This window comes from Schistocerca serialis, chromosome 2, assembly GCF_023864345.2.
Source record: "Schistocerca serialis cubense isolate TAMUIC-IGC-003099 chromosome 2, iqSchSeri2.2, whole genome shotgun sequence".
NCBI classification, from domain to species: domain Eukaryota; kingdom Metazoa; phylum Arthropoda; class Insecta; order Orthoptera; family Acrididae; genus Schistocerca; species Schistocerca serialis.
Window position 1 is genome coordinate 685,347,846 of NC_064639.1, and position 72,089 is coordinate 685,419,934.

A 72,089-nucleotide genomic window follows, 5' to 3' on the forward strand; every position below is an offset into this window, starting at 1 on the left:
GTCATAATTTACACTTATAAAATAGCACTGTACAGTCACTTTTACTAGTATTCTGCTTATCTTTACAACTGCGAGCACAGGCCCAACAAAACGTGTTTATCTCTCTCAGTCGTTTCTCTTTGCGAGAGCTAGTATTTTCTTTGTAGAGGATCAGTCTCTTTCTGTCTTCTGTACTCATCTCCCTGAAATCAACGGGGCCAGCCTATAGATAGCTGTGCCGGATTTAGTTATGCAGCATTAATGATCTGGTACTGATAGTCTGCAAATGGGTGCCTTTTTCTGACTGGAATGATTTTTACAGCCCCCCCCCCCAACCCCCAAATGATGCTGGTAGTACATTCACTTTAGTAAGCAGGAAGTATCATAGATTAAAACCAGCTCGCAATTTTATCAAACGCCTTGCGATTTTCATGACAGTTTTCATTCTTCAAACGTTACCTGAGAAAATTGGTAATTGATTCATATATTAAACAATTTTAGGAGATTGACCTGCAGTGGTGAGGAGAGGGGGAAGGGAGGTGGGAGGGTATGCAGAGGCATACTGCCGTTGCTGTTTACGTGGTGCTAAGCGTGAGAAATGCAAATGAGAGAGCGCCCATCGTTTTTCAGATATATTTACACAGGAAAGATCCACGTTTAACTATGGCAGCCCGCTTTCTGTTGAAGCATTGAAGATTCTGGAACTGAAGTGAGAGAAAATTTCACCTATGTAAGCATTGATAGTGGTGTCGTCCGCTGCGTGCTTCAAGGCGAATATTTGTGCATGCAACTGCATCTGCGATCGAAAACTACTTCTGAACCTTCAGACGTTCCAAAGTAGATGCAGAGTGCAGCACTGCGTCACCCAAACGTAAGTGTTCTTTCTCAGGAATCTAGACGGTCTGCGCCTACCTCTATATTGTCTCTATTCCTTTGAACGGCAGAAAAAATGTTGTCAAGTGAAGCTTAAGAATAGCACGATAAAAGTACCATATTTAGAAGCTGACTGCTATTGAAGATAGTATTACAGGTTGTAGATATCTCCTTTGATGTATAAAATGCCTTTAAACCGCTCTAGATAATGTCTAGTACACATCGTCGAAGTGGAGAATGAAATCCCTATACCCAGAATGGGATAGGACAAGGAAAGCATGGAAGGGCGAACCCAGAATAGCAGTGTCATTTGTCGTTTGGTTGGTTACATTTATTTAACCACCACATAATAGATTGAATAAATAGACACAATAATCAAAAATATATATGAGCGACAATGTAAGGCTAATTAGTTGCTTGCAGCAATAATCAGCTTTAGCAAATGATTTTGCCTTATCAAGCCTCAAAACACACTGCCAGAACAAATATAAAACAACAGTTTCTTTTAACTTCTTTCCTTATGATACAGAAGCTGCTCAAAGGGCAACGGCAATGATATCTTTCAAACAATTTAAGAAAATATTACTTAATGCTTTCAAAGGATTTTCGGAAAACTAACTAATTTTTTTTTAAATTCAAACGGGCCCTTTATACACAAAAGGACAAACACACTGCTAAAATCAACATAAAATCTACCGAAAATATTATAAATTACCAAAACGGATTAAGGTTGTCCACATGTGAGGCACGTACAATCCCAACTTATGCTCAACTCAGTAATTATGGTTAAATGATTTTGAAGTATTCGCGAAAATAATAATCGAGACAATACCTTGCGCTTAAGCAAGTTTAGAAAAAACTTAGCTACACGAAAACCATAACATAGGCAATACAAGCATATCCCGAAGGACATCTATAACTTAAAGAAAAACTTTAAATAAGGTTCCATAGATCATAACATTAAGTAATAAAGCCACTACTCTACTTAAAATTCATTGGCAGGCATCGCAAACCAGAGCGCTAAGATAATCGCCGATGCGCCCCAGAGGCGGCCAGTGAACACCAAAGCGACGAGTAAAAGCAACAAGCCCCAGTGGCCACCAGCAGCTGAAAAACCGGCTGCGAAGCTCACCTCTTATGTGAAACAAAGGCCAAACACATAAGTTCAGCAAATACGGATGGCCACCTTCTCGAGAAATGGCTAGTGTAAGGCCTGCAGAATGAGACTTTCACTCTGCAGTCGAGTGCAGATTAGAACTGTGTGCCGGACCGTGACTCGAACTCGGGACCTGGGAGAATTGAAGCTGTGAGGACGGCTCCTGAGTAGAGCTTGGGTAGCTCAGATGGTAGAGCACTTGCCCGCGAAAGGTAAAGGTCCCGGGTTCGCGTCTTGGTCAGGCACGCAGTTTTAATCTACCAGGAAGTTTTAGTATAAGGTTTCTTAGTATGCCACCAAATTCCAAAAATTTATCTTTGACCAAATTTATAAAATATCAAGAATGAATAATAATGGAGAAGGAAAGTCTCTTAAACCATTTAGCTGAATAAAACTTGATACAAGAAAATTTAATAAACGCCCAGAGTGTAAGATCTGACAGTAATTAGGCAACCAACACGGCAAGGAATCTTGAGTGAACCAAACAGTTAAGTAAGGAAGCCGACAAGTTTACCTCTACGAGGCGGTACTTAATAATTAGATCTTACAAGCAGTGTTTTTCTCCGTGGTAATCTACAACACAATTTTAACACATATATTAAATACAGGAAATTTCTGCTAAAGCAAACAAAACATGAATTTAACCTGCAAAATTTTTGCCACAGCTTATTGCCATAACACTCTCCAAGGATACTACAGCACAAAAAAGCTGACGGCCGTGTCAGTTGGAAAATCTAACATTAAGGTTGACCAATGAATTTAGTCGTTCACACTGCGTATAGCCAACCAAATATACTACAGTGAAGCTCTCAGTGGTAAACAGAAATCTCCAATACAGGCGTATGCAGCCAAACATTCGACTCATCAGAAATATAAATAATCTGAAACAACAGAGTCTTAACCCAGATAATTGCGCTCAAAGAAATATTTCAGTTATCCATTAAGCGCAGGCAATATAAGTTGGCGTATCGTAGTGTGAAAAATACTGACCATAAACGTACAGTGTCGCAGATATATGATAATCCTCGAAATATCCAGTGTGACACCCAGTCCCGCAGAGCATGGAGTATCGAAGGCGGAGAAATCAGCGGGCGTGGACAGAAGGACGCCTTACTCAGCTCAGTGTTGTACTCGTAGTTCCGTTTCACCAGTTACACCGACCCGTGACATAAACAGAACTCAGCCATCTGTCGCTGCTGCCTGGTTCTTACTGCCCCACCAACGCTGCTCAACGCCTACTTGAGGAATCGCTCTGCCAGAGATAATCTGCGACAAGCTACAGTCGATTCGCGCTGCCAATAGTAGCGCCAGTGAATTATGGCCGAAATCAAGGCACACGAAATCGATTGCGAGCCCCCACGGCTCAGGGAGAAAGGGAGGAGAAAATTCTCACTAATATGTCAAAGCGGTAGGTGGATCAAAACAAAATGACCAGACACTCTGTGACCAAAATGGTACTGAAACAGAGGATGACAGACTAAAGACCGAAATAATGAATGTCTTTTTCCAAAGCTGTTTCACAGAGGAAAACTGCACTGTAGTTCCTTCTCTAGATTGTCGCACAGATGACAAAATGGTAGATATCGAAATAGACGACAGAGGGATAGAGAAACAATTAAAATAGCTCAAAAGAGGAAAGGCCGCTGGACCTGATGGGATACCAGTTCGATTTTACACAGAGTACGAGAACGAACTTGCCCCCCTTCTTGCAGCGGTGTACCGTAGGTCTCTAGAAGAGTGTAGCGTTCCAAAGGATTGGAAAAGGGCACAGGTTATCCCCGTTTTCAAGAAGGGGCGTCGAACAGATGTGCAGAACTATAGACCTATATCTCTAACGTCGATCAGTTGTAGAATTTTGGAACACGTATTATGTTCGAGTATAATGACTTTTCTGGAGACTAGAAATCTGTAGGAATAAGCATGGGTTTCGAAAAAGACGGTCGTCCACGAGACTCAGAGGGCCATAGACACGGGTTCACAGGTAGATGTCGTGTTTCTTGACTTCCGCAAGGCGTTCGATTCAGTTCCCCACAGTCGTTTAATGAACAAAGTAAGAGCATATGGACTATCAGACCAATTATGTGATTGGATTGAGGAGTTCCTAGATAACAGAACACAGCATGTCATTCTCAATGGAGAGAAGTCTTCCGAAGTGAGAGTGATTTCAGGTGTGCCGCAGGGGAGTGTCATAGGGCCGTTGTAATTCAAAATATACATAAATGACCTGGTGGATGACATCGGAAGTTCACTGAGGCTTTTTGCAGACGTTGCTGTGGTGTATCGAGAGGTTGTAACATTGGAAAATTGTACTGAAATGCAGGAGGATCTGCAGCGAATTGACGCATGGTGCAGGGAATGGCAATTCAATCTCAATGTAGACAAGTGTAATTTGCTGCGAATACATAGAAAGAGGCCAGACCAACGTGTGGTTCCTGAAGAGGGGCAGCAGCCTTTTCAGTAGTTGCAAGGGCAACAGTCTGGATGATTGACTGATCTGGCCTTGTAACAATAACCAAAACGGCCTTGCTGTGCTGGTACTGCGAACGGCTGAAAGCAAGGGGAAACTACAGCCGTAATTTTTCCCGAGGGCATGCAGCTTTACTGTATGATTACATGATGATGGCGTCCTCTTGGGTAAAATATTCCGGAGGTAAAATAGTCCCCCATTCGGATCTCCGGGCGGGGACTATTCAAGAGGATGTCGTTATCAGGAGAAAGAAAACTGGCGTTCTACGGATCGGAGCGTGGAATGTCAGATCCCTTAATCGGGCAGGTAGGTTAGAAAATTTAAAAAGGGAAATGGATAGGTTAAAGTTAGATATAGTGGGAATTAGTGAAGTTCGGTGGCAGGAGGAACAAGACTTCTGGTCAGGTGACTACAGGGTTATAAACACAAAATCAAATAGGGGTAATGCAGGAGTAGGTTTAATAATGAATAGGAAAATAGGAATGCGGGTAAGCTACTACAAACAGCATAGTGAACGCATTATTGTGGCCAAGATAGATACGAAGCCCACGCCTACTACAGTAGTACAAGTTTATATGCCAACTAGCTCTGCAGATGACGAAGAAATTGAAGAAATGTATGATGAAATAAAAGAAATTATTCAGATTGTGAAGGGAGACGAAAATTTAATAGTCATGGGTGACTGGAATTCGAGTGTAGGAAAAGGGAGAGAAGGAAACATAGTAGGTGAATATGGATTGGGGGACAGAAATGAAAGAGGAAGCCGCCTGGTCGAATTTTGCACAGAGCACAACATAATCATAACTAACACTTGGTTTAAGAATCATGAAAGAAGGTTGTATACATGGAAGAACCCTGGAGATACTAAAAGGTATCAGATAGATTATATAATGGTAAGACAGAGATTTAGGAACCAGGTTTTAAATTGTAAGACATTTCCAGGGGCAGATGTGGACTCTGACCACAATCTATTGGTTATGACATGTAGATTAAAACTGAAGAAACTGCAAAAAGGTGGGAATTTAAGGAGATGGGACCTGGATAAACTAAAAGAACCAGAGGTTGTATAGAGATTCAGGGAGAGCATAAGGGAGCAATTGACAGGAATGGGGGAAATAAATACAGTAGAAGAAGAATGGGTAGCTTTGAGGGATGAAGTAGTGAAGGCAGCAGAGGATCAAGTAGGTAAAAAGACGAGGGCTAGTAGAAATCCTTGGGTAACAGAAGAAATATTGAATTTAATTGATGAAAGGAGAAAATATAAAAATGCAGTAAGTGAAACAGGCAAAAAGGAATACAAACGTCTCAAAAATGAGATCGACAGGAAGTGCAAAATGGCTAAGCAGGGATGGCTAGAGGACAAATGTAAGGATGTAGAGGCCTATCTCACTAGGGGTAAGATAGATACCGCCTACAGGAAAATTAGAGAGACCTTTGGAGATAAGAGAACGACTTGTATGAATATCAAGAGCTCAGATGGAAACCCAGTTCTAAGCAAAGAAGGGAAAGCAGAAAGGTGGAAGGAGTATATAGAGGGTCTATACAAGGGCGATGTACTTGAGGACAATATTATGGAAATGGAAGAGGATGTAGATGAAGATGAAATGGGAGATATGATATTGCGCGAAGAGTTTGACAGAGCACTGAAAGACCTGAGTCGAAAGAAGGCCCCCGGAGTAGACAATATTCCATTGGAACTACTGACGGCCGTGGGAGAGCCAGTCCTGACAAAACTCTACCATCTGGTGAGCAAGATGTATGAAACAGGCGAAATACCCTCAGACTTCAAGAAGAATATAATAATTCCAATCCCAAAGAAAGCAGGTGTTGACAGATGTGAAAATTACCGAACTATCAGCTTAATAAGTCACAGCTGCAAAATACTAACACGAATTCTTTACAGACGAATGGAAAAACTAGTAGAAGCCAACCTCGGGGAAGATCAGTTTGGATTCCGTAGAAACACTGGAACACGTGAGGCAATACTGACCTTACGACTTATCTTAGAAGAAAGATTAAGGAAAGGCAAACCTACGTTTCTAGCATTTGTAGACTTAGAGAAAGCTTTTGACAATGTTGACTGGAATACTCTCTTTCAAATTCTAAAGGTGGCAGGGGTAAATTACAGGGAGCGAAAGGCTATTTACAATTTGTACAGAAACCAGATGGCAGTTATAAGAGTCGAGGGACATGAAAGGGAAGCAGTGGTTGGGAAGGGAGTAAGACAGGGTTGTAGCCTCTCCCCGATGTTGTTCAATCTGTATATTGAGCAAGCAGTAAAGGAAACAATAGGAAAATTCGGGGTAGGTATTAAAATTCATGGAGAAGAAATAAAAACTTTGAGGTTCGCCGATGACATTGTGATTCTGTCAGAGACAGCAAAGGACTTGGAAGAGCAGTTGAATGGAATGGACAGTGTCTTGAAAGGAGGATATAAGATGAACATCAACAAAAGCAAAACAAGGATAATGGAATGTAGTCTAATTAAGTCGGGTGATGCTGAGGGAATTAGATTAGGAAATGAGGCACTTAAAGTAGTAAAGGAGTTTTGCTGTTTGGGGAGCAAAATAACTGATGATGGTCGAAGTAGAGAGGATATAAAATGTAGGCTGGCAATGGCAAGGAAAGCGTTTCTGAAGAAGAGAAATTTGTTAACATCCAGTATTGATTTAAGTGTCAGGAAGTCATTTCTGAAAGTATTCGTATGGAGTGTAGCCATGCATGGAAGTGAAACATGGACGATAAATAGTTTGGACAAGAAGAGAATAGAAGCTTTCGAAATGTGGTGCTACAGAAGAATGCTGAAGATTAGATGGGTAGATCACATAACTAATGAGGAAGTATTGAATAGGATTGGTGAGAAGAGAAGTTTGTGGCACAACTTGACCAGAAGAAGGGATCGGTTGGTAGGACATGTTCTGAGGCATCAAGGGATCACCAGTTTAGTATTGGAGGGCAGCGTGGAGGGTAAAAATCGTAGAGGGAGACCAAGAGATAAATACACTAAGCAGATTCAGAAGGATGTAGGTTGCAGTAGGTACTGGGAGATGAAAAAGCTTGCACAGGATAGAGTAGCATGGAGAGCTGCATCAAACCAGTCTCAGGACTGAAGACCACAACAACAACAACAACATAGAAAGAAAGATCCCTTATCATTTAGCTACAATATAGTAGGTCAGCTACTGGAAGCAATTAATTCCATAAATTATCTGGGAGTACGCATTAGGAGTGATTTAAAATGGAATGATCATATATAGTTGATCGTTGGTAAAGCAGATGCCAGACTGAGATTCATTGGAAGAATCCTAAGGAAGTGCAATCCGAAAACAAAGGAAGTAGGTTACAGTACGCTTGTTCGCCCACTGCTTGAATACTGCTCAGCAGTGTGGGATCCGTACCAGATAGGGTCGATAGAAGAGATAGAGAAGATCCAACGGAGAGCAGCGCGCTTCGTTACAGGATCATTTAGTAATCGCGAAAGCGTTACGGAGATGATAGATAAACTCCAGTGGAAGACTCTGCAGGAGAGACGCTCAGTAGCTCGGTACGGGCTTTTGTTGAAGTTTCGAGAACATACCTTCACCGAAGAGTCAACCAGTATATTGCTCCTTCCTAAGTATATCTCGCGAAGAGACCATGAGGATAAAATCAGAGAGATTAGAGCCCCCACAGAAGCATACCGACATTCCTTCTTTCCACGAACAATACGAGACTGGAATAGAAGGGAGAACCGATAGAGGTACTCAGGGTCCCCTCCGCCACACACCTTCAGGTGGCTTGCGGAGTATGGATGTAGATGTAAATGATTCCCATTGCACAGTAAACCGTAAGTGGGTAACGAATTCACGCAGAGGAGTTGAAACGTATAGTGCAAGAAAAACCATTGGGACTGTAATTGCAGTAAAGACTTCATTTCCCCTTCAGTCTTGAACCGCGCGACCGCTACGATCGCAGGTTCGAATCCTGCCACGGTCATGGATGTGTGTGATGTCCTTAGGTTAGTTAGGTTTAAGTTGTTATAAGTCCTAGGGGACTGATGACCTCAGATGTTAAGTCCCATAGTGCTCAGAGCCATTTGAACGCTTTTTCATTTCCCCCTCTTCAGTTTCATTGGAACTAAAATAATGCGTCTCGTCGATATTCACTAGCAGATGTATCACACCTCAGCATACTACCAGGTTAGGTGAACAATCTAATGCGCCCTGTGTATTTCACCCGGTTAGAGAACGAAACCGAGTGTCGGAGATACATACACCTCTATGTCATTTCATACCTATTGCGTACGTGAAGCATGGTCGCAAGAACATAGAAATTTCAATTAATAACACTTGGAAATGAATTTTACAGAACTATTCATAAAAGTGGTTCAAATGGCACTAAGCACTATGGGACTTAACAGCTGAGGTCATCAGTCCCCTAGACTTAGAACTATAAAACCTAACTGACCTAATGACATCACACACATCCATGCCCGAGGCAGGATTCGAACCTACGACAGTAGCAGCAGCGCGGTTCCGGACTGAAGCGCCTACAACCGCTCGGTCATAGTGACCGGCACACAGAATTATTAAAATGTCATATACGTATAACAGAGCAGATACAATTTAATTACAGTGACATGACAAAATTCATAGGATACCTCCTAATATCGTGTCGGACTTCATTTCGCCCGGCATACAGCACTAACTCGACGTCGCATGGACTGAACAAGTCTGAACTCCCCTGCAGATATATTGCGCCATGATGCCTCTGTAAATGTCCATAATTGCGAAAGTGTTGCCAGTGCAGGATTTTGTGCACGAAATGACCTCTCGATTATGTGCCATAATTGTCGGATGGAATTCATGCCGGGCGATGTGGGTGGCAAAATCATCCTCTCAAACTGTCCACAATGTTCTTTAAACCAATCGTGAACAGCTGTTGCCCTGTGACATGGCGCATTGTCATCCATAAAATTTCCGTCATTGTTTGGGAACCGGTAGCAGAACACAATCAGTTTCAGTAAATGATCAGTTCATTTGGAGTAGAAGACCCTGTCCATTCCATGTAAATACAGCCCGAACCATTACGCAGCCAACGCCAGCTTCCACAGTGCCTTCTTGACAACTTGAGTCCATGGATTCGTAGGGTTTGCACCACACTCGAAGCCTATCGTCAATTCTTAGCAACTGAAATCGGAACTGATCTGACCACGCCACGATTTTCCAGTCACCTAAGGTGCAACCGGTACAGTCATGGCCCCAGAAGAGGCGCTGCAAGCGATGTCGTGCTGTAGGCAAAGGCATTCGCGTCGGTTGTCTGCTACCATAGCAGCCCATTAACAGCAAAGTTCGCCGACTCTGTCCCAACGGATACGTTAGCTGTACGTCCCACATTGATTTCTGCAATTATTTCACAGAGAGTTGCTTGTCTGTTAGCACTGAAAACTCTACTCAAACATTGCTTCTCTCGGTCGTTAAGTGAAGGCCGTCGAACACTGCGTTGTCCGTGGCGAGAAGTAATACCTGAAATTTTGTATTCTCAGCACATTGTTGACACTATGGATAGAATTCATTAACGATTTCCGAACTGGAATGTCCCATGCGTCTAGCTCTAACACCTATTCCGCGTTCGAACTTTGTTTATTTCCATTGTGCGGCCGTAATCACGCGGGAAACCTTTCCGCATGAACCACCCGAGTATAAATGACAGCTTTGCCAATGCAGTGCCTTTTATACCTTGTGTACGCCATACTACTGCCGTCTGTAATGAGCATAACGCTATCTCATGACTGTTGTCACCTATGTGTATACTAACATAAATTTAATTTCCAATTTATTCTTGACTTACTTGTGATACACTGACCGACTAACATACTATCAAAAGCCACGTATGTGTGGTTAACCAACACGTTTAAGTAACACAGCTGGTTAGCATCACCACCTAGAGTGCGACCGAAATGTTGAAGCATTTTAATTGGCTTATACTCGAAGAAGGACGCAACAGAATTAGAAACGTATTTCCTGGTAGAAATGATGAATGCTCCTCAGTATCCTACGAAACTTTCCCTTTGAATTCACTTTGATGAAATCAGGCAAACAACAGCTCGCGCTCCTGTCATTCTCACCACGCTCCACTCGTAAATGCAACGGTAAGAAACCTTAATACATGGTCAAAGAAAATGCACCCTCCACAGCGATTCGCAGAGAGCAGCTGTTGATCAAGGATCAAGAGCGACGGTGTCACAATGCCAGTCTGCTACTTGCTAGCAGTTACAATGAAACAAGATTGTTCACGTATTCTACAGCCGCTACAGCAATACATAATCTTATCAAATAACTCAGCTGCAGAAAGTCTTCCAGTGTGTATGTAAAATTTAGTTTATCTTGTTTTGTAATTCAGTTGCAAAGTTAGGGAAGGCTGCTAGTAGCTGTTGCGCACCTCATCTCTCAATATTACTCTAATCCTCTTCAGAAGTTTTATCTTACTGGAAATAAAAGGGATAAGTGAAATTCGACACGATCTGACGTGAGTGTCACTGTATCAACGCAGGAACTTGAAAAAGCAAATAAGCAAATAAATGCTTGCATCCTTAAAAGTAATACTTTGCGTTTCAATTATACAGTTTATATCAAAGAAGAAATGCTTACCACCTTCCAGCAAATATTAAAACCTACCTAATGGCCATCGAGGTAAGGTGTGGTTATTAATAAAACCTAATATCTACTAGAAAAATTCCACACATCATATGCAACAATGTGAGGGAGAAAAAGCGGTTGGCCGAAAAGCGCGAAAACATCTGAGTACTACATTAATGAAAAATCCGTTAAGAAATTTAAAGCACTTCAGAGATGGTCTGATACTTGGTTCGATTGATAGCGAAGCTGAGATCCTGACTGCTCTGCTTCTGGCAAATATGGTAGAAAATTAGAGGAAAAATAATGTATCTAATGTCGTTATGACTGAAGTGTATCTGACAAGAAACATCGTATGAAACGTCTAGTCAATGGAGCTTGACTTAATTTCAGGATTGAATTCAGAGTAAGGAAAAAGACACTACGAAATTCCCTGTAGGCAAAATGTGAAGTGTGTGGAGGTCGCTTATTAGAATTAAACCTTTCATTTAAATACTTGTAACGTGTCAAAATGTTAGGTCCTCAATTTTTATTTAATTAAATGCATTTTCAGTCTTAATTTTATGATAGTTGATTTGTGGCACCGGGACGTAGAATGCTATATTTTCGTTGGTTATTCTATGTTTTTCTCATTCATAGTTTATCCAAGGTTGTCCATTCCTGGATACTTGAAAGTAGTCTAATCCAGTATCTTTTGGCGATGGTGTGATCATTATGACAGGTATTCAGCAACAGCCACATGTCCTGCGGGTACCCGTGACAAGTTTCAACACAGCGGTTTCGATTGCTTTATGTATGCTGATGCCGTTGATCATTGCTGATTCTTCCGCCCTTCAGGTGCAGATTTCCACCCAAAGGGCAAAACTTCTCCGTGAAACTTCTCCGCTCTCTTTTAATAAAATTTTTTGCAGAACGAGAGTGACTCTTTACCTCGGAAGTCTTGATGACTTTCATTGAGAATTTAGGTAGTGACTGGATTCGAACCCTGGACATAGAACGTTAAAATTACCTCTCTAAAGCGCTGCCACTAGACCACGGGTGAACCCGAGAAAGTCAAATTATGCTACAGGCCCTCGGGCACCAGCCCGCATCTCGTGGTCGTGCGGTAGCGTTCTCGCTTCCCACGCCCGAGTTCCCGGGTTCGATTCCCGGCGGGGTTAGGGATTTTCTCTGCCTCGTGATGGCTGTGTGTTGCGTGCTGTCCTAAGGTTAGTTAGGTTTAAGTAGTTCTAAGTTCTAGGGGACTGATATGACCATAGATGTTAAGTCCCATAGTGCTCAGAGCCATTTGAACCATTTGAACCTCGGGCACCCACTTTCACAGAGTTTTCTGTTTCACTACTAAATACAGGGTATATCAACAAAATCATCCGATTTCGCACGTCTATATTTCTGAAACGAATAAACATATACAATGAATTTTGTTTTTTTAAGAACGGGGGACTCAAAAAAATTTTTTTCTTTGTTTTTCATTGGCGTTCAATATGCCCCCCCCCTGAATTGCACGGCATATGTCACTGCGATATTCAATTTGTTCCCAAAGTGCAGCGAGTATATCTTGAGTTACAACTTCCACAGCTGCTCTTATGCAATGCCTCAGCTCATTCATCTCATTCATTAATGTTCGTATCGGAGGCACATAAACACATAAACAGAGGTTTTTGTACCCCCCCCCTCCCGCCCCCCCCCCCCTCCGCCCCCCGCCGTCCGCAGCTCGTGGTCGTGCGGTAGCGTTCTCGCTTCCCACACCCGGGTTCGATTCCCGGCGGGGTCAGAACTTTCTCTGCCTCGTGATGACTGGGTGTGGTGTGCTGTCCTTAGGTTAGTTAGGTTTAAGTAGTTCTAAGTTCTAGGGGACTGATGACGATAGATGTTAAGTCCCATAGTGCTCAGAGCCATTTGAATCATTTTATAAAACCCCGCCGCCAAGAAGTAATCACATACAGTTAGGTCTGGTGACCTTGGAGTCAGTAACTTTAAGGCTGAACCATTTGGTCCATTAGGCCGGTCCATCGTTCAGTAATCCTTTGATTTGAAAATTCCCACACTTCCAGATGCCATTGTGTCGGTGTCCCATCCTGTTGGTAAATGAAGTTGCTCAGTCTCCAGCTGTGAGAAAAGAAAGCTCTCGAGCATATCCAGAAATGTGCTTCCTATGACAGGGTTATCAGCAAAGAAAACTGGACCATACATATTTTCCTGTGAAACTGTACAATACACATTAAATTTTGGAATGTCCCTCTCATGTTGTACAACTTCATGTTGTTGTTCCGTATCCCATATGCTCACATTTTGACGGTTCATCTAACCATTTAAAAGGAATGTTGCCTCGTCACGAAGCACCAAGTTTGGAAGAAAACTGTCATCCTCCATCTTGCCAAGAACGAAATTACAGAACTCCACACGTTGTTGTTCGTCACCTTCATGAAGAGCTTGCAGTAGCTGAATTTTGTCTGGTTTCATGTGTAAACGTTGACGTAACACACACCAGACGAACATCGGGGGGTATGTTGAGCTGTCGAGCTGCAAGGCGATCGGATTTCTGCGGACTCCTTTTGAAACTATGGCGGATGCGTTCGGCGTCAGTGTCAGACACTCGGGGACGGCCCGGTGATTTGCCTTTACACAAACAATCTGTTTCTCGGAATTGCACATGCCATCGCCTAATGCTCTGTGCTGTAGTAGGATCCACACCGTACCTAGCACGATGTCACGCTGTACAGTTATTACTGACCCGCACTGCTCAAAAACGTAGAACGCAAAACGGTTTCTGTTATCCCGACACTATTTTTACGAGAACTGAAGTGGGCGCACATTGCTGCCACCTAGCGGGAACCATGTGAAACTCGAGAGTTTGCTCCTTCCAACAGTACGTTGTTCATGCACATCTCTCAAATAACATAATAGTTATGATTTTCTTTAAAAATCGGTTGTTTCTTTTTGACACATCCTGTGGTACGACCTACATTTCAGATGAAAATTCCTTCGTAATCCATGCTGTTTCCCTCTACAGCACTCATTGCCTTCAGAAAAGCATAACCATAAAATATATTCTACACTTTCTGAATAAAAGGACGTGGTTACAAGCATACTTAATTAAAGACGTATGCAGTTTAATCTAAATGCTCGCAATGGCTTGTGTTTGTAATCTGCAGTGACAGCGAGTTTAAAATACGTGAAACGGATGCTGATCCCAAGTAAAATGCATCGAAAGCTCATGGGCTACTTAAAGGCAGAAGTGAAAGTGCTGATATGCACTGAATATCCCCAGTGTGTTGATCTCTTATCCAGTGTAAAGCTCTCTTATAAGCTACTTAAGAGCCCCAACCGACGATAAAAACAGAAGAAGTGAAGGCTTAATCAGCGGCATTTAGCGTGCGGCCACTCGAGAACCCTAACAGCCTGTAGGGACACGGACTTGTAGTTTTGTTGCTGTTAATCTGCGTATGAATAAAGATTAACGGTTTCAACGAACGCAAAAACAGGATGGAGCTGTGCGTAGCTGTGCATATTAACGACGCTGAGAGGTGCGGCCTGTAAAATTCTGCTGCTGCTTAGGCAAATGAACTGGAGTACGTGGATTTGCATAGTAATTAATTCAAAGTGTGTCCCTTTCCAGGTGGCGCCTAAGCCGACGCAACGGACACAGGTACGTATTTTGCGGTTGGGTGGATCTCTCGTGTTCACCAGAAGTCGATTTTGACATCAGTCATAACATTACACATCGTACCGTTTCACTTTGTTATGTTCCAGCAGATATTGTGAGTGAACTATGTAACTGAAGACAAGCACCTACCAGGTATTTATTCCTGTTCAACTTCTTTGAAATTCATGTACAATTACTACTATATTCTACTATATATACATCTCTACTGCGCAAGTGACACTACGGTCTGTGGCGGCACAACTATCTTTTCCCACTTCCCTGTTCTGTTCGCAAATGGAACGTGGGAAGAATAGTTACTGGTAGACCTCCGTATCAGCTAATTTTTTGAATTTTCTCGTTCTGCTCAATACGCAAGACGCGTTTGTAATTTTTTGTCCGACTCTTCCGGAACATACTCTTGGAGTTTCAGTATTAAACGTACAGGATGTGGCAAATAGAAGGTTCCCAGACGAGTGGATACAATTGGATGTGAATTTGTGACCGCATTAACGGAGAAGGAAAAGACCTACGGTTCCTTCGAACAGGGTGGAGCAACTGTCCATGCAGCTAGCCGAACCTTGAATCGCCGGCCAGTGTGGCCGAGTGGTTCTAGGCGCTTCAGTCTGGAACCGCGCGACCGCTACGGTCGCAGCTTCGAATCCTGCCTCGGGCATGGATATGTGTGATGTCCTTAGGTTAGATAGGTTTAAGTAGTTCTAAATTCTAGGGTACTCATGACCTCAGATGTTATGTCCAATGGTGCTCAGAGCCATTTGAACCATTTTTTGAACCTTGGGTCACATTTACACAACGTTAGCAGAGATTAGTCTCATCGCGGCTCTGACTGGCCACTCAGGTTACCTGATCTGTCAGTGTGCGATTACTTTGTGTGGGGAGCCCTCAAATCTACTGTGTATCGCAACAGTCCTCATCCTCCATCTGTGACGCACAGTGCTTCTTTCGTAGCGCCTGCAACTGGAGTTTTTTTTAACATGTCCGTAACGTTCTCACGTTGATTCAGCGATCCCGTGACGAAACGCTACGCTCTCTTTTGTTAACCCAACCTGGTAACCGTACCAAACACGACAAATGTTATAAAAGGCACTTCTTTCGTGAATGAATTACATTTCGATGAGATACTTGCACTGTATCTCGTAATGGTTTTTGCTTTAGCTACAACTTTTATGTGTGCATTCCACTTCAAGTCGTTCCGAATCGCTGCTCCTAGGTATTTTACGGTAATTACTTTTTTCAGCGATTTGTCGCTAATAGTGTAATAGAACAGTAGTGTCTATCTTCGCCTGTTACTGCGCGGCACTTTGCACTGACGTACGTTTAGGTTCAACTACCGACCACTGCAGCAGTCATCGATTGTCCGCATGTTTCGCTGCAACTCGCTGCCTCCTTATAGATAAGTGCATCTTCTACCAACAGACCGACGGAATTTCCAACGTTATCCACTAGATTATTTAAATATTTCGTAAAGATCCTTTTGCATTTCTTTTGGGTACTTCTGAATTACACATACGCTAGTCGATTTTATTCTGTTCATAGGCAACGCCCTGAATTTCACCTGTAAGAAGTCCTGAATCCAATCACAATTATGGTTCCAAATCCGGTATGCACATACATCGCTCACGAAAAGACAGCGAAGAACTGTATTAAATGCATTGTTGAAGTAAAGGGAGACGGTGTTAGCCTGTGGATGACATCGGAAGTTCACTGAGGCTTTTTGCGGATGATGCTGTGTTATATCGAGAGGTTGTAACATTGGAAAATTGTACTGAAATGCAGGAGGATCTGCAGCGAATTCACGCATGGTGCAGGGAATGGCAATTGAATCTCAATGTAGACAAGTGTAATGTGCTGCGAATACATAGAAAGAAAGATCCCTTATCATTTAGCTACAATATAGCAGGTCAGCAACTGGAAGCAGTTAATTCCATAAATTATCTGGGAGTACGCATTAGGAGTGATTTAAAATTGAATGATCATATAAAGTTGATCGTTGGTAAAGCAGATGCCAGACTGAGATTCATTGGAAGAATCCTAAGGAAATGCAATCCGAAAACAAAGGAAGTAGGTTACAGTACGCTTGTTCGCCCACTGCTTGAATACTGCTCAGCAGTGTGGGATCCGTACCAGATAGGGTTGATAGAAGAGATAGAGAAGCCCCAACGGAGAGCAGCGCGTTTCGTTACAGGATCATTTAGTAATCGCGAAAGCGTTACGCAGATGACAGATAAACTGCAGTGGAAGACTCTGCAGGAGAGACGCTCAGTAGCTCAGTACAGGCTTTTGTTGAAGTTTCGAGAACGTACCTTCACCGAAGAGTCAACCAGTATATTGCTCCCTCCTACGAATATCTCGCGAAGAGACCATGAGGATAAAATCAGAGAGATTAGGGCCCACACAGAAGCATACCGACAACCCTTTCCACGAACAATACGAAGCTGGAATAGAGGGGAGAACCGATAGAGGTACTCAAGATACCCTCCGCCATACACCGTCAGGTGGCTTGCGGAGTATGGATGTAGATGTAGACATGGTGTCTACGGCGACTGTGGATCCCATGGACAGAACAGAGTGAGCTCGGTTTCGCTAGATCTCTCGCTTGTGGAACACGTGTTGATTTTTGTTGAGGTGACTTGGATGTCAGAGAACGTAATGATATGTGATCATAAAAGAAGTATGATAATTCTACAATATCTTGACGTCAGTAATAAAGGCCCACAATTATGTGCAGCTCCAATACCTCCTTTCTTGAAATCATGAAAGATCAGTATCTTTTTTGACAGTGGTTGGGTATACATTGTTGTTTCGGAGACCTATGGTAACTACTGGAAGAGAAGCAAGTTAGTAGGAAGGAAATGGGCTTTAGAAACCGAATTTACATTTAAATGACTTTGAAAAGCGCAAGTGGACTAGAAAATCCGTAACTTTGCAACTCATGTTGTCACGTGCCACGTCCCCTTGTGGATGAGAACGCCATTATCATCTGGCAAGCCACACCTAGCTTACCTATGACGACATTCCTATTCCAAGAAACTACACATCATTTCTTGGAATAGTGGTGGTCGTTAAAATGTAACAGCCAGTTACAGTGCAACGTACTAAGTGGCTATTAAGACGAAACAGGCAGTCTAATATACTCCCAGAGCAGCCCACTTGCCTATAATCGAAGTATCCGACCGATCGGAATTTTTTGCACCATTTTTACAAGTATTTATCCAAAAATGAATTCGATCTCCATGCCACACTTGGTGTACGGCACAATGGAAATTCTGATTAAGTATTTTTCACATCAAAATTGTTCTATGATGCTTTTCCAGTTTCACAATGTTAATTCAGCGTCAAAAACTTATATAAAAATGCTACGACAACACAATGATTGTGTAAATATTATTCCCACGTCTTGTAAGAAAAAAAAATCAGCAACACGTATAGACACAAGTTTATGAGTGTGTCAAGTGTGGCATCTCCATGTCTGTAATAAATAAAGACTGTTGATAACTTTTCTGAGACTGTTATTAGTGGCTCTTACATCAAACAGACATCACCTGACAAATTTTCAGCTTTTTTAACAAGGACGAATTTAGAGTGGAAGAAGATAATGTATCATATTCTACACTAAAATCACATAATCGATCATACGGATTGATATAGCTTTTTGTTATAAACCATCTGACATACCCAGGTTCACTCAGGGAGTTGATACGAGACTGTGTAGTAGTTGGAATAAAGGGATAAGCTTTAAAGTATAAGAGGTAAAAAAAAAATATTCAAAACATATTCTAACTACTTACAATACTTGTTAAAGTATGAGGTAAAATATTTTTATTCAAAACGTATTATATCTATTTACAATACTTGTCTATGAACAACGTTTTTCATTTTGTTATACGGGCTACATATGTACAAATTTTTCGAATTTCCGACTCAAGATCAAGCTATGCACAGCTTGTCTTGAGAGAAGCAGGAATCTTTGAGGTCGATGCTGCTACATTTTAAAGACTGTTCCTGCGCTTTGTCAGTTGTAAAACTGTAGGCTAATTTGATTGGAAATTTCAGTCCTTTAAATTGGAATGGCAGTTCAACAGAGATCAGTGGCATTCTGGGGATAAATAGTGTATCCTTTGTATTTTTCGGTCATAATTTCCACTGCGATAATGTTATTCGATACGTATTTTATGATTATCCTTGTTCCATTACTTAGTTTTGGTGAGTTGAAATTTCTGAGTAGTATGATCGGAGATCCAATTTTAAGTCGAAAGCAATGTAATTACATTCCTGGTACTTTCAGATACTTTAGAAATTCTGTAGGAAAGTTCACACTTTCTTCAACGTTTACGGTCGTGTCTATCGATTCAAATATTCTCTCTCTACCGGGAATTTTCTTTTGAACATTGAAGTTGATATCGTCGACAATATTATTTTTAGTTGCCAAATATCCGATCGGGATTGGTAGGGTTGTGAACAATGTTTGGATAAATTTGGCTGATTTTCAGCTATGTTGCAGAAATCACTGTCGAGTTTAATTAGCCCTATCGTCTGGTCAGAAGATTATGTGCATTCGCTTGTTTGTAAAAGTTGTTGAGCAAAATATGCTGTTGCTTCATCTTTCCATAGTTCCACTCTCATAAGTCTTTGTTTGTAGCAGTATTTGTATGTGTGGCCAGAGATGTGATTTTTTTAAAGCATGCATTTATCTCGTCTGCTGATGTTGACTTGTGGATAAGTGGAAGTGTTTGTCGAAATCTCCTAAGGGTATGAGTAGAGCTCCTCCCATCACTTCAGATGTTCCTCGCAAGTCTTGTAATGTTCTGTCCATGGCTTCGAGTGATTTTTCGTGTGCCACTGTGCATCAGTCCCAGACGATAATTTTAGCTTGCTTTAGAAGTTCATCCGACCCAGACGCTCTTGAAATTTTGCATAATGGGAATTATTCTTTGGCTTTATTCAACGTTGGTTGTAGGGCGGAATGGGCAGTTCGTCCTCCTTCCGTAAGTATGGCTGCAACGCCAGATGATGCAGTGCAAGTGCGATGTGTTGTTTAGCATGTATTTACGCCAGCAATAGATGTATTAGAAACGCTTTCCCGGTGTGTCCGTGTAAATAATTCCGCCAGTGTTGTTCTCAGTCCGGTCCGTGATAACGTTTTAAATTGTCTTTTGATTGTCGCTAACGAGTGGTTTGTTGAGAGCAATGTATTTAAGTAGTTGTTGATGTTGCAGCTTTTTTCCTTTTTAATTTCAAAGTTTAGGACACTGATAGCATCTTCCCGTGGTACTTGAATCCAAAGTTGTACTAAGGTCTGGATGTTCATTGTTAAACAATTGTCCTGTAACGAATGAGTGTTTCATTGAAGATGTCACCGTTGCACTCGATGGTCAGTTCAGGATGAGCTTGTCGGGTTTGGTACAGTATGTCATCACTCATACTCTCTTTGAAGGAGTCCCGTAACTGTCTTGCATTCGATGGGTTGGGCTACATGTTCTTAGAATTATGGCAAATTCAGTCTTATTCAAAGAATCCGTTCCGCTTTTACTCTTGCATACAACCAGGAATTGACGGAATAAACAGTGAGTGTTGAGAATGTGATCGTATGTTTCATTGTCTCTGGTCACTAAGCAGTAAGCATAGAACTCCTTGGAAGTGAGTTATTTGTTTGTTTCTACCCCTGTTTCAGATTGAATTTGTTTCACATCAAAATGATATCCGTCCTCTCCGTGCAGAAATTTTGATGGATGTCGGAGGCCATCATATGGATGGTGTGCTTCTGCAATGCATTGTAGTCTTGCGCTTTCATTGCCCCCTATTACGATAGCGACTTAGTCTATCCGATGTCCATTAAATCGCCGTTACTGTTCCCCATGTGGCCTTTGTCGACTCGAATTATAAAATCACGTTCATCAGGAATCATTCGATCTAGTGCTGTTTTAAATATGAGAACCAGTTGATTGTATTCGTGTGGGGTCCTCTGTACATCTCATACTACTTCTCGTCTCAGTCCACTGATATTTGTTCATCGTTGATCAATTTCTGTTTCTTGCCGGCCGGAGTGGCCGTGCGGTTCTAGGCGCTGCAGTCTGGAACCGAGCGACCGCTACGGTCGCAGGTTCGAATCCTGCCTCGGGCATGGATGTGTGTGATTTCCTTAGGTTAGTTAGGTTTAATTAGTTCTAAGTTCTAGGCGACTGATGACCACAGAAGTTAAGTCGCATAGTGCTCAGAGCCATTTGAACCAATTTCTGTTTCTTCATTTTCGATGAAAAACATAATCGATTTCGTCTCTGTTAGTGTTAATCGAAATGACACTGAAAGATGTCATTTGGAATCAGGCTTCGTACGCTTTTGTATTTTGGACAAAAGTTTTGACTCTGGAGTTTGCCCAGTCAAGTACGGTCAAAATTCCCTTGGAGGTGCGTGCTGCAATTCTTGATTTTTTAACCGGTTCATTTAATTGTTCTTCTGTTTCTCTGGTTCTCTCAGTGTTCACTCTAGTTCGTTGGGAAGTGAAGCCTGCTTCGTGCTCTTCATCTGTTTAGTTTTGTCGCTATTGTTTTCGCCGTTTAGAACTGGCGATATTGCCTCTTTTACATTGGGCACTTTTTATTAACTTTTTATTAACAAATACACTAAGTACACTTCATTCTTCTTTCACAATTTTTTCGATTTATATTCAGTCACTGTATCACTTTGACTACTGACACTTTTTATTCGCTCACCGCTCTACTTTATCGGTTCGTCCCTCCGTCACTGAAAAGAAACTGATTTGCGAATCCTCGACGGGTTTTGTTTTATATTCCCCTATCAATGGATTGCCCGACCAGTGGCGAATTCCAGAACATACCAAAAAGGCTTCAAATGGCCCACTATGTTCCAGAAAATCCTACAACATTCGAGAGCATTCTGGAACGTTCCACAATGATCTTGGATGTTCCAGAATGTTCTAGAATGTTCTGGAACGTTCTAGAAATTTCTAGAGGACGAAACTCCATACCTTCAAAAGTACTACCTTCAAGTAAAAACGGGAACCTTCTCCAAGGATGGATGATAGATAGCTATCACAACATACGAGGGTCATTCAATAATTAAAGGGACAAATTGGTCTGGCGAAAAACTGTTAGTAGGGAAAGTTTGGTATTTTTATGGCACAGCCATGGCATTCTTTTCTGGGGCTCAAAATATCAACACAATTTTCAAATTCCAGCTAAGATTTTTCTAACTTAAGAAAATAAAAAGCTTGGTGCATCTATTCACCTGTAGAGATGGCTGAATAGGAACAGCTGTGTTATTCTCATTCTCTTCTGTTTATTAAACTTGGGAGTGAATAGGGACATTTCAAAATCTGGTTCAGGTCTGGGAGATAGGGTTTTGAAGCTTTCAACTACTGTAAAACAGGGTGATAGAAACTGTCTTCAAAAATTTGTCTAGTCCAAATATCTTATGCAATACAAAAAATAAAAATATTGCAAATATTGTGGGTTTTTACATTGTTTCGAGAAAAAAATTGTTGTATCTCTAATTGTTTTATTTTAACATTGTTTGTTAATATATTAAGTCACTGAGATAAGTTTAAAAATAATATCTCTGAATGCAGAAGTAGTACCCCAGGAAGTAAGAAAGAGCTTTTGAACATTTCCTTGAATGGACAATGACTAATCATGTATTAAAATAAACTTGGTTATTATTAGTCTTGTTTTTTTTTTAAATGTATACATAACCTTTGATCATAAATGATAAATTTTACATACAAACATTCTATGGGACTGCTTACTTTTTCCATATACTTTCATAACAGCATAATCTTCTGGGTTGAGAATAGTGCCAGGCGGTTCTTAATATCCATCAAATTCTTGGTCTTCTTCACAAGAAACAATGAATATTATTGTTTCCACAGTTCCCATAAATTGTGAAAACGCAGGCCGACGTTTTCAGTGTGCCGAAACACAAGTCACATCGAAGTATATCTTAAGACTGAACTTTAGGTTAATGAAGCGGGATTGCAAATTAGCATACTATATAATTAAAGTACAACACATTTTTGGTTTGATAGTTACAAACAAAGCTCGAGGTGGGGAAATATAAATGTGTGGTGTGAGATGAGAACACATAAAGCACCCAAGAACAGCAATGAACGTTATCGTTTGTGTGGTCCCAGTGTTATGGGATGGGACTGCACAAAGTTGCATGGGCGCACAGAACTCGAAATATTTGAGTACCACACATTCACTTGTCAACACTAGTGTGACACTGTACTCTTTCCGTTTGGGCGTTTTTTCAGAGTGGCATTCGGCATTTTATGGACGACACTGTGCGACCACATCGAACTGTGCAAGTGGAGGAGCTCTTGGAATGAGAGAATATTCAGCGAATTGACTGATCCGCTAATCACCAAACTTAAAAACCATGGATCACTTGAAGGTTGCATTGGGGAAAAATACCGCAAAATGACCACATGCACCAATAACCATCCAGCAGTTGTCAACGTGCTGGTCGAGGTATGGAACACTCCACTGTAAAAACGTGTTATCAACAATATGGCCAACATGGAAGCACATTGCAGAGCATGCACTGCTATCTGAGAAAATGTCCCACCCTTTGCAGGGGACAACCAAAAATTTGGTGGATGAATAATACAGGAACCACATTATACTATATATACCAGGTGATTATAACTAAAGTTAAACACTGTAGAAATAACACCATTGGTCAGAATGACGTCAGATTACTACAGAACATTTTTGGAGAAGAGAAAAACGTAAGGCAGATGAAAACAAAATATTGCGAAAATTGATCAATAGATGGCGCTGTATGTGTCAGAATACGTAAATGAAATCACCTGTCATACGCTCCACAAATTGAAGTTGGTATAAATATGTCGGGTACATGGCTTTGCCTCCTTTTGCATCTGCGATGTTTGCCATGACTGTCTCAATGCTGGATCCCACTCTTCTTGTAAAGCTCTGTTACAAGACTGATGACTGTACACACGACGCTCTGCAGAAGTTCCAGACACTGAAGAGCTTGAAAAAAGGCGTTGGTCCGATGACTGCCGTCGGTCTGGAGAAAATGATTCGGAAATTCGAAAAGACGGGTTCTTTTGGTGTCAGTCTGGCAGAGAGAGGAAACGAATTGATTAGACGTCAGTGGAAGCAGTGGCCATGGCAATGCAGAAGGAGACGAGTGGTGGTGTGCAAACGTGTAGTGCATGGAAAATTGCCCGAACATTGGACATACGCCTGAGCATGGTGTGTAAAATCCTACGAAACATCCTTCTTTGGTGTCCATTCAAAATTACCCATGCACACGAGTTGCTTCCTGTTGACCTGCCAGCAAGAGAGACCATTGCCTTAGAATTTCGTGCTCGCATGGAAGTGGACAGTGATTGGCCATGGACGATTTTGTGGAGAGACAAAGCCCACGTCCATCTGACGGGATATGTCAAAACACAGAATTGTCGAATACGGGCAACAGAAAATCCACATGCAAATCAACCGGTGCCACTTCATCCTGAAAAGGTCACTGTGTGATGAGGGTTTACGGCATCATTAATCATAGAGCCGTACTTTTTCGAAGAGAAACGTTCTTCTGGTCGTGTTACCTGTACAGTCACTGGAAAGTTCTGTGAATGTCTTTTGTGCAACCACGTCATTCCAGCTCCCAAACAACGTGAAGATGTGAATGGGATCAATTTAATGCAAGATGGCACACCTCCACACATTGCAAATCCAGTTAATCAGCAACTGAAGTGCCATCTCGGGAATGCTAGAATTATCAGACGCCATTTCCCTACAGCCTGACCATCCCGATCACCTGATTGTAATCTGTGTGACTTCTGGATGTGAGGCTATCAGAAAGATGCTGTGTTCAGAGTTCCAGGTACAAACTTGGCTGCATTGAAGGTACGCATTGTGCACCATATGCTGAACATGACTCCAGAAAAACTTTGATCAGCTGTGGAATATGCTGTTTTTGTCGATTTCAACTTATTGCAGAAAATGGTGGACAGGATATTTAACATGTTTCATGCTAATCACACGGATTTGATTTTGATTGATAACTTTTATGCGGTTTTTGGCCTCAGGACAATTGAAAACCGATGTGATTGATGCTTTTTATATGGCTTTTGGCCTCAGGACAATTAAAAACCGATTTTACCAATCCGATATGATATGACGTTTCCATGGTGGATGGGCTTACGTAACTGACAGTATCACACCTGCACACCCATGCACACTGAACAGCACAGTTCGCTTAGCATCAAATGTACACCTACGGCATTGTTGTGAGATTCATTTGTGATTTGTAGCTGACCACTATTAAATTATGATGCTTACAGCGCCATCTATTGCTACATTTTGTAATTCTATTTTTCTCCTGCCATGCATTTTCCCCCTTCTCCAATAATATTCTGTTGCAATTTTACGTCATTCTGACCAGTGGTGTTATTTCTACAGCGGTTTGAAAGTTTAAGTTTAATTATAATCACCCTGTACTCCAATTTTTGATACTATACAAGAATTAGAAATTACTGCATATGACGAAAACGCCAATTTTATGCAATTCAATATATCTTTTTCGACAGTTATTTTATAAATGACTTGATAAAATTTTGTCTTTAATAAATAATGAACAAAACAGAGATCAGTCAATTCTACTCATTCCCTATGCATGAGAAATTACAATATGATCTAAATATGCCTAAAAGGATACAGAAATTAACAGCTGATCTAGTAGAAATGGATTCTTGTAAATTCAAATGAATTTAAAAATAAATTAAGGGTATAAATATCTATTAACTGTAATCAATGTTTTTTTTCAAAATATGCTTGAGCTATTCCAGTTAAAGATAAAACCAGTGAAAGTGTCATTGATTTTTTTGAAACTATCTTAATGCAAAGAAGCCCAAGAAATTTACAAACAGATAATGGCAAAGAAATCTATACTAAAGAATTTTAAAAAGTTATTAAAAAGTATAATATTAATCATTACTCTACTTTTATCAATGTGAGAGCATCTGCTGTTGAAAGATTTAACAACAAACTAAGAGAAAAAATGTGTGAGAGATTTGCTCTTCAATGTAATTATAAATGGATAGATATGGTCTTGAAGTTAATCGATGAATACAATTATAAAAAAGCATCCAACAATAATAATAAGCCAGCAGAAGTTAATGACAAAAAATATGAGCTAGGTGTCATTGTATCTATTGGCAATACTAAATGTAGAGTTTTTGCTAAAGTTGGAATTAGTGAACTTAAAGGAATTTTTGGAAAAGTTTTTAAAACCAACTCGTCAACAGAATTTTTTTTAGACTGAAGATGTTAGTCAAGGTAATCCATCTACATACAAATTAAAGGCTTTGTATGGAGAAAAAAGTAAAAGGAAAACAGTTTCCAAATGTATATCTAGCTGAGAAATGGTAATAACGTATATTTTTAATGGTTGGGATAAGTAATTCACATAATAACTGGATAAATAAAGATTCTTAAATCTGGTAAAAGTTGCTGTTCAGTGTATCCATTAATTAGTAAAAACTAAAATCTGTAAAAATTAGTATTCTGATTCCATTCTTCTTTCATTCTATTGTATGTGTTTACTAAGTTTGGATTATATTCTATCCTTATTACTTCTTCATAGTATGGATGTGTATCTGCAAGCATATTTACTTGTGTCCGATGCCGTCTTCCTTCACATCTAATCACACAGTAATCATACACAAATTCATTATCAAAAAATCAAACAGCAACAATCATATCTCTCAAATCAGTATTTTCAGTTGTTACAAATACATATGGCTGCAATTGATTTATTTGTTAAATAACACTTCCTCCTGTTCTCTGAAGTTCTGAATTTATTCATTACATTAGTTCACCCAAAAAAACACAGCCATTTCTTTATTAATTTGTAAATCTTCGATTTGTTCTTGTAAATTTTCAATTGTTGGTTGTAGTTTGTATGCACCATGTAATCGAAGTTATGGTAAAACTTCCTTAGTTACAGATTTAGTAAATCTTTCCATAAGAGGCAACTTGAATTAAATATTGGCTAGTGCACGCCAGATTCATTATAAGTTAGACCTGGTACTTTGCTAGACCTATATATATTTTCATATTTTATTTTTTCATCAGTGTCATTACATTTCTGAACAGCATCATCAGTATCTGTATACTCCAATATTTCTACAACATCTTTATCTTTAAGCCATGGATTATTCTTTTCAACAATTATCACAAGAACTTCTTTATTGTTATAAGGAATCCAGTTGGTATTCTGAAATACATTCATTAACGGTGCTACAACTGAAGTAGGTGTGCTGCAAGTTGGAAGCAATCTTGAGCCTGCCTCATCTGGCACTGGTTCCATTTAAGGAAAATAACTTTTTTAGACTTTTATTTTTATTAACAACAATTTTATATATAAATTTATCGTACAATAAAACGAGAATATAAACAGTTTCATATCTTCTATCTGTTTGTTATCCTTCTACTGATGTATCCAATTTAAAAATTAGTTAACTGATGAGAATGTGAGTTATTTATAGAATCTAAATGGAGAATAAATAAGTGTTGTTTATGTATACTATGAAAACCGATGTAAGTTAAGTACTATGGAACTTAATTTTTTACTTTTTCAGCATGTGTCTCACCAGATGTTATTATTTCATAAAGTTTCATTCTTTTTTGGAGATACTTTTATATTTTTCTAAGAAAAATAGTTATTATAAATGAAGAGCCTAAAAGCAAGTGATTTAAAAGCTAGGGGATTGCAAATAGTAATAAAAAGTTATCCTCCACTGAGGAAACAACAATTTATTGGTCTTAATAACGATAATAGTATTGACAAAAATAATAATAGTGATAATAATAAAGACAATAACATTAATAACAACTATATTAACAATAAGAATGAGGAGTATGATCTAAAGAACAAAAATGTATTCATATAATTCATCTTATGTGTAAAAATTTATATTTTGACCAGTTACATGAATTGTGTTTAAAAATTCAATTGTAGTTGTTAATTATATTAAAAATACTGTGATTGGCCATATGTATAAAAAAAAGAAAAGTTATCTGAAAAATTTATGAAGGCATTTCAGGATAAAGTAAATTGAGAATATACATCAAATCATCAAAAATTATCTGATGATTTTATAAGATAATTTCAGGTTAAAGTAAACTTTACTATTATATCATATTGTAACATATATCTGAAAATTTCATGAGAGCATTTGAGGATAATGGAAGTTGGCTATGTGTACCATGTTATAAAAAACTGTCTGAAGATTTTGTAAGAGAATTTCAAGATAAAATCGATTGGAGTAATATCTCGTGTAATCAAGACTTACCTAATGACTTTAAGAGAGCATTTCAAGACAAATTAGATAGAGACTTTAGCTCAACATTTCAGAATTCATCTGATGATTATATGAGAGAATTTCAAGATAAATTAAATCGGGATGAAATATGAAGTGAAGAGGAACTATCAGAAATTTTAATAGAGAATTTAAAAGTGAAATTCATTGGAAAAAAATTTACACTGTCAAATTTTTCTGAATCTTCCAAACAAAAAATACTGAACCTAATAAAATAATGGATCAGTTTGAAGGTAATGATTATTCTATGTGTTTAAATGATCAAAACTACCAATTTGATAAAACAAAATATAATCATATTTTTCATAAAGAATGTATTGATACATGGTTAGTAGCTTATTCTTCTTGTCCAGCATGTAGAAGTGTTATTCATAAATATGTAGGATGGCTCGATTTTTATGAAGACTCATTATATCATGAGTTAAATGGTCTTGTGTGCAATCATTTAGAGTGTTGAAATAATTGTGGCACCAAACTGTTCTTAAAGTTTCTTCAAACGTTTGGTACAAATATATTGAAGTAGGATTTTTCACACTTTAGGCATCTATCATCGATTCTATGCTCCCTTTATAAATTTTTCCATAGTGCTCTAATGACTTAATAATTATGTTCAAATTTTTCATCAAATAAATTTAAAATGACTAAAGTTGATCTTAATTTCTGATCAAATTTTTGGGGAACAATGTCAGGTAGTAAAGTGTCTATTTCACTTTTTCTTCTTTGTATTATTCACTTGGCATTATCAACTATTCCATTTTAATTTGCTCTATGTTTGTTCTAATTTCGTTTATGATTCCTCCATGTAGGGTATTTGACCCTGATCCATCTCCTTAATTTTTTATTCTCCATGTTTACGAATAGATGGTAAAATGTATTGCTAAACCTAATCCTGAAACGTCTTCTCTTAATCTCATTTTTGATTTGCAGATTAATGAATACAGATCAGGCTCACTAATTTGTGTCTGATGAAATGCTACCCCTAAAATCCTTATACTAACATACTCTGCCTCTCTTGTGTTTGTAAATTCCAAAAGTTTAGCCATATTAATTTTATTAGTTATGTGAATTTGTTTTAATAAAAATTCTGTAATATTTTAAATTTTTAAATCTGCACAAATAAAGGATCATCTAATACTGGTGTTTGTGACAATACTAATTGGTGATGGTAGGAGCAAAGCAATGAAATATTTAAATGATTATCGACATGTAACTGTTCAGGTTGATACATAACTTACTGAAACAAATTGTATTTAGATGAGCATTAATGAATTACAGGACATACGCAAGCTTGAAATAAATGTTGAGTTAAGAGAAAGAAACTTACATTATTATAAATAGACATATATGTGGTGCAAAAGATATAAATACCCTCTATAGAACAAGTGTTAGAAGTGGAATAAAAAAACATAAAATGGCGTTATAAAGGCGCAACTAAAAATATATTTCAAGTAGCAAAGTTTGCATTTCATTTCTGGCATAAATATATTGACGTTCAGTTCCATCAAAATAAAAATAATCCTGTTATTTTCATTAGAAATAAAAGATGAGTATATCATTGTGAAATATATGCTCACTATAGTCCAAAGGATCTAGATGAAAATGATAATGTGTAAGATCAGGCCATTCTTTCAACTGTGAATAATGATCCAGTGGAAATACATATGAATGACAAACTGTTGTAGTACATGGAGACTGCTGGGAATTCACAATAAGATAAAAAACCATATCAGAAGTTTTGGTTCATGTAGTTGGACATGCATAACGTTCAGAACACAAAGATGCTGATGAAGGATAAATGTAGCCAAACTACAATGATTCACATTTAGAATTATCTCAAGATGATATTGATGCTATTCAAAGCCTATGTGGTAGAAACTGTTGACAAAAACAGCTATCTATACCAAGCAGAATTCCAGATGTTTCATCTGGACCGGCTGAATCTTTATATCAAATTAAGAAGTTCGATCACTTGTTATTTTTGAATGGAATTTTAATACATTTTATGAAAAGTTGGTATGGATAGCTACTGATATCAAATCAAAGCAAATAGTTAGTTGGTTATCATTTTTACACAAGATTTAAACAAATGTATGGAATGTATCAAAGACCAGACAGTGAAATTGTTTTATTTGTTAACAACATGATGTATTTGATATATTTGTGTACATTACAGTTAATACTAGGATGCCATAAGACAACATCTAGTATGAGATTACATCAAGATTTTAAATTGAATTCTAAAGTAAACTAGTATACAGGAAAACATTTTTAGTCTGTAATGAACTTTTATATGTGGAGATAGATGAATACTGTTTTAAATGTAAAAGACAAGATGTCACAAAAATGTAATTCCGAGGAGTGAATACTGGAATAATTTCTGCATTTAGGTATCTCAATGGATTCTTATATTTTTTTTCATGCATGGCACATTCTATGAATTAAATGAATCCACAAAAAATAGCTAGATCAGGTGCAACTGATTTAACTTTATTTGGTATTGATTGCAGCAAATCATCAGCATTTTCTCCTAAGGTCATAAGTATACTAAAAGATACATTGTAAAAAATGGAACTGTTTTGCTTTTTTCCAATAAAATTTTTTCTATATAAATAGAACAGGTACAATCTAAACTGAGATGTGAATTGACAATTTTACATCACAGAAATTTACAAAAAATGGTTGTAGGACAATGTGTAGACAATATATAAATGAATATCCCGCATGAGTATCGAACAATAAACGAATTTATTGTGTGTGTGGAATAAAAATATCTATATGTTGTTATAAAAATCATTTACAATGAATACCAGTGAAGAACATTCAAGGACATAGTTGCTGATGAAAAATGATGAGTAGACTGGGAGTAATAACACAAAAAAGTGTTGATTGTCAAGAGACAACATAAATAGAATGTTTTTAGCCAGATCTGTTGGGTAAAGACAGCCATATAAGTAGATGTAAGAAATTTACTGGAGAATATATCATATATAAAAATTCTGGCTGAAGCTAATTTAAAATCCTTTGATAAAAATTTTCATATTAACTAAGTAACTAAAATGGAGCAATTCACGATTTCCCTACTTTCTGATTATTATAGAAGGAATAACTACCTGATTACAACACATTAAAAAAAGGGGCTACAGTAAGTTTAAATAATCAGAATTAATTACTTTAAATATTTACAAGATTTTCCATTTCATTAAGAATTATTCCAAAACATAAGAACAAAGCCAAAATGTGTAGGCTGAGGAAACGACCAACAAGACAACAAAAAATAATAAGACCCACTGATAAATAAACTATTTCAGAAAGAATTAGAGAAAAAACTGTCAAAAAGATTTATTTGAGATTAAACAAATAGAATCTAAATTTAATGAAAAAATTTAATCTTGGTCTGTTGACTGTAAATTTAACTCTAACAGTGTTAATATTAGTATACACAATACTGTTAGTGAGAAAATGATTATATAATGTAACCACTTAATTCTGTGGTAGAAGTAGATAAAAGGAGAAATAACTCTAAAAAAGGAGGTAAGTTCAACACAAAAACGGTAAATCAAAAACGTTTTTTTTTCAATTGCTACAGAATACAAAGCATCAAATAATACTAAAGAATCTGTTCAAGTTTTATGCAATAAAAATGGAGATATATTAAGGGGACCAGATCCTGGTTCAGGTCGAAAAAATCGATTTTCGGTTTTCATTATATTTCGATATATTAAGGTTTTATTTAAGTACCCTGAAAAGGATTTTACTGAAAAAAATTTAAAGAGCATTTTCCTACCATGTATGTTTATGTGCCATGCCCACTTTTCTGTCACCCACTTTTCTGTATATATTTTTGATCTTTGTATCCACTACATTGCATGTTGGGGATTTTTTTTACTCCTGAGTGTGTTGGCTGTGCTTGGAATGCAACAGTCGGTTCTATTTTTGTTTCTGCTGTTTGTAAACAAAACGCAGTGAGTTTTGTTCAAGTGTGATTGCGAGTAGTTGTTATACTTATTACTGTAGTGCTTGTTTACATGTGTTATGTTGTGTTTATTGAAGTTGACGAAAAGTAAAGGCATTTAGAAAAAAACGACCATTTAGAGGAAACGAGTTTAGAAAGGTTTCTGTACAAGAGGTTATGTCACCTGGCAACTATGTTTCTAATTGTAATTCTTCAACAAGTGCATCATAGAAGAAGCTCTCACAATTTCAAGAGAGTTACAACGAATTTTCTGTAACTGACAAGGGGTGCAGTAACATAATTATAAATTTGAGAATATTATCAGATGTAAATTCTAAATTTGTACAATGCAGACAGTGTGGTGAGTCACAGAGTGTGAAAATTTGTGAGAGTGCCAGCAGGAGAAAAGGCCTAGCAATTGCTTTGGATTTAATTTGCACTAAATGCTCTACTGTGATTTCATTTATGAGTTCTTCAAAACCAGATGCAAGCAGCTCTTATAAAATCAACACTAGATTAGTTTATACCCTACAATCCATTGGCAAAGGCATGGCTGCAGGCAGGACATTTGGTTCAGTGATGAAGTTACATCAACCACCAAATAAATTTGAAAAACTCACAACAATATTAGAGAAAGCTGTATGTGAGGTGAGTGAGGAAAGCATGAAACTGGCTGCTAGGGAAGCAGTGGAAGAAAATGATGGACATAAAGATATCACAGTTGCACTTGATGCAAGTTGGCAGAAAAGAGGATACACTTCTCTGAATGGAGTAGTGACTGCCACAAGTGTAGACACCGGTAGAGTGTTCGATGTGGAAATAATGTCTAAATCTTTCAAATGTTGTAAAGTCAATGAATATAAAGAAGACAACTGTGTGGCTAATTTTAAAGGAACAAGTGGTGGTACAGACGTTCATGGAGTACAACAAATATTTCATCACTCCATAGAAACAAGAGGTATACAGTACAGAAGATATTTGGGCATACAACAATGTGGTGATTTGTAAGCCATAAGGAGATGCCATTATTAGCAAAATAGAACAAGGGAACAAAGCTGAGAAAACTAACTGTTGATAGGAGAGGAAAAACTTAGAAGATGGAAACTTGTCAACCGGACAGGGTCGGTTAGCTAAAACTGAAATAGAAAACTTTCAGGTATACTATGGGCAGGCAATTAGGAGAAAGAAAGAAAATCTGGAGGCAAGGAAGACAGACGTTTGGGCCATATTCGTCGGTAAGTCCTCTACTGATAATAAGCCACGTCATGGATTGTGTCCATTGGGAGAAACTTCATGGTGCAAATAAAATAGAGCTCAGGCAACTGGAGAATCTTATTCTCACCAGCATTCTGTTCCTGCTGCTGTTATTACAGCAATTAAAGTTATTTTCATAGACTTGGCTCATCCTTAACTTCTAAGGACATGTCTGCATGGACAGACACAGAACCCAAATCAATGTTTTGACAGCATAATTTGAAACCGCCTTCTTAAAACTGTATTTGTAGGCATGCATACAATGAAACTAGGAGTTCGTGATGCTGTTAGTACATTCAGTTATGGTAATATTGGTAAGTGTTGGGTACTGAAAAAGCTGGGAATTAATCCTGCAACATTGCAATAAAATAAGGATAGCTGATGCAGACAGGTCTGCATCTAATATGGGCAAGAAAGCAAGACAAACATCCAGGAAGGGGAAAAAGAAGCTGGAAGACCTGCTAGAGGCCAAAGAAAGGCCATCATATGCAGCAGAACAGTTTTAATTAACTGTAAGTAACAAATTTCAGAAGTTTTTTCTTTAAAGTAAATTTCCCACAAACTCAAATTTTCAGTACATATGCCCCATTATATCAGAAAGTATCATAGATAAATGAATGAAATTTTCAGAGACTATGCATAGCATAAAAACCACCTCTGGTACTACATTCATTAATATTTCCCCATTAGGAAGTTCACAAATAATATTTTCTGCCAAAAAACCTTAATATTTTTTGTTAATAAATTTAAAAAAATATTTCTTAAAAACTATAAATTGGATAAAGTAGATTTTAGTATAGTTGACTCTATTAGCATCATGTAACATACAGGAAAAGTATTAAGTTCCTGCATCAAATAGTTTTTTTTCAGAAATGGGCCAAATACTTACCTAAATTAACAGCAGTTAGATATGCAGGGTGTGGTCCCCTTAACATCTGATGAGTCTATTGGTATTGCAAATACTACATTTAATATTCAAAGGTCAGCAATTCCAAGAAGGGGCAAAGGTAATAAAGTAATAAATTTAGCTGATGGGGAACAGACAAAAAACGCATTATTAGACTAAATAATAGTGGTAACCCGTGTTGCCCCAGAGTAATAATGGTTGCATTAATATATCACCCAAATTTAATCTTAGACAGAGAACTAATTACTGGCAAAATTAAGAAAATTAGAAAAGGAGATATACAGATTACAAAAAGAGCAAACCAAAATATTATGTAAGCAATTAGGCAAATACAGCGAAGAAGGATTTGCTCTGAATGATATTACAAATGTTGAGCAACTATTGTACACTGTGAAAATACTAATTCAGTCATCTATTGTGGTCCTGAGAAAACAATGAGAGTATATCTGCATAAAAATCGCAACCATTCTCATGTCATTAACACTATATCAGCATTCTAATAATCATCACATTTTTGTGGTAAATGTAGCAAAACATCTAACATGAAAGACATAAATGCAAGATAGAAGGAAAATATGTTTATTACGCAATGCTGCAGCACACAACACCGATGAAAATAGAATATTTTGTGAAAAATGTCATACATGCTGTGATAATGAAGAATTTTTAAACAATCACCAAGAATATTTACTATTAAAAACAGTCCTGATCACGATTTATTTATCAAGGTGACCGGTTTCGACCACTACTGTGGTCATCTTCAGACCATTGATCAGAAACCTCTTTCTGTTGGAAAATCACTACTCCAATAGAAAGAGGTACCTGCTCAATGGTCTGAAGATGACTACAGTAGTGGTCGAAACCGGTCACCTTCATAAATAAATCGTGATCAAGACTGTTTTTAATAGTAAATATTTGTAAGACATTGATCACTGCCTGTCCCATAATGTATTCAAAAGTTTGCGATACAGCTTATAACTGTGAAGAATGTAAAAGGATTTGTTTGAGATCTAAAGTACATAACTGTGACTGTTAAAGATGTAGAAACTGTGGTCTAGAAGTCGATATTTAAAATAAAAAAACGTTACATGCAATAGAAAATAAAAAGAGATTGTGAATGAAAAAAAAATTAGTGAAGAATATATAGTCAAAGTCTGTCAAAAATCTAGTAAAAATTGTTGTATGGTAATGGCAAACCAAAAAAATATTATATTTTTGAATGCTCAAGGTACAACAATATAGTCACAGGAAAAGAAGATGGTTGTAAAAACCGATCCCCAAAGAGAAGTTATTGTACCTATACTGAAAAATGCAAATGGTCTGATTATGAAACTTAAGAACGAACAGGAATACACATTCCAAATATCATAATATTTCACAGTTTAAATTGTGATACTGTTTATTAATTTAAGAATTCTGTAGATGGATGATATGTAATGAACATTATGATTATAGATTTATAGCTCACTCTGCTAAAGGATATGATTCACAATTTATTCTAAAGTATTGTTCTGAAAATACGGTAAAGCCATGTACTATCTACACAGGAATTAAATTTATGATTTTAGAGATAAAACAGTTGGGTTTAAAAACTATAGATGGTAGCAGTTTTGTACAAAAATCACTCAGCACTTTTCCAAAATCATTTGATATGAAAGAGCTTAAGAAAAGGATACTCTCACATTTGTTCAGCAGGAAGGAACACGAAAATTATGTAGAGGCAGTTGCTGATATTGAATATTATTGTGCTGTTATTATAAAACCGAAACAGGAAATATTTCTCAAATGATGTAGTCAAAAACTTAAAGAAAATTGTGTGTTCAGCATGAAGAAAGAAATTACTGAATATTGCAATTCTCATGTAGATATGTTACAGACATGTTGTTTAGAACTAAGCAAACAGTTCCTAGATATAGCTAATATAGATCCATTCAATCATTTAACAATTTCTCCAGTTTGTATGGCTATATACAGATCTAAATATTTACCTACTAGAAGAATTCTTGTATTGGATAGAGAACAAAACGAAAATTATAATAATGAATCTAGTTTAGACAATAAATATATTTAACTTCCTCTAGATAGTGATGAAGTAAATATGCCTTTGATAAGGAAACAAATACTGTTAACACCATGCATGTTTTTGGCATGGTTGTAAAAAGCATTTTAAAACTGAAATAATTAACAGCAAAAATCTAGAAACAATTGTAGGGAAGCAGCCTACTCACGCTGTAGTAAATTCACATCAGTTTCCATTGTGTGCCAGCCAGTCTGCTGTAACTAGCTCTGACGTCATAAATGTTGCGCAATACCTTAAAAATCAAGCAAATGAACTAAAACTTTTCTAGCATGTCAGAAATAATACTAAATTAATGTGTGTTAAATATCAGTTCGATAACTTCAGCCATTTCCGAAATTTGGACGTTTTTCTAGAAAAATCATTGGCGCAACAGAAAAGAGCTAGAGACTTCAAAATTTATATTTAGATTCATCTTTCATAATGATTTAATAAAAACAGTACTTTGGATTTCACAAATTAAGACTTTAGTGGAAATTCATGATTTTGTGATTTTCATCTCAAAACTGAAGGAAGCAAGATAGATTAAGTAGGCTAGTAAATAAGGCTAGGATGTTTAGATTTAAATAGGTTGGAGGTCCGCTATGACTATGAAGATGTGTAAAGTTTCTTTTTAATACCTATACAATTATAGCGATAGCGGATCTCAAAAGGGACAGTTCAGAGCTCATCTGCTGCGTGCAGGGTAACTAGATTAATTCTCTCGCCCAAAGTATTTAACTTAGCCACGTCAAAATTTTATTATCAATACTTACCTGCGTGCTGAATGCACGTTTAAATTAAGAGCTTCTTCGGCCATCAGCCAAAGAAGCTATAAATTATTATGTAACTTGAAGTGGTGCGTTACTAGCCCAGCGGCTAGTCGGGAGAGCGGATTTAATCAGGCGTTCCCTTCGCCGTCCGCACCGCGGCTTTATATATAAGAACACTGCGCGAGGAAGGAAGGCCCCAGTTCTCTCCAGACGCTGAAGGACACGCCATCGGTGTCGGTAGTCGCGTCGCATCAGTGTATCTGCTACCAACAGCCTCGGGTGCCGTATTAAGTTACTAGAGATACGCGGAACTATGAAAACATTATATGTGAAGTGTTAATTCGGGAATGATTTTCATAATCTAGCTTCAGTTTGCGTATTGTCGTATTTTTCACGTGCCGTCGCGGGACAGACATTCTACCAAATATTTAGCGTGGCGTTTGATGAAGTATTTTCATCAAATTATGGCGAGCATTCTTTTTAACATTTGATTCGGACAATTATAGTTGCATCAGCGCATTAGACTCTGAACTGTTCTGTTAGTTAGGTTGTAGGGATACTTGTGTTGTTTATCAGTGAATTTCAGAATATACTCAACTATTTTGGAAAACCGTTTTTGATTAGAAATCCCGGACAATCTCCTAATTCCTCAGAGCTATAAGCTGCAGCTATAAGAACATTCTCAGGTAAAGTGGGCACTAGGATATCTATTTACTGACTCCAAGTTTTATTAAATCACTTTCTGGGGGTCACGGAGTAAATAGAGAGCCAGTGTTGAGAACGGCAAAAGACAGCAATAACAACATTCTAATAGCTAGAAACTGATTTCTACATGCAAGCGTTTATGCAGCAAATTATTATTGTTACAAACTTAAATATCCGCCGCCCCACATATGGTGCATCGGCCGGGAAATCAACTAAGTGAAAGTGATTTTTAACTATTCGGATTCGCGAGTGAAATGCGACACGCAACTGAGTATAAAACAGTGAATGTGTTACGTGTGCAAGTGGACGACGCAATTGGATTAACAACGCATCTGGATTGACGGAGCTGGCACTGAGTCTAGCGGTGCTGCCGGCATCGCGAGAAGCCAGTCTCGCCGCACCGCAGTCGTCCCCTGGAGCAGCCGGCGCAGAGCCTGCTTTTGCGGGCCACGCAAACACTCAACAGCCGTCGGAGAGCCGTCTGCAGTTCAACGTGCCACGTCGCATCAGGAATCCTGGTACGCCGCGCCGGCAACGCCCTACGTCGTGCAGAAGGAACTAAGTTAAGTGAAAAGCTGTTAAAAATTTTACTAACCTGCACTAAAAGACTGTCGGCGATGGAACCGCCAAAAGAAACTGAGGTTAAACTTAAATCAGAACCTATGTCTGTTGAAAGAACTGTAAATCCAGACAACGGTTCAAGTGTAAATATGCTTGAAAGTAGTAATGTTAAGGTGAAATATGAAGTATTGTCTCCTGACAGTAGTGTGGGAAGGGGCAATGATTCAATAATAGAGACCCCTGTAGTAAAGTGGAAAGTAGAAATTGTAAATTTATTGGATGATAGTTTCTCTGATGAATTAAAAATGAAACAGTCATCAGAGATGGTAGAGTTTAAGAAGGAGAAGTTAGATATGACTAATCAATCAGAAGTTTCATTTGGTTTTAATGATTCTGGTATTGGAGCTAGTTTTTCGTCACCTGAGTGTGATAAAAAGCCAGCTCGTGAGCAACCCAAAGATGCTGGGGCTGTGGATCTAAATGTTATATTACAAGCAATAGCTGCCAGTAATGCACAAATGACAGCTGAATTAAAGTCTGAAATGGTGGCCAATCAAACAAATTTTAATATGCGGTTTGAGGCAATGGACAATAAATTAGAATCCAATAATGCTGAATTAAAGTCTGAAATAAGTGAACAGGTCAAAAGCAGTAATGCTGAGTTAAAGTTTGAAATAACTGAGGTCAAAAACAGCAATGCTGAATTAAAGTCTGAGATTGTGGCCAGCCAAACAAATTTTAATAAACGATTGGAGGTAATGGACGATACTTTCAAGGCTGGTTGCAATAAGTTGAAAGAAGATCTAGACAGTTTGAATTATAAAATTGATTGCAATCATGAGGATATTAAGAAAAAGGTTGCTCAACAATTTTCTGAAATGTATAAGACAATAAAATCCGAAGTCGCTGAGGTTCGCAAAGACTTCCAAATGGAAGATGCGAAGCTGGAGCACAAGTTAACAGAAAAGATCGAGGCGGAGTCTGAACTGTGCTCAGATAGATTTAAAGATGTTAATATAAAAGTAAACATATGTCAAGCAGAAGTAGAAGCAATCAAAACTGACACTACTCATATTGTGCAAAGAGTAGATAATGTTGAAATGAAAGTAGAAAATATAAGTACTAACATTGCTAACATTGAGAGTAAAGTAGCTTCAGTAACTTCTGGTAATGGTAATGTACAACAAGTTGTAGCTGCAAATGCCGCTTTTATCGGGTGTCGGCAGTTCTTGCGGTTCGATCCAGATAAAAATATCCATCCGCTAGATTTCTGGAACGATTTTGAAGATGTGATTCCACCAACTTGGTCTGAGCGAGAGAAAATCTCATTTATTAGAAGTCATTTAGCAGGTGACGCCATGCGTTGGTCAGCTGATGTTATGTTGAAGTGTAAAACATTAGCGGAGTTTAAAACAGCTTTCATTAATGAGTATTGGTCTAGTAACAAGCAAAATGAAGTGTTGAGAGAATTTTGGAGTGGGAAACGCTTCAATGCAGGCAAGGAATCAATTAAAGAGTTTGCTAGGTCATGGATTTCACGTTTGTCACATTTGGCGGAAAAGCTAAAACCAGAAATGATTATACTAGGTCTGGAAGCTAAACTGCCATGGTACTGGCAAACTAGAATTATATCAGCCCCTAGAGACAATCTGGAACGTTTCATTGAGTATTTGGAACGTGTAGAACGTGTTGCTGCCAATGAGGAGCAAGCACGTAATAACCGTAATGCCAATAACAATAATAGTAATTTTAGGAACGAGCAAAATGGCAATGTAAACATCAGAACAGTAGGTGTTCACCATCCTAAGAGAGGTAGGAATTGGGGAAATAATTATCAGAACCAACAATGGCATCCAAGGGATAATAATTTTGTTCCAAACAGAAATATGCATGTAAACAACAGTATGGAAAGTAAGGCTATGCCAGCTAACTATAATGAAAATAAAGGAAACAGTAGTAGACCTAGGCAGGAAAACTAGTTCCCGTCTATGAGGACACTGGCGCTCACCAGGCGGTTACTTTTCCTATGCCAGTAGTTAAGGGAATTGGTAAGACAGATCAGAATACTCAAACTGAACATGTGGATGAAGAGTCGGTAGCACCTAAGGATACAACAGAAATATTAGATCACTCACAGTATTTGATAGATACCGTGTTAGAAATGCTTTCTAAGTGGGAAGAGAAAGAGAAGGCGCAGCAGTGTAACAGTAGGGATGAGCTACAAAATACTGAATTGACAGGTGAAGAAGCAGAAGAAATTCATGCTTATATTCACAATGAGGATGATGTGCTCTTATCTAAAGTGCCTGTGCAGGATGCTGATAATGTACTAATAGATTTAGGACAGGAGATAAGTGGGAATGTAGAGGGTATGCTGTTTGGGGTCAATGAACCCAGTAGCTGTGACCAGTTGTCACTTGAGAAGGAAACCGACGATAATGGTGAAAGTGGTTTAGCTGTAACTAATGTTATGCCCGGTCTGGAGGCGCAGAATCGCTCAGACTACAGTAATTTGGGTCATGTTCAGCAAACTAAATGTAATGAAGTCGTGCGGTGTTTCGATTTAAAATTAATAGACCGACTGGAAAAGGCAGCTGAAAATGTAATTCAGGAAACCCCTACACACTGTGACCTAAATGTAATGAAGACAGATGTTGATCACTTTAGTTGGAGACAAATCCAAAAGGAACTACTAGATGAATGTGAGGAACCACCTGTACAACCTAGAATAAGCCACCCTATAATAATAGTAAATATGTTGGGTATCAATGTACGTTGTCTCTTAGACAGTGGAAGTGAGGTGAGTGCAATATCGCAGTCCTTCTTTGATGCATTACCTGGTAAAGACAAGCTTACAGTAATGAAGGTATCAGGACTAAGAATAATTGGTGCTACTGGCAAGGTTTCAAAAACGGTAAAGCAAGAAGCTTTGCTGCCCTTTAACATTAATGGTAATTTAATTGATCATCCATGTTTAATTGTAAACAATCTCAGTATTGAGGTTTTAATTGGCATAGATTTCTTGTCGAAATATCAGAGTGTTGTTGATTTTGAAAGAAGCCAGTTAAAAATGGTCTTGCCAATAACCGGAGTAATTACAGTCCCTTTTAGTGATAAACATGTAGTAACTGATCATGAAACTTGGGAGCTGCCTATACGAGTTCTGAAAAACAGGAGATATTGGGACGAAGGTGTTAATCGTAATGACAATAAGCTGAACACAGAAGAAGAAGAAGAAGCAATTATTTTAGACAAAATAGAAGCTAAATTGCAGGAAATCGATAGGATTTCAGACAAGCAAAAGGAAGAACTGAGACAGGTTCTAAAAAGGCATCATAAAGTATTTTCAGATCGACGTGGCAGATTCATAGGTAGCCAATGAATGCTGTAGGGAGGAGGTTGTTCTGTAACCTCTACACAGTGTGGCAGCTGTGCAGTCCCAGCTGTGTGAGATCTTCTTTCCCTTTCAGGTCTCACTCATTCTTCATCTTTCCTATCTCAAAAATTTCGACCTCTTCTTTCCAGACATGAAAATTTTCCGTTATGACTATCAATACAGCATTAAGCTAATGAATGCTGTAGGGAGGAGGTTGTTCTGTAACCTCTACACAGTGTGGCAGCTGTGCAGTCCCAGCTGTGTGAGATCTTCTTTCCCTTTCAGGTCTCACTCATTCTTCATCTTTCCTATCCCCAAAAATTTCGACCTCTTCTTTCCAGACATGAAAATTTTCTGTCATGGCTATCAAGCCATGAGTTATGTAACCATTCTATCTACCGATTAGTGACAAAAAAAATACCTAATGTGACAAACCTAATAGTGACAAACAGTAGAGAAGTATGACGTAATGAAGATATAAAAGGTATTTGAGTAACAATTATGTATAGTACCCTGGTAATATAATAAGCATAAAGTGTTGTTTTATTGGAATGGTCCACCAACAATAATTTAAAAAGATGTATGAATTCATGTACAAGCAGGATCTGAAGTGGTAGTGAAACCTAGTGTATGCTTGAGAGCTAACTAATAAATAGTAAAAGAGATTGCTTAGTGTTATGAAAAATATGCAGATAAGTTGTAAGGATAAACTCACCTTGTGTAGCCAGGAATAGCAGTGTAATAGAATTGAGCAAGTGTTTGTGGTTGAGACGTGAAGGACACGTCCCTGAAGTATTTATAAGGTTGGAGCTGACCATTATTTTAGTGTTGTGTGTGACAGGATACACCTACACGTATTGAGGTTATGAGTTGGAGGCGTGAATGCGACCATAGGTACCCTTATGTCAGATGAGACAGAGCAGCTCATGGTGTCCTATAGGTTTAAGGAATATAGCATTACGCTAGTCCATAATTATTTGATGCAGTTTAGTGGTAGGTCCGAGAGAGACTACCTGAGGTTTCAGCGTCCGATCGAGTGGAAATGGATTGCCACGTGAGCAAACTGATCAGCTGCAATACACTAAAGATATGAAATAAATGTGCTATCCTATGCTTTAAATATTAATAGAGTGAGTGTTAAATAAGTACATACACTAACAAAATAAATAAATAACATACTGACAGACGTGAAACATAATTTTAGCTCAGCATGATTACACTTCAAAGTAAGTACCTAATTGTAGATGTGGAACTGGCAACAGCAGAGGACCAATAAGTGGATTTAGTAGTCAACTAAACGTAGTGTGTTTTGAACACTCACAACTGTACTATTACCAAAAGTTACTCACATGTACAAAGAAGCTGAGAAAACAACCACTAATCATACTCATACTATCTCTAAGAATAAAGTAATCAAAGATGAGTCAGTTAAGTGCTTAAAATGCAAATGTATCAAGGATGTACCGAGCATTGGTTCAGTGTTCCGGCCCAGAACTAATAAATTCAGATTAAATAGGATTTATGATTATATGCCTTGAGCATAAAATTTTCTCTTGTAAGTGACTAACGGCGTTTTGAGCCAATTGTTGACCGATTTTATGACAGTTAAGTAACAGTAAGAGTAAAATTGAGAAAGGTTCTGTTAACTTTGTTCCAGCAACATATTGGAGGAGAAAATGTATATATCCCCATTTCATTGTGACCCACCCTTAGATTTTAAGTGAACAGAGTCTGAGGCACTCTTTTTGTTTGTTCTACAGGACAAACCAGATAATGGCAGCCTGGTAGCTGCGTGAAAGCGTGGAGTGACTTGGACACAACTCACAGTGACCCCTCCCCCTTCCCCCATGTAATTTAGAGAGAATGTGAAGGACGCACACCATAGCAACTTCCCCTCCTATACCCTTGTGAATGAAAGTGTAGGACGCCAGCCAAAGCGGCTACAACCACGTGTGTAAAAATTATTTGTGAACTTTTTCTTTCAGGTTTAGAAAAGACTGTTAAGAGATAATCATCTGTTTATGTGTCATGTTATTTTCTTTGAATTTGTGTATGTAAAAATGTATTTAATGGATCTAAGATTTTCATAATTTTTCAATTTGTATGTGTTTGTTTGTCTAAGGCAATATGTATGCCAAAATATTTCATGACTTTGCTTTAAAAATGTGAGTAATGACATTGTTTAAAAGGCAGTGAACATGCCTACAATTTAAATAATTAATGTAGGTAATCAGTTTTCTTTAATGTTTCTACAGGTTTATATTTCAATTTTGAATTTTCATAGGGAGTTAAACTGTACTCTAGCTTCCCTTTTTGTAATTAAATTTTTTTTTTCATTCATTAACATTCATAAACAAAAAATTTAAGTAGAGGGTGATGTAGGGAAGCAGCCTACTCACGCTGTAATAAATTCACATCAGTTTCCGTTGTGTGCCAGCCAGTCTGCTGTAACTAGCTCTGACGTCATAAATGTTGCGCAATACCTTAAAAATCAAGCAAATGAACTAAAACTTTTCTAGCATGTCAGAAATAATATTAAATTGATGTGTGTTAAATATCAGTTCGATAACTTCAGCCATTTCCGAGATTTGGACGTTTTTCTGGAAAAATCATTGGCGCAACAGAAAAGAGCTAGAGACTTCAAAATTTATATTTAGATTCATCTTTCATAATGATTTAATAAAAATAGTACTTTGGATTTCACAAATTAAGATTTTAGTAGAAATTCATGATTTTGTGGTTTTCATCTCAAAACTGAAGGAAGCAAGATAGATTAAGTAGGCTAGTAAATAAGGCTAGGATGTTTAGATTTAAATAGGTTGGAGGTCCGCTATGATTATGAAAATGTGTAAAGTTTCTTTTTAATACCTATAAAATTATAGCGATAGCGGATCTCAACAGGGCCAGTTCAGAGCTCATCTAGTGCGTGCAGGGCAATTAAATTAATTCTCTCGCCGAAAGTATTTAACTTAGCCACGTCAGAATTTTATTATCAATACTTACCTGCGTGCTGAATGCACGTTTAAATTAAGAGCTTCTTCGGCCATCAGCCAAAGAAGCTATAAATTATTATGTAACTTGAAGTGGTGCGTTACTAGCCCAGCGGCTAGTCGGGAGAGCGGATTTAATCAGGCGTTCCCTTCGCCGTCCGCACCGCGGCTTTATATATAAGAACACTGCGCGAGGAAGGAAGGCCCCAGTTCTCTCCAGACGCTGAAGGACACGCCATCGGTGTCGGTAGTCGCGTCGCATCAGTGTATCTGCTACCAACAGCCTCGGGTGCCGTATTAAGTTACTAGAGATACGCGGAACTATGAAAACATTATATGTGAAGTGTTAATTCGGGAATGATTTTCATAATCTAGCTTCAGTTTGCGTATTGTCGTATTTTTCACGTGCCGTCGCGGGACAGACATTCTACCAAATATTTAGCGTGGCGTTTGATGAAGTATTTTCATCAAATTATGGCGAGCATTCTTTTTAACATTTGATTCGGACAATTATAGTTGCATCAGCGCATTAGACTCTGAACTGTTCTGTTAGTTAGGTTGTAGGGATACTTGTGTTGTTTATCAGTGAATTTCAGAATATACTCAACTATTTTGGAAAACCGTTTTTGATTAGAAATCCCGGACAATCTCCTAATTCCTCAGAGCTATAAGCTGCAGCTATAAGAACATTCTCAGGTAAAGTGGGCACTCGGATATCTATTTACTGGCTCCAAGTTTTATTAAATCACTTTCTGGGGGTCACGGAGTAAATAGAGAGCCAGTGTTGAGAACGGCAAAAGACAGCAGTAACAACATTCTAAAAGCTAGAAACTGATTCTACATGCAAGCGTTTATCCAGCAAACATAATTCATTTAATTATTGTTCTTTAAACTTATCCGCCGCCCCACACAATGGCGGATTAATATAAAAAGACACTAAGAAAAAGTACAGAAATACGAAACTCAGGATATAATTCAGCAGATATGTGGAAATGTAACTGTATTTAGTCAGCAGTGTATAAAAAATTTAATGAATGAAAACAGATACATGAAGCTGTCAAACTACAGAATCCAGGAGATGCTTGTTTATGGTGTCACAAAAATACAATGAAAAGAAGAGCTAAAGCAGATAGTGTTAAACACAAAAATAAGATATACTTATGTCTGCAGTCTCTAGCCAACTGCACATTATCTTGATTATTATCATGTAGGTCATCCAACAAAAATATGTAAGGCAAGATGTTGTTCTAAAAATTTTTATGGGCTTATAAAATGTAAAATAGTGGCACCTAGAGGATTGTATCATCCTGTTTAACCTGTACAAGTCAAGTGTGAAAAAAAAGGAAGAACTGTTGTTTCCTTTATGTGTAGAATATGCAGAAGAAAAAAAATGTAATCACAGAGATGATGAAAGAAGTTTTATTGGAATTTAGAGAACTGTTGAATTAAATGAGCTATAGGAAAACGATTTAAGATTTTAGATATCTATCAGGTGTGTAATTTTAGAAATAAAAGAAACATGTTTTTCAAAAAGTATGTGAAAACTTTATGACAATGGTATTAGAAACCAGCTGCCATAAGTTTGAAAATAACGAGATGTATATCAAAAAAGTGAAAGAAAAAATGGATATTGACTTATATCTTCAGAAGGTAAAAGAAAATCCAGAAAAAGAGCTGTTGCTAAGATATATCTAACAATGGAAAATCCAGAACAGTATGTAACAATATTATTAGAAGAAAGGTTGCTACTCACCATATAGCGGAGATGCTGAGTCACAGAAAGGCACAACAAAAAGACTCTCACAATTAAATCTTTTGGGCATTGGCCTTCATCAACAACAGACACACATAGGCACACACACAGACTCACTCACGCCAACGCAAGTTACACACATGACTGCAGTCTCAGGCAATTGACACCATACTGCCACACTCCCACAAACACAGCTCACACACATGACTGCAGTCTCAGGCAAACTGAAACCACACTGGCAGTGTGGTTGCAGTTGCCTGAGTCTTCAGTCGTCTGTGTGACTTGCGTTTGTGTGAGCGAGTGTGTGTGTGTGTGTGTGTGTGTGTGTGTGTGTGTGTGTGTGTGTGTGTGTGTGTGTGTGTGTGTGTGTCTGTTGTTGACGAAGGCCAGTGTCCAAAAGCTTTAATTGTGAGAGTCTTTTTGTTGTGGTTTTCTGCAACTCAGCATCTCTGCTATATGGTGAGTAGCAACATTTCTTCTCATAATATTGTAAGATAAATCTAAATTCGTTATGGGGAAAATTTGGACAACAACAAATATGAGATGCTATTTCATGATTGATTGCGTAACATAGATATAAATTTTATTAATGACAATAAGGATCAGATGAAGTACAATTTCAAGGAACTACTATGTGAAAAATAACACAGCTACAAAATGTAATATTTTTCCAGTAGCATTCACTACATGCAATGCAAGACCCAGATTATATGATACGTTTCATAAGTTAGGAAAAGCTGCTCTATATTTTGATAAGGCAGTATAGTATACATTGATTGTGGCGCAAATATTGTGGAAACCCTAAGTGAGTGAACTGATAAATTAAAAAGTATCTGGGTTATGGGTTGGGCTTCAACTGGACCTAAAAGTTCTTATTTTGAGAAAAAATTATAGAGATATTGAGATGAAAATAAAACGATTCACTTTAAACTTTAAGAATATTCAAAAGCTGAATGGTGAATATCTGTGATAAGGTTAACTGAAGATGAAGTGAAAGAAAAAAGTATAGTTAAAGTACAACCAAATTACTAGAGATGTAACCACTAAAAATTTAATCAAGAAGCAAGTTAAGAGAAGATTCTCATTTCAGTGTGATAAAAGGATGGCTTTAGAAAATTATGATACAGTTCTCAAGACTGGAGTTCATGTATAATCTTAAAATGACAGTTCATCTGCCGCATAATGAAGTATGACGTGACGCCACAAATAGCACCGAAATTCGCAGTATAATAGAAAAGAAACTGGCAATAAATAACACCGAAATTGATAAAAAATAGCACAGAAAGAAAAGAAACTCCGGAACTGGAGAAAAATAAAAATAAAATTCGAGGAAAATAACACGGAAAAAGAAAAAAGCACGGAAGATGACAAAATAAAATAACAGAGAATTGGGCAATATAATGGGGCTTAGTGTGAAAAAAACAACACCGAAGTCGGTGAAAGATAACAGAGCATTTGGTAAAAAAATAACGCCGAATTCGGCAAAAAAATGGCCATAAAATAAAACTATTTTTTTCTATCCCTACGTTTTTATCACTGTTGTATCGAATTTGGTGACTATTTGTGCTTAGGTGTAACAGATTAGGTGTCACTTGTTGGGACTGAAGATTATTTCCAAATGCAGCATCTCTTTCGTAGTACCTGACACAGGAATAATTGTTTTTCTCTGTTGTTCATGTTTGTGGCTACACAAGGATGGTCGTAGTTTGTACATGGCGGATGCACCAGACATTGTCCAAATAACGCCGAATTTGGCAAAAAATGGCCATAAAATAAAACGATTTTTTTCCTATCCCTCCGTATTTATCACTGTTGTATCGAATTTGGTGACTATTTGTGCTTAGGTGTAACAGATTAGGTGTCACTTGTTGGGACTGACGATAATTTCCAAATGCAGCATCTCTTTCGTAGTACCTGACACAGGAATAATTGTTTTTTTTTTTCTATTGTTCATGTTCGCGGCTACACAAGGATGGTCAGAGTTTTTACATGGCGGGTGCACCAGACACTGTCCAACGAGTCGGTAGGTGTACCATCTGAAAATCAGCAGACTAGACTACTGTGCTACAGAGCTTTACGAACCACTGGAAAGGCCATTAAATTGGGCGCAAGAACTGTGCACAAAAGACAGTTAAGATTTACAGAGCCATCGCCGCGACTATGAAAATCCTATTCAACAACAGGTGGAATAATAGTTATTATTTTAAAAGGAATAACTACTAACTTTATATCCAAGCGAGAGATTGCAAGTACTTTCTTCATAAGTCACTGCAGACGCAAAGGAGCAAAACAAAGATAAAACACTATCGCCGTTTCCAATAGGAAGGCATGAACGCGGGACGATAAACGGCTCGATTCGCAGTATGCAGCATTCGGAATGGCTCTGTAGATGTGGTGGGACGCCCTTGGAAGCGAGTGGCCGGCCACTTGCAAAGTCATTGCCGTCATCTGTCTAGCTCACTGACAATTTATCAATATTTTATGTGGTATTGTTTCTCCATGTCTGTTCCTCTCATTTTCGTTAATAAATCGTGAATAGGATATCTCTCAGTCGGCCAGAGGAAAGCTCTGTTTTGATGGAATACGTCGAGAAGAAGAAGCGAATTTTTAATTTAGCAGTCATAAATTTTCCTGTCGCCAGTTCACATCGTGAGGTAATGGCTCACCGTTACACGGAGATAGGATAACAGGAGAAAAAATCAGCCAAGAATCTCTCTGGCGTAGAAGTCGAATACGTTGGCCAGTAAGGAGTCGTACCGCCTCTATTACTACGGGAAAGGTGCCTAAACGTGGTGAGCAGCCGGTATGGTACTCTTAATTGAAAGAGTACATGGAACAATTAATATTATTTTGTCTTAGTCTTGTAAGTTTAATGCCATGAGAAGCAAACTTACATTTAAGCCAATGCTGGTCACAAACGCTGGTGACGTGAAATGTTGCAATCAGTGAAAACATACAACAAGAATTAGAGTACGACTTAATGGGAGATCGTGTTCCTGGGTCACAAATGTACTTATTTTTCTACGTTGTCTCCTCTTCCAAAGGAAGTACATCTGGAAGACTGGCTAAAACTGAATAAAAACTACTTTCTGAATTTCGTATTTAAAAAGTTATTACCACCGGTCAAGGTCGTGTACGTGTACGACTCTACATTTGCGTACACTAGATGTTTGAAGGTTAATAGATGAGCCCCAGTAGCTCACACAGTACAGAGATTGACTATCATGCCAAGGGGCTTAGAATCTAATCCGAGCGAAGACAAATTCCCCCCCACTGAACCATGGACCTTGCCGTTGGTCGGATGGCATGCGTGCCTCAATGACACAGATAGCCGTACTGTAGTGCAATCACAACTGAAGGGTACCTGTTGAAAGGCCAGACAAAAGTGTGGTTTCTGAAGAGGGGCAGCAGCCTTTTCAGTAGTTGCAGAGGCAACAGTCTGGATGATTGACTGACCTGGCCTTGTAACATAAACCAAAACGGTCTTGCTGTGATGGTACTGCGAACGGCTGAAAGCAAGGGGAAACTACAGCCACAATTTTTCCCGGGGGCATGCAGCTTTACTGTATGGTTAAATGATGATGGCGTCGTGTTGGGTAAAATATTCCGGAGGTAAAATAGTCCCCCATTCGGATCTCTGGTTGGGGACTACTCAGGAACATGTCGTTATCAGAAGAAACAAAACTGGCGTTCTACAGATCGGAGCGTGGAATGTCACATCCCTTAATCGAACAGGTAGGTTAGAATATTGAAAACGGAAATGGATAAAGTTAGATATACTGGGAATTAGTGAAGTTCAGTGGCAGGAGGAACATGACTTCTGGTCGGGTGAATACAGATTTATAAATACAAAATCAAATAGGGGTAGTGCAGGAGTAGGGTTAATAATGTATAAAAAAATAGGAACGTGGGTAAGCTACTACGAACAGCATAGTGAACGCATTGTTGTAGTCAAGTTAGACACGTAGCTGACGCCTGTCACAGTAGTACAAGTTTATATGCCAACTAGCTCCACAGATGACGAAGAGATTGAAGAAATGTATGATGAGATGTATGATGATTATCCTGATAGTGAAGGGAGACGAAAATTTAATAGCCATGGTGGTCTGGAATTCGATGGTAGGAAAAGGAAGGGAAGAATAAGTTGTAGGTGAATAAGGAATGGGGATAAGGAATGAAAGAGGAAGCCGCCATGTAGAATTTTGCGCACAGCATAACTTTGTCATAGCTAACACTTGGTTTAAGAATCATGAAAGAAGGTTGTATACTTGGTAGAGACCTGGAAACACTCGAAGGTTTGAGATAGATTATATGATGGTATGACAAAGATTTAGGAACCAGGTTTTAAATTGTAAGATTTCCAGGGGCATATTTGACTCTGACCATAATCTATTGGTTATGAACTGTAGATTAAAACTGAAGAAACTGCAAAAAGGTGGGAATTTAAGGAGGTGGACCTAGGTAAACTGAGAGAACCAGAAGTTGTAGAGAGTTTCAGAGAGAGCACTATGGAACAAGTGACATGAACGGGGGGAAGAAATACAGCAGATGAAGAATGGGTAACTTTGTGAAATGAAGGCAGCAGAGGATCAAGTAGGTAAAAAGATGAAGGCTAGTAGAAATCCTTGGGTAACAGAAGAGATATTGAATTTAATTGATGAAAGGAGAAAACATAAAAATACAGTAAATGAAGCAGACAAAAAGGAATACAAACGTCTCAAAAATGAGATCGACAGGAAGTGCAAAATAGCTAAGGAGGGATAGCTAAAGAACAAATGTGGGGATGTAGAGGCATATAACACTAGGGGTAAGATAGATACTGCCTATAGGAAAATTAAAGAGAAGTTGTAGAGAGAAAAGAGAACCACGTGTATGAATATCAAGACCTTAGATGGAAAACCAGTTCCAAGCAAAGAAGGGAAGGCGGGAAAGTGGAAGGAGTATGTGGAGGGTCTATACAAGGGCGATGTACTTGAGGGCAATGTTATGGAGGTGGGAAAGGATGTAGATGAAGATGAAATGGGAAATATGATACTGCGTGAAGACTTTGACAGAGCACTGAAGGACCTAAGTCGAAACACGGCCCCAGGAGCAGACAACATTCCATTGGAGCTACTGACAGCCTTGGGAGAGACAGTCCTGACAAAACTCTACCGTCTGGTGAGCTAGATGTATGAGACAGGCGAAATACTCTCACACTTCAAGAAGAACATAATAATTTCAATCCCAAAGAAAGTAGGTGTTCACAGGTGTGAAAATTACCAAACTATCAGTTCACACGGCAGCAAAATACTAACACGAATTCCTTACAGACGAATGGAAAAACTGATGGAAGCCGATCTTGAGGAAGATCAGTTTCGATTCTGTAGAAATGTTGGAACACGTGAGGCAATAGTGAGCCTCCGACTTATCCTAGAAGATAGATTAAGGAAAGGCAAACCGACGTTTCTAGCATTTGTAGACTTAGAGAAAGCTTTTGACAATGTTGACTGGAATACTCTCTTTCAAATACTAAAGATGGCAGGCGTCAAATACATGGTGCAAAAGGCTATTTACAATTTGTCCAGAAACCAGACGGCAGTTATAATAGTGGAGGGGCGTGAAAGGAAAGCAGTGTTTGGGAAGGAAGTGAGACAGGATTGTAGCCTATCCCCGATGTTATTCAATCTATATATTGAGCAAGCAGTAAAGGAAACGAAGAAAAATTTGGAGTAGGAATTAAAATCCATTGAGAAGATAAACAATCTTTAAGGTTCGGCGATGACATTGTAATTCGGTCAGAGACAGCAGAGGACTTGCAAGAGCAGTTGAAGGGAATGGATAGTGTTTTGAAAGGAGGATATAAGATGAACATCAACAAAAGCAAAAAAATGATAATGAAATGTAGTCGAATTAAATCGGGTGATGCTGAGGGAATTAGATTAGGAAATGAGACACTTAAAGTAGTTAAGGAGTTTTGCTATTTGGGGAGCAAAGTAACTGATGATGGTCGAAGTAGAGAGGATATAAAATGTACATTGGCAATGGTAAGGAAAGCCTTTCTGAAGAAGAGAAATTTGTTAACATCGAGTATAGGTTTAAGTGTCAGGAAGACATTTCTGAAAGTATTTGCATGGAGTGTATCCATGTATGAAAGCGAAACATGGACGATAAATAGTTTAGAGAAGAAGAGAATAGAAGCTTTCGAAATGTGGTGCTACAGAGGAATGTTGAGTATTAGATGGGTAGATCTCCTGAGATACTGAATAGGATTGGGAAGAAGAGAGATTTCTGGCACAACTTGACTAGAAGAAGGGATCTGTTGGTAGGACACGTTCTGAGGCATCAAGGGATCACCAATTTAGTATTGGAGGGCAGCGTGGAGGATAAAAATCGTGGAGGGAGGCCAAGAGATGTATAAACTAAGCAGATTCAAAAGGATGTAAGTGGCAGTAGGTACTTGGAGATGAATAGACTTGCACAGGTTAGAGCAGCATGGAGAGCCGCATCAAACCAGTCTTAGGACTGAAGACCACAACAACAACAGATGTAAACACTGCAGATGCACCAAGAATTGAAGAATCAATATCGTTAAAAGATAGTGATGTAACAGGTAATAATCCCCAGCGTATTCACAAGTGTCATAAATGAGCTGAAAGGTTAAACGTTTCTTTGAGACAGTATATGTTAACATAGATTGTTCTTTCAGGGTTATACTTCCGAAAGTATAAGGTGGTGTGTCTTACGTTCTGTCATCGTCCATTATCGAAATATAGAGTTTCAATAAAGTGATTGAAAGGAGGCGGCATGAAATACCTCACGGCAAATATCTACATACTGCGCTCATTGTTGCTTTTGATATGGTACTACTGCAATGCAAGTACACAGAAAATGGTGTAGCGAGTTCAGATGTTGACCTTGTCAAACGTTACTCTGTAAATGTTCTATATATTAACATACATTGTTTCAAATAGTGGAAAGTTCAGGCTGTATTATCAACAACAGTTTGAAAAGGTTAAATTGCTGCTCACCGCAAAGATGACGCCTTAAATTGCAGACAGGCACAACGAAAAGACTGTTACACAATGAGCCTTCGGTCTAAGCCTTCCTCAGAGGAGAAACACACACACATTTACTCAAGCAAGCACACCTCACGCAGCTCACTGTGTAACAGTCTTTCCGCTGTACCTGTCTGCAACTCAATGTGTCATCTTTATGGGGAGTAGCAATTTATCCATTTCATAATAGTGTCCATATAATGTCTCAAAAATATTTAGGTTTCTGCCAAACAATACCTCATCTTGTGAATTCGCTGGTCATAGTCGTCTGAGAAGTGGTATGCTTCTTTAGTTTTTAGAGACTATTCTTCGAACATCGACAGTAGACAGATGCCGAGTTTTACAGCAAATGAACCTCGATGACTCGTAGAACATCCTCAGCCCCATGTTTTAAAACAGTTTTAATGCGGTTTTAGGCATTCGAGCTGTTTCCAGTGAGTAGATTCCAACCGTGAGTTGCGATCCGAAAAGTTTGTAAAATACTTATTTGTCACGAAATGAAGCTATCTGAACACTTGAGGGAGACCTGTGACCTTTGTATTGGATTAGATTACAAAAATCAAAGTCTAGGTCATATGCAACATTACTAAAACTGCTAATAGTATTTGGTTTTGCAACCATCATCAGATCTAGTGGTAACAGCAGTGACAAATAAGCACATAGTTAGTAAAAGTGAATTGACTACGTGCCTACATATCGCTGCTGTAGTCATTAGATCTGATGATGGCTGCAAAGCCGAAACTGGTAACAAAGTTTAATAATAGAGCATGTGACCAAGGTATTGATTTTTTATAATCTAATCTGTAGGTGCCATAATGACGTCGTTGGACTCAAAATGTTTCCAAGGCACAATTATCTGTTGACATTGGAACAGCAAAGGAAAAGAGACTGCCAAATCTGGTGAATAGTATGGATGTTTAAAACTTGTGCTTAAAATAACCATAAATTTCCTCACCTCAAAAGCACGTCAAGGGCCAAGTACTCGAATATTGTCGTGATGAAAAATTACATTTTTCTCAAGGCTTTTCTTACATGCCCAACTGTTTCACATGACAAGAGTAGTATTCACAGTAATTTCTTACCTTACAGACGCTGGGGCAAAGATAGGCGTATCTTCAGCGTCAGTATCGAGATTCCACAGTGTCACTGTGTTTAGAGGGTATCTAAAACTCTCTTTCGTTTCAGTGGAATGGGTTGTCGGATATCTTAAATACAGAGTCTGACATTGACTTGTTCGTTTTTGGCAACTACGTTGCTGACAGTTAAGATTTCAACACTACGAAGGATAACAAATGAGCGCATATACAGTTCAGTAGGAAGAATACATGATTAAATTAACAGGGGTTTTTCGGGGGGGGTGGGGCTGAATGGGGGGGGGGGTACAAAGAACTAAGTTTAGTAGGCAGAGCTACCACCTTTGCTAGATACAACAGCTTTAATCCGAACGGGTATCAAGCGGAATAGAGCTTGGATGATAGACACGGATACAACGTTCCATGCTGATTTAATACTGTGGCAGAGGTCATCAACCGTAATGCTTGCGAGTAGTGACGCTCCAGTCTGGACAATGCATGGCCAGATATTTTCAATGGACGACAGATGCAGAGAATATTCAGTCCAGGACTGCAGTCGAACACACTTATGGTTTACATAGACAAGGACAGGATGGAAAACATGCATTCTTGCATTATTGTGTTGAAAATGACATCACGGAGCCGTCCGGTGTGGCCGAGCGGTTCTAGGCGCTTCAGTCTAGAACCGCGCGACCACTACGGTTGGAGGTTCGAATCCTGCCTCGGGCATGGTTGTGTGTGATGTCCTTAGGTTAGTCAGGTTTAAGTAGTTCTAAGTTCTAGGGGACTGATGACCTCAGATGTTAAGTCCCATAGTGCTCAGAGCCATTTGAACCAATTGACGTCACGGACAGTTGGAAGATAGGGCACAGCTACCAGCTATAAGACTTCAGAATTATTACTGCTGCTATACAGATTACTTGCTACGCAAACCAGAGGAGATCGTGTTGTGTATGCAGTGGCAATGCATATCGACAACGTAGGTACTGGTCCGTATGGCAATGACAAATGCTGTCTGGCAATCTTACTTCGCAGCTTCCGCACACGTATACGTCCATAGCAATGCTGTTCACAGAACCACGATGTCCCGCCACTCCCGTGTCCTGTGTATTGTCATTGGGCGCACCACTGGAAGACATCGAAGCAGTTCAGAGGCGGGCTGCTAGATTCGTTGCAGGTAGGTTCGAACAATACGTAAGTGTTATAGAAAAGCTTCGGGAAGGCGACGTTCTTTTCGAGAAACGCTACTGAGAAAATGTAGAGAACCGACATTTGAAGCTGGCTGCCGAACGATTCTACTGCCGCTAACATTCACTGCGAGTAAGGACCACGAAGATAAGGTACGAGCTAGTAGGGCTTATGTGGTGACATATAGGCAGTCATTTTGACCTCGCTGTATCTGCGAGTGGAACAGGAAAGAAGTAGTGGTACATTGTACCCTCCGCCAAGCACCTAATGTGGCTTGCGGGGTATCTGTATAGATACGTCAACGGAAGACGAGCGGTGGTCGCCTTAGTGACAATCTGTGGTGCTCCAGATATCGTCGCATACTTGTCTTGCAAAAAAAAAAATATATAAATAAATAAATAAATAAATAAATGAAAACAAAATAAAAAAATAAAAATAAAAAAATAAAAAATGGCGTGATGACTGTATGGGGAGAGATCAGGACTATGGGGTGGGTGCTCGAGAGTCTCCCACTTGAGTTGCCGTTAACTTCTACGTTTCGACGTCTGCGATATAGGAGGCGTACATTATCATGAAGCAACAGCACCCTTTGTCGTATTTCTACCGGACAACGGCGGTTTTCGACATACGTGCTGCACCATAAACAGTTTCCATTGTCCGATGCCTGTCTACTGATATTTGTCTTTCGCATCCAAAAAACGAATAACAGCACGTTGGTACTCTTCGATTGCATTTGATAATAACGTCGGAATGCCACACTAACCCCTTGCCAACATGTCATTGTTTATACAACTAAGACTCCTATAAGTACGAGCTGGCTCATCTGCCATTTTTTTTCCCCAGAGCTCTGAAGTGTAAACGTTCTGCGGTGTTATAGGATATGCGTCACGGTATTTTAGCACAAAATTAGGATGGTTTTGCTGCCATAAACTGTTCTAACCATTCTAGAAGTGGGCTTAGATGGTTCGTTTCTCAGAAGATTCGGAGATAAGAAAGAAACGGACTGTTAACTGTCGTCGCGAAAACTGGGAACCTGGGCGGAGCGCACAGTTATTTATTGTAAATAAATAATATTTACCATGCAATATTGAATAGTAAAAATCGCATGTGATATTCGAATGTAGGTTTCTGTTTAGCTGGTTTGAAAGTACTACCTCTTAACAGAGATTCTGCCTGTAGGGAGTTAGCAGCCCCAAAATATCATAACACTGCAAAACATTCCAGAACATAAAGTATTTAGAGTACAATATGTGTGTCTTATAGTATATTGACAGTCATTAATCAAATACAAGCCACGATCGCTTAAAACTTTTATTCAGATGGCCGTTTACGGCAGAATTAAACTGCCGTCATCGGATCTGTATCACAATAGTAATCATAACACTCCAGAAGTATTTGCTATTTTTAAAGATGAGAAAGCTCGCCAGTTCCACTATCGCCACTTCACAATAGGGACACATAACGTAAAACATTAAGCTCCTGGGTTGATAGGGCCTAGGTCATGTCAAAAACTATACTCAGTTTAATTCTGTCCAAACCTGCCGTGTAAGTAAAAGTTGTAAGCGATTTTTGCTTGTATTTCAAAAATGTAATTGATATCAGATCACCCCCAGAAGTCACAATGACGAACTTTGATACTGACAGTGCTTCTGCAGTAAAGTGTAGTGCAGTGCTGTCCAAGTGTATAGAATGGTTTGAAAGTCAAGAAGCCTTTAGTACGTAGGGCTTTACCTTGAGATAGGCATTTGGTATTGTCCGAGATAGGTACGTCATATCATACAAGAAAAGCTATTATACAAAAACATATTCAATTATATATCAACATAAGAGGAAATATATATAAGCTCAAAAAACATAGATTGGCAGTTTAGCAGAATCAGCAGGTCAAAATCTTTATTTATATAGTTCATTTATAGTTCTTGTAAATGCTCACTTACAAAAATCTTTCACACCCACACATGCACTCACTCACACACACACACACACACACACACACACACACACACGCACACACACACATGCACATGCACACAAACAAATTAACACAAAACGTATTCCCTTTTGAAATGTGTGAAATCGTGTAGATTGTCGAGGCCTCAAATTAACTGAGATAGTTTATGGAGCTCTGAGTAGTATATTCAGATATATAATTTGCGTGTTTGACAAAAGAATGCCTATCAAATTTTCAGACAGAAAGTGAGGAACTCACTACTTAAATAAAGTTAGGGAGTTTTGATAAATGTCAAACTTGTGTTTTGATTTTCATGTGAAGGTGTTCCTTAGCATGCTTCCACATTGTCTTGTGTTAATTATGTATATGTAAGCAATCTTTAGTGCAGTGTTTTCACAGCTGTTAATTTCTGTGATTAGCTTAAGTCTTTTAGTTAACCTCACTCTAAGAGTTTTTAATCATGATTAAAACAACAGTAAGATTTTATTTGTAGTACTCAGTTACTTACAAGAATTAAAGAAAAATCCAAGAAACAAGAAATTACATACACACTTTGTAGACTCTCTGGTTGAGCCTCACAGACAAGATGGCTGGAAGAGATTAAAATTAACAGCAGTCCCAACTGTTTTTGATGTGCCTAGTCCTCTGCAAAATCTGTCCAATAAGTGTAATAAAGGAATTGACTTACCAAAACCAGGTACACTTTTGCACACAACTTCAACAGCATGAAAATCTGAAGTAAGTGAAATTGTATTGTGCATGTTTTCTTTTTATCATTATTCAGGGTACAGTAAAAATGCGATTAACCATCACTCTTTAAACCGTCAGTTTCTGTCAACCGTCACTGCTGTAACAGCATAATAATACTGTAATAACAGAATGCTCTAAAGTGCAGTGACACATTCGCTTTGGTTATTTACTCTATTTTAGTGGGAAGTGAATGTACCCGCCCACCGTAGAATGGTACATAAAATATGACCTTCAGTTGACGTACTAACACATCTCCCACTTTTCTTGTCTTTGTCTCACTTATGAGTCAACAATCACCACTGGATCGGTGTCCAGTTGTGGTGAGAAGACTGTAATTGTCGCAGTGTATCTAGGGCGCTGTGCCGTGCTACGTGTTTTCCACTTGAATAAGACTTATTGACTAATATTTTACACTACCGTATTTAGTGCAGGTGTGTGTGATACAGTGACTTGATAAAATGTCTGAAAAACGTAAACGTGTTGTTTTAGAACTTAATCAAAAACTTGAAATTATAAAACGCTTAAGAATTTGAATGCTCTCCCTGCACAATACTACGCCCAGAAGAATGCTTGGATTGATCAATCAATTTTTTCTGACTGGTTTCACAAACAATTTGTACCTTAAGTTAGAGCACATTTGGCTGAAAAAAAGTTGCCACAGAAAGCGCTATTGCTAGTAGACAATGCCCCAACGCACTCTACTTGTGAAATGAAAAGTGATGATGGCTACATAACATGTCTCTTCCTTCCAGCAAACACAACTTCACTTATACAGCCCATGGATCAGGGAATCATCGAAAACATGAAACATCGTTATAGAAAAATATTTATCGACAGTTTGCTATCATCTGATGAATCAACATCTGTAAAAGAGTTTTGGAGGTCTTACAGTGTTAAAGATGCCATTTTCAATGTCGCCAGCGCATGGAGTAATTTGTCAGTGTCAAATCTCAAGAACGGCTGGAATAAACCTTGGCCTCAACCTAGAGGTGAAGAATCGGAGGAACCTGAGTGTGTGACAGTTGACGAGATGGTCAATTTGAGCAATAATTTACAAATCAGCACAAATTTGACGTCAGAAGAAGTATCAGATTGGTTAGAGTGTGACAAAGTGGGCGGGGGTTTTCAAATTTTGAGTGATGACGAAATTGTTGCCAGCGTTAAGTGCCTCCAAAGAAGAAGAAGAAGGGGCTGAAGAAGACGAGTCTTCAAACCATGAAGAAAAACAAACTATTAGCCACTCAGAGGCCGAAACAGTGCTGGCCAAGTGTATAGAATGGTTTGAAAGTCAAGAAGAGGCTAATGCAACGCAGGCACTACTGCTCCAAAAAATACGAAATATTGCCATGGTGAAAGCCGAACATCAAAAAGGCAGAAGAAATTGACTGACTATTTCCAAGCTAGATAAACTATTTCACCTGTAAGTTTACAGTACAGTACAGTACTGTACATTACGTATTTTGCAACTTTCGTAGCTACTGTACGGGTATTTTTATCATGTAATAAATAGTTTTATTTGCTATTACAATCGTGTTTAATTTGTTTTCGCTCCGAAATATTGTTATATTACTATGAGAGTGATATGTGTCTATACATAAAATAATTGATTGATGTTATGTTTTGGAGGAATACTGTGTTTCTGTTATCCATCTATTCGCTCAACCATCACGACCACGGTCCCGAAGATGGCGGTTAAACGAGTTTCCACTGTATTTAATTTTTCTGTATTTAAGTAGTGGGAGGAAATAATTTAAAGTGTTTTTCCATATCCAACTCCATTCAAATATGACCCTAATTCCATCATTCATTTAAACTTCATTCTTACAGATACTTGTAATTTTTCTTATTTTAGTAAATGTATTTTGTTGTTGTTGTGGTTTTCAGTTCAGAGACTGGTTTGACGCAGTTCTTCATGCTACTCTATCCTGTGCAAGCCTCTTCATCCCTAAATAACTACTGGAACCTACAGTCTTTTGAACCTGCTTACTGTATTCATCTCTTGGTCTCGCTCTACAGTTTTCAACCCCCTCCCCCCCACACACACTTACGTCCAATACTAAATTGGTAATCCCTTGATGTTTCAGAGTGTGTCCTATCAACCAATCGCTCCTTTTGGTCAAGATAAATGTCTAAGTAGTAAAACATTTTGAAACACAAAATCTGACTATTATACCTATTGCACATGCTTATTATCATTTTTATTATTATATCTAAAGTTAAACAGCACAAATTACACCTGTTCACTATATTCACACAGGTTGCTTTCATTCAGAATTTAAATTTTGATTATTGACTGTTTCATGTCTTCGGTTTTAACTGTTGTTGCACATTTATTCATCATATTTATCCCTAGTTATACGTTTATCTAGGGATAGAGAGTGATCTAATACGATGAATAAATACGCAACAACGGTTAAAACCGAAGACATGAAACAGTCAATAATCAAAATTTAAGTTCTGAATGAAGGCAACCTGTGTGAATATAATGAACAGGAGTTATTTGTGCCCTTTAATATTAGGTATAATAATGATAATAAGCAGGTGCAATAGGTATAATAGTCATACTTCATGGGCTAAAGTGTGATATTGGACACCTCTAAAATCTTAGTTGCAGTAACTGACTGACCTGTAGTGCAGAATGAGGTTTAGCTTGGATTTAGAGGCAACAGTTTGGAAGTGAGATGGCGAAGCCAGCAAATGCGAAAGCCAAATACAGGCAGTGGTAAGTGAAATGGCTGGTTTAGAAGCATAATATTTACATCTGCACCATTCCTAAAAATGCAAGAGCAGTCCAATACGTAACATAATATTTACTGATTTTGTGTCGCAAAATGTTTAACAAAATATTCTTAGTACCAAAATTACATAGGTAGAGGGGAAGATCAACACAATGTATTTAAATGTGTATGGTTGGGGTAAGAGGATAAATTCAGTTTCTTTTGTGTGTGTTCCAAAAAGGCTAATTTTTTTCATTTTTAGCACCCATCCTTTCAAAATTCATGATGATACTACCCGCTTCCACAAGATAACTTACTACATTTTCTACTTACTATTCTTCTTACAAATAAAATAAATCTAATTCATTAATATATTCATAAATATTCTGGTTTTTCGGGTGTGTTTGTTGTGATTGCAATTGTTGTGTAATTGGTGAATGTAAAAAATAACATTTATGCAAGAAAGACTTTCTAGAAGCATTTTTCTTACAAAGACTTTCTAAAATGTCTTCATGATAATCTAATTTTAAAAAACAAAACAAAGTAATGTTTTTTCTTTACAAGTCACTGCTTTTTTTCGACATGTTAGCATACCCATGACAATGAGTCCCATTTCTCCTAACCAATATGTAGAATACCAAACATAGGAATGGGAGTTTTCTGCTCACCACAATGAGAAGTTGTTGAGCTACGACAGGCACTATTCACATGCTAGCTTTTTGCGGAGGAGGAGATTAGTGTTTAATATCCCATCGACAATGAGGTCATTAGAGAGAGAGCATAAGCTCGGATTAGCGTAGGATGGGGAAGGAAACCAGTTGTACCCTTTTAAAGAAACCATTCTGGTATTTGCCCGAAATGATTTAGAGAAATCACAGAAAACCTAAATCCCTCCAGAGATGGGTTTGAAATGCCATCCTCCCAAATGCGAGTCCAGTGTGCTAACCACTGTGCTACCTCACTCGGTAGCTTTCGGCCATAGACCTTTGTCCAGCATAGAAAACACACACACACACACACACACACACACACACACACACACACACACACACACACACACACACACATATTCATTCACCCACCTCACACACACGACTGCTATCTCCAGCTGTGGAGGCCAGACTTCAGTTAGCAGTCGTGTGTGTGAGCTGGGTGAATGCGTGTACTTGTGTTTCCTACAGCAGACCAACTTCTTACGGTCAAAAGCTAGTATCTGGCTAATCTTTTGTATGTTCCTGTTGCAGCTCAACAACTCCTGTTTGTGGTGAGTAGCAAACTCTGGTTCCCATATTGTAGTCATTCCATCTTGCATTTTCCATTGTTCAATACGTAGTGTATGTTCACATACATTAATTTTTTTTCAGGAATTTCCAAGCTACAGTCATACACAGAATATTCCAGATGTTTTTAGTGTGAAGCAATCTATTAACATGACTGCAATATTGCCTTCAAATGAAGAAACAGCTCTAAATTCTTGTCTCATCTTCACAACTGAAATAAATTGATATGTACATTCCATTTTACTAAAATTTGCCCCTTAGTGTCCACATATAGCAAATTTGAAAAGAAAGAATGCAAAATAGTGATGTAACAATTTTTAACAGATTAAAATGTTAAAAAAACTTATAATGCAATATTAATCCACATTTGTAATTATAGCCAAAATTGATTGGATGTGAATGAATTATTTTGTAGACAAAATATATTTTTATTGAAGTGTCACATTATTAGTAACATTCTTGTATATTTAAACATAATTTGTTTACTATTTCAGTACAACATGTTTAATAATATAAGTGATGTTTCCTTTGATATTGTAATGCAATTTTTTTTGTACATATGCATTTTCTTTTGCATTTCTACCCTGCAGAAACAGAATCAGTGGCTGCATTAAGGCGAAGAGTAGAAGAAATGGAGGCAGAAAATCAGAAGTTAAATAAAGAAGTGGAAGAAGACAAGGAAAGTTTCTCATTTCTCTCAGAGAAACAATTTTCCAATGCAAGAAAAAAAATCCAAATGCTATTACACAGTGGTCTGAGGCAGGTATTATAAAACGACTCAAATTAGGTTTTCTGTTGAGGAAGGCAGGATATAGTTATTTGAGAGGTACTAAACATACATCACGATCGTACAGCACTCTGAACTGGCGAATGCATGGGTTATAAAAGTAGATTTTGATGTTATTAATTCACTGATGACTCTTCTTCAAACTAAAGTTGAAACAATGGATGAAAATGATAGAATGTGCTGTATGAGCATTGATGAGATGGAAATTTGTGGTACAAAGGATTTTGATAACATAGGCAAGAAGTTTGTAGCAAATGTTAAATTAGGTCCTAAAGAAGGTTTAGAAATGCCATGGAAGCAGATTGTGGCCCATGAAATAAATGGTCCATCTGCTAATGGGTCAGAAATGAAGACACTTGTATTGTCCACTGTCCAGGCTGCTACAGCTATAGGGTTAAAAGCTAAAGCTCAGATATGGGGAGCAGCAATAAGACTTTGTGGAATCTTTCAGGTGTGAATGTTAATAGAAGTGACAGAAATACTTCATTCACAGCACACGATTAGGAAACAGTATATGTTCTTGCTGGTCCACCACATTTATTAAAGAATATTCGTTCTGCTTTCTCATCTCATGTTTTTACTTTACAAGAAGATATTTGGATTAAGGTCTCTGCATTACTTACATAAGGAGCATCTGTTTCCTTCATATTTTGCTAAAAGAATGTTGAAACTGCAGTTCAGTTGTTTTCTGTAAAAACTGCTGCAGCTTTGGAAAAAGCAGTATGTCTCTGACAAATATACAAGGATGAACTAACCGCTTCATGGCGGATATGAGTAATCCATTACAATAAAGGATCCATTATTCAAAGGAATAAAGAGAGGAAGTTTGAGCTCCTTGAAAGTGTTGTGAATATCTTCCAGAACATAGAATTCGACAAAGGTTGGAAGCCTGTGTAAACAGGTGTCATATTATCAACAATCAGTGTTATGAATCTTGCAAAGGAACTCTTAAGTATGAAATATGAATTCCTAATGCCTGGACGATTTTCCCAGGATACCTTAGAAAATGTGTTTTCACAGATAAAGAAAAAAGCTGGAATGAAACCATCTGCTTTACAAGTGAAGAGAGTAATAAAGATGATTTGTGTTTCACAATTTGTTTCTGATGTGCAAAACACAAATTATGGTTCAGACAGTGATATTTATTTACTGGATTATTTTAGTCTCAATAAGTGTACTAAATCTGGTGAAGGCAGACAAAATGATCTCATAATGTCTGGCAATGAAGAAGAGAATGATACAGAAGATATAGAGGCTTAAACAGTTGCATGTGACTTGTCACTTCCAGTTGAATATGATATGTATTATATTGCTGTAGCTACTGAGAATACTATTTTGAAGTGTAAAATATATGAATCTTGCATGGATGTTACTAATTGTATCAAAGATCTAGAAATGCCTAAAATAAAAGAAAATATCACATATCTCACAAAATACTCAGATTTAGGAGGACTTAAGGAGCCATGAACTGGTATTTACAGGGTGTGTAAAGAAACTGAAATTCTTTTGCAAGACTCTAAGGAATCCCTTTTAGCAGGAGAATTATGTGTAAATGAACACTTTGTTGAAAAAGTTCACATTATTTGAATGTAAGATGTAGAGGCATTTCAAAACATCTGTTTGAAGTAAAGGAACGAAATGAGTCTTGAATCTGCCTCAGTATATAAGAAGCAGAAAATGCATGAGTTCTATATTTCATAATTACTGTTCATATGCACATGCATTTAAAATTAAGAGTTTTATTGCGTGTTACATATACTGTGTATCATGTTTAATTTTTAGAAGGAAAGTTATTATGAAATCTGTAATATTGTACACTTTTTTCATGAAAATAACTTTTTAACAATACATGACAGCTTTATAATTTATGTTATGCTACCATAGTTCAGGATTTGTACCTGTAACTATTATCAAATAAAATTTAAAGAATTGTTAAGTATAATAACTGTCTTTTGAATATATTTTTAATCATGTTTTTAATTAACATATGTAGTATTTTTAAGTTATTATAATGTAATGCACACTGCTGTAAGCAATAATTTTGTGATAAATGAACGAAACCAGTAGCTATTAGCCCAATAAATAAACAGCTTTCGGTTCAACAACATGAAGTGTGATGGAAAAGAAGGATTGTTATGGCTCCAACATGACCTCAGCAGTTGAAAGGGACCTAAAGCAGGAAAAAAGAAAATAAGGTGGAATGTCAGCATGATGGCACCAACTGCATGAATAGCATGAACGGCTAAAATTTACAAAGGGCTGTCAGTGCTCTAAGATGGCAGAACAGCTGTTTCGTGAATCAATGTTTCATATGATTTGTGTATTTTAATTAAATCATGGGACTGGAGAGGTGGATGGGAGAAGATAAGTGATCTTTCTTAGACAAAGATCAGTACCCACATTTCAACATTGAGGAAAATTAAGCTTAATGAGAAGCTCAGACAGGCAGGTGCTACAGATGTCAAAAATCATGATGCACAGCTAGTTACAGTATATTACATAGCCCCATACAGTAATGCAAAACAGTCCTCTGAAACAGTGCATTCAATTAATGATTTAATAGTCGCAAATTTTGGGGAAAGCTTGCAACAGACTGCAATGAGGTGTACAGGGAACCTAATGCTAATTTAAAATTTAACCTGATTCATGATACCTTTGTGCATATATTTGATAACAGTTTCCCTAAGAAAACAGTGAAACATAATTATAAGAAACCATATAAAAAAGTCTTGGCTTACTAAATGAATAATAATATCTTGTAAACAGAAAAGGAAAACTTATATTTTATTTATGAGGAGTAATGATCCAGAAACAATGCAACATTGTAAAAACTACTACACTCTATTAAGAAAATTTATTAAAAATCCAGAAGTATGTGCATTATTCTGAGATTAGCGCTTCTTATAATAAAATTAAAACCATCCAGTATATTGTTAAAACTGAAACAGGACAACCGAGAGCCCAGGAAGACTGTATTTCTGTCCAACTCAATGAAAGGTTAGTTAACAAAAAGTCAGAGGCAGAAAATATGTTAATAATCACTTTTAACCATTGTACAGAAAATAGGATCCAACTGTTCATTACAAAATGCAAGGCTGTATTTGGAGGAGGCAGTACCTATGCAATTTGATAAAACTGAATTTCTACCCATCACGCCTACTGATATTAGGAAAATAATAAACCCAATCAAAAGTAAAAGCTCACTTGAAATTGATGGCATTTCCAACAGAGTATTAAAAGCTTGTTCCCAAGTGATAAGTAGGATTCTCAAACACAAACACATACCAAAAAAAGTTTTGCATCACGTCGGTTCCGAGAGTTATGGAACCTGTACAGAAAATTGGAATAGAGATCAACATAAATACCATTTGCGCCCTTTTTATTGCTCATGAAAACCACACATTGCATGTTGTACCACCATATAGCGAGACCTTCAGAGGTAGTGGTACATATTTCTGTGCACAGCGGTACCTCTAATACCTAGTAGCACTTCCTCTTGCATTGATGCGTGCCTGTATTATTCATGGCATACGATTTACTAGTTCATCAAGGCACTGTTGGTCCAGATTGTCCCACTTCTCAACGGCGATTCGGCGTGGATCCCTCAGAGTATTTGGTAGGTCACGTCGTCCATAAACAGCCCTTTTCAATCCATCCTAGGCATGTTCGATAGGGTTCATGTCTGGAGAACATGCTGGCCACTTAAGTCGAGCGATGTTGTTATCCTGAACGAAGTCATTCACAAGAAGTGCACGATGGGGGCACGAATTGTCATCTATCAAGACGAATGCCTTGCCAATATGCTGACGATATGGTTGCACTATCGGTCGGAGGATGGCATTCACTTATCGTATAGCCATTACGACGCAGTCCATAAGCACCAGCAGTATACATCGGCCCCACATAATGCCACCCCAAAACAGCAGGGAGTCTTCACCTTACTGCATTCACTGGACAGTGTGCCTAAGGCGTTCAGCTTGACCGGTTTGCCTCCAAACACATCTCCGACGGATGTCTGGTTGAAGGCATATGCGACACTCATCGTTGAAGAGAATGTGATGCCAATCCTGAGTGGTCCATTCGGCATTTTGTTGGGCCCATCAGTACCGCACCGCATAGTGTAGTGGTTGCAAAGATGGACCTCACATTGCGCATCATGCAGCCCATTGCGCACGGTTTGAGTCATAACACGACGTCCTGTGGCTGCCCTAAAAGCATTATTCAACATGATGGCGTTGCTGTCAGGGTTCCTCCGAGCGATAATTCGTAGGTAGCGATCATCCCCAGCAGTAGCAGCCATTGGGCGGTCTGAACGAGGCATGTCATCGACAGGTTCCTGTGTCTCTGTATCTCCTTCATGTCCGAACAACATCGCTTTGGTTCACTCCGAGACGTCTGTTCACTTCCCCTTTTTGAGACCTTCCAGGCACAAAGTAACAATGCGGACTCGATTGAACCGCAGTGTTGACCGTCTAGGCATGGTTGAATCACAGACACACGAGCCATGTTCCACCTTCCTGGTGGAACGACTGGAACTGATGGACTATCGGGTCATCTCCGTCTAGTAGACGCTGGACATGCATGGTTGCTTACATCTTTGGGCGGGTTTAGTGAAATCTCTGAACAGTCAAGGGAACTGTGTCTGTGATACAATACCTACAGTCAACGTGTTGGACCATCTCTGCCCCTTACGGTAACAGTTATTCAGCTTGGCACTGTGTGACAGAGTTGTTGGATGTCCTGCAGAGAGATATCCTGCAAAATTCTGTCCAATTGGCGAGTTAGACTGTCAAAGTCCCGAGCTGGTTGGACGGCCCTGCCATAATGCTCGAAACATTTTCAACTGGGGCAGATCCGGCGACCTTGGTGGTCAAGGAAGGGGTTGGCAACCATCAAGGCAAGCAAAAGAAACTCCCGCTGTGTGCGGTCGGGCATTATCTCGCTGAAACGTAGCCAAAGATGGCTTTCCATCGAGGGTAAGAACAAAGAGCGTAGAATATCGTCGACGTACCGCTGTGCTATAACAGTACCACGGGTGGCAACCAAATTGGTCCTGCTATGAAAAGAAATGGCACCCCAGATCATCACTACATGGTGGGCGATAGTAAGGTTGGTATCCCATCACTGTCCAGGGCGTCTCCAGATACGTCTTCGGCCTGTAGAAGTAGCCATATATACAGGGAGGGGTAAATAATAGTGGGAAGGACGAGTGGATACAACAGGACGTGAATTTGTGGCAGCATTAACAGGAAAATACCTACAGTTACTTCCAACAGAATGGAGCAACTGCCCATAGAGCTGGCCATACCTTGGTGCATATTAAAATAGTCTTCACGCCTGACATAGTTGTTAGCAGAGGTGAGTCTGGTCACGGCCCTAGCTGGCCATCCAGCTCACCTGATCTGTCAGTATGGGATTACTTTGTCTGAGAAGCCTTTGAGTCTAAGGTGCATCACAACAACCTTCGTAGTCTTCAAGAACTGCAGGAGGTCATTTCGGATGAGACTGAAGCAATTCCAGTTTCCAGCTTCGATCTGGCTTCTGAAACTTGCTGAGCAGGACCCAAAAGGGCCAAGAGGAGAATTGCGGTCACTTTCAACATCTGCTATGGTCAGGTTAGTACTGTATTTACTTTCCTCTGCGGTGTTTCTATGTATCCTGGAACTCTGTTCTCTGGGCCACTTTTATTTGGCTCGCCCTGTATAACGTTTTTCGTAGCTTTTTACTTAAATAGCATACATACAGTGGTTCGACATTGTTCAATAAATGAATAATTTTACGCTACTGACCATTATAATTGCTGCACCAAGAAGAAATTTAGGTGATAAACGGGTATTCATTGGACAAATATATATACTAGAACTGACGTGTGATTACACAGCTGCCCATGCAGCTTCAACACAACACCACAGTTCATCAAGTGTAGCGACTGGCGTATTGTGACGAGCCAGTTGCTCGGCCACCATTGACCAGACGTTTTCAATTGGTGAGAGATCTGGAGAATGTGTTAGCCAGAGCAGGAGTCGAACATTTTCTGTATCCAGAAAGGCCCTTACAGGACCTGCAACATGCGGTCGTGTATTATCCTGCTGAAATGTGGGGTTTCGCAGGGATCGAATGAAGGGTAGAGCCAAGGGTCTTAACACATCTGAAATGCAACGTCCACTGTTCAAAGTGCCGTCAATGCGAACAACAGGTGACCGAGACGTGTAACCAATGGCGCCTCATACCATCAGGCCGGGTGATATGCCAGTACGGCGATGACGAATGCACGCTTCCAATGTGCTTTCACCGCGATGTCGCCAAACACGGATGTGACCATCATGATGCTGTAAACAGAACCTGGATTCATCCGAAACAATGACGTTTTGCCATTCATGCACCCAAGTTCGTCGTCGAGTACACCATCGCAGGCGTTCCTGTCTGTGATGCAGCATCAGGGTAACCGCAGCCATCGTCTCCGAGCTGAAAGTCAATGCTGCTGCAAACGCCGTGGAACTGTTCGTGCAGATGGTTGTTGTCTTGCAAGCGTCGCCATCTGTTGACTCAGGGATCGAGACGAGGCTGCACGATCCGTTACAGCCATGCGGATAAGATGCCTGTCATCTCGACTGCTAGTGATACGAGGCCATTGGGATCCAGCACGGTGTTCCGTACACCCTCCTGAACCCAACGATTCCATATTCTGCTAACAGTAATTGGATCTCGACCAACGCGAGCAGCAATGTCGCGACCCGATAAACCGCAATCGCGATAGGCTACAATCCGACCGTTATCAAAGTCGGAAACGTGATGGTACGCATTTCTCCTCCTTACACGAGGCATCACAACAACGTTTCACCAGGCAACGCTGGTGTATGAGAAGTCGGTTGGAAACTTTCCTACACGTTGTAGGTGTCGCTACCGACGCCAACCTTGTGTTAATGCTCTGAAAAGCTAATCATTTGCATATCACAGCATCTTCTTCCTGTCGGTTAAATTTCGCGTCTGTAGCACGTCATCTTCGTGGTGTAGCAATTTTAATGGCCAGTAGTGTATTAAAAGTCGAGAATGACCTCTATCAAAAATGATATATGATAGGGAACCTCAACGCAGTACACAGTAGCCGAAAGGTACGGATCCTCTTCGGGTTTCATCCCCCATCCCCTCTCCTTTTCATTTTGCTATATTACTAATCTACAACACAAAACAAGTTTTGTACCGCAGCAAGCGCTCACCACAGCCAGCGTTCGACAGTAGTAGTCGAAGCAGACGGCGTGACCGAAGTGAGTGAGGCAGTGTGTGCAGTACTTACGGAGAGCGTGGCCGGCGTGTAGGCAGCAGAGCGCGACCACACAGCAGGCCGCTACCACCGGCATGGCTTGACGTCGCGTCGCGTCGCCCTGGCTGCAGCGCCGCCACTGACTGTGGGCTCTGCGCGGCGGCGGCGGCGGCGGCGGCCGCAGCGTACCGTGGGCGGGCATTCTACAGGCAGACACAGGCCGCACGCGACACAGCAGCTGTCCCGCGCTGCCCTCGCAGCTCACCGCCTCTGTCCGACACGTCCCCTGTGCGAACACTCCCTCACCGGTCCTCCTTCAGTTTGCTATTACTAGATCGACTGTGTCGCCCACTAAACCTATCTAATGCGCTGCAGTCATGGACTGTGCGGCTGGTCCCGGCGGAGGTTCGTGTCCTCCCTCGGGCGTGGGTGTGTGTGTTTGTCCTTAGGATAATTTAGATTAAGTAGTGTGTAAGCTTAGGGACTGATGACCTTAGCAGTTAAGTCCCATAAGATTTCACACACATTTGAACATTTTTGTGACTAAAGCTAATAATGGACGCCACGAGGAATCAACGCCTTAACTTTCACTCTCCGCGCTGTGATGTGGCTGCACCAAGATTTCTTCTCCATAGGTCTCTTTTTACAGTCCACTACAAAATAGCCTCTTCAGATTTTTGCATCGTCAGTTATTTTAGAATTTTTTTGCTGAAAATAATCGGAAAGGAGTAAGGAAGTTTCGTATGTAACGTCCCGAAAACGGAACACGAAGTTGAATATGGGTAGGAAAGGGTTGCCACTCGAGCGAGCCTCTTCGAGGAAACCATATCGGCAGGCTAGGGAAATCACGGAAAATCTTCATCTCATGAAGTGAATCTCAACCGTTTTCCTCCTTGTGATGGAACTCGTCAGTGACACACTTTTATTTTTAGTATACAATACGATACCTACAATGAAGTCATCTTCAGTTCCAATGAAACTTTTCACACAGTACTGATTTTTTATTTTCATTTACGTTAAAACAGATGAGAAAAAATTTGTTCACATTCAAATATAAAAATATGTACTGAAAAATTGTTTCAGACGGAAGATTGTAATAGGAAAGCCTGTTATACCTAAAGGCCGATAGAAACACATGACATGTTTTGGTCGGTAATTCAGTCTAGTAATTGATTTTAGTATCACACGAATAAATACTCACTGAATACGGCTATAAGCAGTTTCCACCATTTTCTGCAATTTTTGTTATTGTTAGACGTGAGATTGTGTTCTATGCGCTGTTTAACATATAAAGCTATTTGGAAGACATTGTTAATTTCTTCCGATACAGAATTATATGGCGAGTAAAATGCTGTATCTCTTTAGAACTACTGTATTCATATAACATTCTGATGATTAAGCCATACTTTGCCGATCTTACACCATCTTGCACCTTCAAACAGAAGACAGTCTTTTACCATGGAACTTACGATACTTGCAAATGAACTGAGTTTCTTCAATGTCTTCATAATTTTCCAATCTTTGAAACGGAAGTTGGTTTTAGTTCCCAGTAGCTTACATCTCAATTTATATTTAACTCGTAACTGGTTTTTGATCGTG